This window comes from Protopterus annectens, chromosome 14.part0 (genome assembly GCF_019279795.1).
Source record: "Protopterus annectens isolate FY-2018-M chromosome 14.part0, PAN1.0, whole genome shotgun sequence".
Taxonomy (NCBI): domain Eukaryota; kingdom Metazoa; phylum Chordata; order Ceratodontiformes; family Protopteridae; genus Protopterus; species Protopterus annectens.
Window position 1 is genome coordinate 194039662 of NC_056748.1, and position 72089 is coordinate 194111750.

Sequence of the window (72089 nt, forward strand, 5' to 3'; positions counted from 1 at the left end):
TCTGGTTAATTCACACTTGGTTGAGTAAGACAATAATTGCCCACTTATGTATAGGATTTCAGCTTGGAATGGTGGGTAGCACAGAATCTGCCAGTAGCAGGGTAAGCCACTAGCCCAGGTACACGTCCAGGAGCTAGGGTTAAATGTTTTGAATGCAACCAGTGAGGCCATTTGGCATACAGGTGTCCATGGAGGCAAGGTGGGGAACAAAGGTGAGGGAGCCAGTAAGTGGGAAAAACAAAATGCCAACAGTGGGTTGTCTTGAGACAGCAGGGGCATAGAACTACCATCCTGCAGATGTCCTGAGAGGGAAGGATTTGGATGAGGCAGTACTGTGTACTTATGCAGGTACATGCAGTGAGGGAGACCCAGACAGACTGCATACTTGCAGCCAGGACTGCTGAGGTGGTTACTTCAGGGAGTGAGCTACGCTGTAGCAGTGAGATTGAATGTGAGCCACAGCTGCTTGTGGGTACTGATGTTCCCTTGGACAGGGTAACTGCAAAGGTAGAGGTGAGTAGTAGTACCCAGGCTGGCAGTGAGGCACCGCTGTCAGAGGATGCCAGACTTCCTGTGGAAGGGAAGCTGGGAAGGGTTACAAGGAGATGCTTGAGACAGGCTCAGCTCTCAGATCCTACATTGCAAGGCCTGAGGCAGGTAGCTAGGGAGGCACCTGATTCTCAAGGGAAGGGGGAATCTGTATACCGGAACAAAGGGTTACTGTACAGAGAGTGGACCCCTGAGGAAGGGCTAGAAGGTGAGAGAGTACAGCAGTTGGTAGTGCCCAGAGCTTACCATCTGGTGCTTCTAGCCATAGCCCATGGTATTCCATTTGCAGGTCATATGGGCATAAAACATACAAGGAGGTATATTATGCAAAACTTCTATTGGCCTGGAATTTCCAGAGATGTAACAGGCTACTGCAGGTCCTGTGAGCAGTGCCAAAAGGTAGGCAAGACAGGAGATAAGGTGAGAGCTCCTTTGAGCCTTTGCCTGTGATTGAGGAGCCATTTCAGAGGGTAGCTATGGATATTGTGGGTCCTCTGAGTACAACAAGTTCCACAGGGAAAAAGTATATCTTAGTGATTGTAGATTATGCTACACGATACCCTGAGCAGTGGCTTTGTCCTCCATTGAGGCAGAGAAGGTGGCAAATGCTTTGCTAGAGATTTTTAGCAAGGTAGGTTTCCCAGAGGAAATACTGTCTGACAGAGGTGCCAATTTCATGTCAGACCTGCTGGCTTGTCTGTGGAAGTCCTGTGTGGTAAAGCACATGAAGACAACCCCCTACCATCCCCAGACTAATGGTCTTGTTGAGAGGTTAAACTCTAAAATCAAGTCCATGATACGGGCATTTGCAGATCAGTTTAAGAGGGAGTGGGACAAATATTTGCCCCATCTGTTGTTTGCTTACAGAGAGGTTCCCCAGGAATCCACATTTTTTTACCCTTTGAGTTGCTGTATGGGCATTGGGTGATGGGACCTCTAGATTTAATTTGAGATGAGTGGGAAGGTGAGTGTGAATCTGACAAGGAGTCTGTTGTGGCATATGTCCTGAACCTCAGGACAAGACTCAGGGAACTCATGGGCCTGGCCCAGGAGAACCTGGCAAAAGCCAACAACAGAAAAAGGTGTGGTATGACAGGAATGCTCACGCTAGAGAGTATGCTGCAGGGCAGCAGGTGATGGTTCTCATTCCTGTCAGATGCAATAAGTTGCAAGCAGCTTGGGAGGGACCCTAAAAGGTGGTAAGAAAGGTATGTGATGTTAACTACATGGTGGAAGTGCTAGGCAGATGGCAGGGGCACAAATTGTACCATGTTAACATGATGAAACCTTACCATGATAGGGAGGCCCTAGTGCTGAGCATTTGCAGTGGATTGCAAGAGGAGTCTGAGAGAGATCTTGTGACTGATCTCCTCAGTGATGCCCGGGCTGACACATCGGTGGAAGGGGTAGCAATATCCCGGCAGCTATCTCCTATCCAGGTTCTAGAAATCCAAGCAGTGTTGCAGGAGTTTGGGGGCATTTTCACCGGGAAACCAGGGAGCACCCACCTAGTGCAGCACCAGGTGGATACAGGATCCCAAAGGCCTATCAGGCAGGCCCCTTATAGGGTGCCTGAGAGAGTCAAACAGACTCTGAGGGAGAGGGTACAGGAGATGTTGGAACTAGGGGTGATTCAAGAGTCCAACAGTCCCTGGGCCTCACCAGTGGTGTTGGTGCCAAAGAAGGATGGCAGCAACATGTTCTGTGTGGATTACAGGAAATTAAATAGTCACACAGAGTCAGATGCTTACCCCATGCCTAGGACAGATGAGGCCCTAGAGCAGCTGGGTGGAGATAATTATCTTTCAACCATTGATCTTACCAAGGGTTACTGGCAGGTGCCCTTGACTCCCGGTGCTAGAGAGAAGTCTGCCTTTGTGACTCCATTTGGCTTGTATGAGTTCACAAAGATGCCTTTTGGGATGAAGAATGCCCCAGCAACTTTCCAGAGGCTGGAATATCATATCTTAGCAGGAGCAGAAGTGTTTGCCCTTGCTTACATGGATGATATTGCTATCTACAGTCATTCCTGGCAAGAGCACCTTCAGCATGTCAGGGAGGTGCTGGGGAGACTACAGAGGGCAGGGTTGACCATTAAGCTGAGCAAATGTCAGTTGGGTATGGCAGAGGTCTCTTACCTTGGACATAGAGTGGGGAGTGGTAAGATAAGGCCAAAACCTGCCAAAGTGGAAGCTATTCAGGCATGGCCTTCACCTGTCACCAAAAAGCAAGTGATGGCATTCTTAGGGACAGCAGGGTACTACAGAAAGTTCATTTCCAATTATAGTACCATAGCTGCTCCCCTCACACACCTGACAAGGAAGAATAGACCAGATAAGATAGTGTGGACCCCAGCATGTGAGCAGGCATTTCAAAAGCTTAAGGAAGCTTTGGGGGGACCCCCTGTTTTAGCCAGTCCAGACTACAGCAAAGACTTTGTTGTGCAGGTGGATGCTTCAAACTATGGGGTGGGGGCTGTACTTAGCCAGATTTCTTGAGAGGGAGAAGTGCACCCAGGGGTTTATCTCAGTTGTAGTCTCCAACCCAAGGAGAAATGCTATGTAGCTGTAGAAAAGGAATGTCTAGCCATAGTGTGGCACTACAAAAATTTCAGCCTTATCTGCATGGAAGAAAATTCACTGTGATGACAGATCACAACCCTCTAACATGGTTAAACAGAGCCAGTCAGCAAAATGCCAAGTTACTAAGATGGAGTCTAGAGTTGCAAGCATATGATATGTCAGTGCAGCACCACAGTGGAAGTAGCAATGCCAATGCAGATGGGGTCTCAAGACCGGGAATGGGGTGAGATACACCCAGAAAGACCTGACACTCTCAAGCGATGTTTCTCAAGAGGCACTTGAAAAACTTGCTTGAGTTCCCTGGGGTGGAAGAGATGTGATGATTTTGGAGAGATGGACAAAGGCTGCCAGCCTAGTCAAATATAATTTGATATGTAATTCTATCAACTTTATAAATAAATGTAAAATACAGGCTTGAGTTTTTAAATGAAAGAAAAACACTGTAAAACACGAATTTCAAGATTGTTACAACATTGCCCCCTTGCTGTAAAGAAAAACTAAGTCAAGCCTTTCAAATTTATCTTTTGAAATTGAAATGATTTTATGACATTCTTTGATCTTGAAAGTTGGTTCTGGTCAGGCTGGCTGAAGGCATTCTGTGTATTGTGTTAACTAAGGACTAATTGCTAGAGTGTATATGTGAAATGCCTTTTAGTGTTGTATTCTCCTGTGCAGGTATTACCTTGCTAAATAATGCAGTTTCTATTAACCTGGGAACTCCAGGTTAAGTGTCAAAGAAATGGTGTAATGGAAACAAACTCAGAATGACGTAATCTGGGGAGGACCCAGAGACATGTTTGTTAGTGATGTTTTACAAACTGTGTCTCAGAGAGAGACTGGAGAAAGCATTTTGATCTTGATATCCAACTTACCAGCAATCTGCTTATGCTCACATGTAAGTTTCTAGCACTGTGATTTCTTGTAGGAATAGTTAAAGTTAGTAAAGATTAATTAGCTATTTTTCTTTGAAATCAGACCTGTCCTACTGTGTTATTTTAAGTTTCTGTGTGATCTGTGAACTCTTAGATATCTCTGTGGTGTAGTAGTTTTGTCTTATGTTTTAATTATTTATTATTAAATAATTTTAAAACCTTCTACCTGTGGCTGGTGTGTGTAGAGATAAGCTCTAGAGTGCATTGCATATCTATATAGAGTTTATTGTAATAGGCCACTCTGATAAGCCTTAGACTGTACAGTTACATTACCATTGGATAATAAAATTGCACAGTAATAATTGGACACCCTTTTAAGTGCCTTTTAGTAGCTGATATCATTAACTGGGTGGTGGCAGTAATTACTAGGGTATAGTCTGGGTAAAGGGGCACAGCTGGAGAATCTGTGTCAGCCTTTCCCAGGAGTGTCTGTGAAGTTGTATAAATAAAAACAAACTGTTGATCGTAGAAAAACTATAATAAGGAAAAACAGGTGGAAACTCTCCAGTAACCCACCGGAAGCCTTGAACAAATCACTCAAAACGTGGACAATGAAGCACACATTTATTTAAGCTCAGAACACTAGCTTTTCATCAGTTACAAAAACCAACTTCCTTAGAACGGATTCACCGTCATAACAGTTAAATCCCTTCTTATATTATAGCCTTCCTCTCACATGATCAATGAAAAATATATGTCAAGAATATATTACTGTTTTAAAAACCATCTTAAAAAAACTATCTTCGAAAACCATAACTGGTCATATTAAAGGCAATGACTTTTGTTGAAAATGTATATACCGAAACAACATGTACTAAATAATTGTGTTAGTGCAATAAAATATGATAACATATGATAAACTCATCACAAGATGTGTTACTTGCACAACACTTTGTGTTTAAAATACTCATTTAGTAGCATGAAATACTGTCTGTTGAATAAATGCACCGAGTTACCCTGAGCTAAGGCATCAGTTAAAATACGTGAAAATGAAAAAACATAATGCACAAAATACTTTTCAGCACGCATTTAAAACACAAAAGATATCAAATTTCTGTAACATATAAATGCACAAAGATAACCTTAATTAAAGTAACAATATACGATCTGTAAAGTCTGAAACTATGAAACATAGTATCGCAACACATTTCCAACACAAGACTATTCAAATTAAGACACATAACTTATGACATAAAACCCTACATGTTCTTATTATATTAATATATCAGACTGAACTATTTACAAATACTACTTAAAAATACTAATGTTGGCCCCGCAATCATCCACATTATCCCACTAGTTCTTAAGAGGGAACTACCCTTGACTATTAAGTGACTTGTAACCAAAACTACAATATACCAATGAAATATGTGTAGAAACGTTGGTGAAATTAAACAATAACTTCATCTATTTAAACTTTTAAGTTTTAATAAACATGTAATCAATGACATACCATTTATGCCAGGATAATGGCAGGCATCTAACCTTAGCTGCCATACCAATTCCTGATTATCCAAGATGAGTGAATCCGGTCCCCCCCTCCCATCTGACTGTACTTGATCAATTACTAAGAATGAAAATTCATGTTGAGGATTCTCCATGACATGTTTCACCAAAGCGTTCTCCAACTTAGCCTTTCTTATAGCATACAGATGTTCATACATGTGCTCTTGTAGTTTCCTATCTGTTTTACAGATATAGAAAACCGGGCATTGGGAACACTTGGCCAAGTAGACTACCTGGGAACTGTTACAGTTAAATCTACCCTGAATTCCATACTTGGTACCCCTTACTTCAAAAGTAGAGCCCACTTTAATATACTTACAATACCGGCACATATTACATTTATATGTGCCCACTCTAAAGTTAGGAACCCTACGTTTCCTCTCAAGGATGCTTTCTGAGATTGTAACCTCTTTTTAAAACCATCCTCAGATATTCCATCAATTTCTTCCAAGTGGAACCATCCTGTATGACCAAGTTCCAGTTTTTCTGGATAGTAGAAATAATCTCCTTTACATCCAAACTGTAAGTCAAGATGAAACTACAAGGATTAAATACTCTTAGAACTGGGCTAGAACTGAAAATTTCCTGGGGTATACTGGTTTGGTTTAGGATAGGTAGATAAAAGCCTGTCTCCCTCTTATTTCGTACTTCCTTCAAGAGATCAGAAATGAGCCCTTCCGGATAACCTCTATTGAGAAAAAGCCCTCTCATGAAGTTGCATTCTTCCAAGAAATCACTGTCCTTAGTCACCATCCTAGCAGCTCTAACCAGTTGACCTTTTATAATGGATCTCTTCTGTGAAAAGGGATGACAACTGTCGAACTGTAAATAGCTACTGGAAAAAGTTTCCTTTCAATGTATTCTGCTTATAAAACAACCATTGTCTTTATCTTTCACCAAATCTACATCTAAATATGCTATCTTGTCCAATGCAAAGCAAGAAGTGAACCTAAGGAACTCAGTAGAGGAATTAAAGAACTCTAAAAGTGAGTTAGCTACCTCCTCATCCCCTTTAAGGATGATAAATATATTATCCAAAAAATGCGTGTACATCAACACCCTGTCTTGAACAAAAGAGTTAGCTAGTACATTCTCCCTTTCCCAATAGGCCATGACCAAATTGGCCACACTGGCTCCGCAAGGAGACCCCATTGGGATACCTATCAACTGCAGGAAGTATCTTCTGTTAAATGTCACATAATTGCAAGACAAGATAATGTCTAGCAATTCACTAACCAAGTGAATCTCCTTAGCTGGAGCTTGCTTAATAATCATCATGGCCAGAATCCATTCCAAAGCCACTGAATGGGGAATGGAGGAGTACAAATCCTTCACATCTATAGTCAAAAAATAACTATCTACACAATATGGTACTTTGTTAACCCTAGATAAGAAGGACCAAGAATCTTTAGATATTTGAGGCTCACTCGCCATGTATTTCTTCACGATTGTATCTACCACTTTAGCACTGGTGTAAGTAATACTACCCCTGGCACTGACCAGAGGTCGCATGGGGGGGGGGGGGTCCACCGGGTTCTTATGGATTTTTGGAGACCCAAATATAACAGGGACCCTTGGAGCTGGTAAGGACATGAAATTGAATAAGTCTAAATCTATTGCATTGTTAATAAACATGTCATTGAAATATGAAGATACCCTAGACAGGCCTATATTAAATTCATTTCTCGACACTTCCATATATGTCTCTGAAACTAGAATGTCCTCCATTCTCCTGTTAGTTCAATAGTTCAGTTTGATATATTAATATAATAAGAATATGTAGGGTTTTATGTCATAAGTTATGTGTCTTAATTTGAGTAGTCTTGTGTTGGAAATGTGTTGCGATACTATGTTTCATAGTTTCAGACTTTACAGATCGTATATTGTTACTTTAATTAAGGTTATCTTTGTGCATTTATATGTTACAGAAATTTGATATCTTTTGTGTTTTAAATGCGTGCTGAAAAGTATTTTGTGCATTATGTTTTTTCATTTTCACGTATTTTAACTGATGCCTTAGCTCAGGGTAACTCGGAGCAATTATTCAACAGACAGTATTTCATGCTACTAAATTAGTTTTTTAAACACAATAGTCTTGTGCAAGTAACACATCTTGTGATGAGTTTATCATATTTTATCATATTTTATTGCACTAACACAATTATTTAGTACATGTTGTTTGGGGTATATAAATTTTCAACAAAAGTCATTGCCTTTAATATGACTAATATGGTTTTCAAAGATAGTTTTTTTAAGATGGTTTTTAAAACAGTAATGTATTCTTGACATATATTTTTCATTGATCATGTGAGAGGAAGGCTATAATATAAGAAGGAGTTTAACTGTTATGATGGTTTATCCATTCTAAGGAAGTTGATTTTTGTAACTGATGAAAAGCTAGAGTTCTGAGCTTAAATATACGTGTGCTTCGTTTTCCACGTTTCAAGTGATTCGTTCAAGGCTTCCAGTGGGTTACTGGAGAGCTTCCACCTGTTTTTCCTTAAGTTGTATAAATACTCATCTCAAAGTGTGTGTGTGTGTGTGTGTGTGTGTGTGTGTGTGTGTGTGTGTGTGTGTGTGTGTGTGTGTGCGTGTGTGTGTGCGCGCATATGTGTGTTGTGTCAGCTACTTTTCAGGGACGCGAAGCACTGGTTGGACAGAGAGGGTACAGTTAGGCTGAGATCTGCACCCTATAGCTGTGCTAGTGGGGAGTCTTATTGTGGACCTGGTGAGCAAGGGAGCAGCCAGCCCCAGACTGACTGTGATCTCTGTGTGCACTTAATGAAAATTGTACATTACTGTGTGCATTAGCTATCCTTTCCTCTTCTAGGAGATGACTTCTCTGGTGTTAGTGGTGAGGATTGAGGGTCCTTGATTGCTGGGTCAGGGCACGGTCATTACACACTCATTCTCCAAGAGGCTGTGAGGTCTGCAAAGTTACAAAACAATATACTTTGAGCACCAGCAAATCCTAAATGGAGTGCACACAGCACATGAGCAATTACTACGTCAGTTAGCAACACTTAAGAATTTGCTATAAGATCCATATCATAGTAAGGCAAGCATAAGTGAGCCAGCAGAACAACAGTTCACAGTGTTCTGACACTAAAACAATGTCACCTTATATCATAGAGGCTATAGGACATTCAGCAGGCAAATGGCCCAGAACCAGACATTGAAGAGGGCTCAAACCTTTTTGATCTGGATAATAAACAGGGTGACAGATAGCTATATTTCCCGTGCCAGGATCCAGGATGTAAAACAAATGCTCTTAAATCCTGATAAAATACAATTATAAACTAGTAGTGGTCCATGTGTAGGTGAATGACTTTAAGCATACCACCGAAATGGTTATGCAGAAGGATATGATTCATCTTGGTATGTATGTGGCTTAGGCAGGAACACCACTGGTCTTGAGATTACTTAGCCATTACTTAGAAAAATTGTGAGATTCAGAGACAGAATATTTGGTTTGAATTATTTGCTGTATAATTGGTGTCATTTCTGGAAGATCCATTAGTGTCATCTTGTGATGAGATGGTTGGCAGGATTTCCTGGTTTGCCAGGGATGGTCTACATGTTTCCTATCATGGCTTGCACAATATGGCTAAAGGCATTGCTGCTTTCATATGGTCTACTTTAGGCAACGTCTTCCTGCTGAAAATTACAGCCTAGCAAATTCTGTTCTGGAAAGTATTAATGTAACTTTACTTAATGCATGAAGACCCACATGCAACTAAAATATATTCATATAAGCTATAATTACAGAGATCTGGTTTAACAGTAATTAAAGCATTCCCTCTATTCCTGTGTTTACTATCTATTATGACTTCAGACATCGTGGGAATTATTGGTGAGTGTCAATATTTGGCTAGGATGTCATCACCTCACATGTGATTCCTCAGAACCTCACAATTGGACCCTTAGATGTCAAAATTATGCACAACAAGATTGATTATCATTTCATAGCTAGGTATAAAATATTAAGTATTCCCATTTCTGACCATGAGGAATCTTAATTCTTAGTTGAAATCCCCATTAGTTTCAACATCCTCCTGTTTTGAAACTTTAACATTCTCTATCAATACACTGAATGACCAACACCTCCAGTGGTTGGTAGGACCAGTGCTTCTTCAACATTATTGATGTTATCTCAGTTGTGCAAATGCTCAAACATCCATTAGGAGTCCAAATACCCTACTTGTCTTTAGAAATATGGCCACTTCTTGGACGCTTCTATATGTACCATTTTTGCTTATTAAATCAGGCCATAACTCAGTGACCTTTTCTTTGAAAACTTTTAGTACACCCCGCATAAATATCTTTGTGTTTACGAACTTCTCAGTTGCATGATGACCTAAGTAAATTCCACTGGAATCCTCCTTTGATGGACCCAGTAACTACAACTGCAACTTATTACTCTGACTGTTATTTCCACTTAGAACAGTTGTATTGACAAGGCCAATCTGTGTCTGCAACAAATACAATAAGGAATTTGAATGCAAACCCGGATGGTGGAATATCTATATAATTTAACTGTATAACAAGAGAGAAATTACTTAATGCTTATAAGGGGTTGATTTTACTCACCTTAAGAGCACACCTGTGTAAACTATTAAAGAGAATAAGGGTATATCTAGGATGACCCTTAAGGCTAAACAACACATCTAATACACTTGTAATAGGTGACTCTATTGTCAGACACACTGATGTCCCACTCACCAGGCTGAACAAGGAGAAGGTCACTGTAAGCTGCCTGTCGGGTGCCAGGATCCGCCACATAATGCAAGCACTCAGGTCACTCCAAAGCAAGTACAAGTATGACTCCGTCATTGTCCATGCTGGTGTGAATGACCTGAGACGTACCTCCCTGGACTACATGAAAAGAGACATAGAGGAGCTCTCTGACCATGTAGCCTAGGCTGGTATGACCCTGACCTTGAGTAGCATCTAGCCCTCACCAAGAATGATGCCACAGTATAAAGACAAAATGATCAATTTTAACAATTGGCTAAAGTATTGGTGTCATTCAAAGGGGATCCACTGTCTGTCAGCCTGGGATGACATGCTCGACAAGCCACGTTGCTTCACTAGGGACAGCTTGCACCTGTCACCCCTGGGCTTTTGGATACTGGCTAAGGCTCTTGCCACCCCCATAGTGCCTTTTTTAGGCAAGGCTCAAAAGACAAACCCACCTCCATAGACAACACAAGGAAAAAGAAACTAAGGGTAATGCTGCTCAACACCAGAAGTCTAAACCTAAAGATGCACACACTCGAGGCTCTCCTCAGTATGGAGAATATTGATAGCTGTGCAGTAACAGAAACCTGGTTCAAGGCTCCTGAGGGCACCCCTGCACTACCAGGTTATACCTCATGCAATGCTTTTCGGCCCCAAAACTCCGACCGAACTACAAAAAGAGGGGGAGTATCCATATTCATCAAAGATACCCATACCTCCAGGTTAGTAGCACTGCAAGAAGCATCGGTGACCATCCATGTGCAACTAACAGTGGGCAAAACTGCCTTTCAGTTTGTAGCATGTTACAGACCACCCTCCCAAACTCAGGAACCCCACTCGGCTTTTCTGAGAACACTGGAGGATATGAAGGTCTCTCCAAACACCGTTATATTGGGTGACTTCAACTACCCAAACATAGACTGGGAGCACTACTCAAGCCCCAACACCATCGCCAAACAGTTCCTAGAATTTATAAACTCAAATGCTATGGAACAACTGATCACCACTCCCACAAGAGGGGGAAACATATTGGACCTGATCATCACCAACATGGGGACTCTATGTTCCATACCAGAGGTATACCCCTCATTGGTAATATCTGACCATAAATTAGTCTCACTGGACATTCATATCCTGTCCCCACCCCCAGCCAAGGAAACCAAGGATAAAGAACTTCTCAAAAGCAAACTTCACACTTCTCAAAACCGAGGTGGAATTCTTCAAAGCCCCCGGGCCAGTGGAAAATATGGCCCAAACTGCAGAATCCTTTACAAACGCATTCTATGGACACCTACATAAATGCATGGATCGTGCTATCCCAAATAAAACCAAGACTCACTCCTCCAATGGCAGGAGACCTGTCTGGAGGACCTCAGCCATAAATAAGCTATACAATAGAAGGAGAAAGCTACTACATGATAGAGCAAAATCCCAAAAAGGGAAGGCATCTCTTTTCAGTACTAGCAAAAAACTACGATCCCTCATAAAATCATCTAAGGCCAGCTTCAAAAGAAAAATTGCACAAGACGCTAAAGATAATCACAAGGCCTTCTTTAGTTTTGTCAGGAACCTGTGTGGCAACTCCCAGATATGCTCTGAGTTAGTGCAAAATGACAAAAAATACACTGAACCCAAAGACATTGCCAACATCCTGGCAGACAGGTTCAGTGCGAGCTTCTCCCCCCTTCCCCCCCAAAAGAGCAAATGTCTATCCCAACACAGTGTAGCCTCCCTGACATCACAGATGCACAGGTGAGAGCTGCCTTTCCAAAGCAAAAAACACAGCATCAATGGGACCAGACGGTGTCCCGGGCTGCGTCTTACACGAGCTCCAAGAAGAACTGAACCCTCACATAAAGTCACTGTTCAATCTCAGCCTTACTACAGGCTATGTACCCAAGGAATGGCATACAGCAATAGTGGCCCCACTCCACAAAGGTGGTGCCACAACGGACCCCAGAAACTATTGCCCTATAAGCCTGACTAGCCTGGTCTGCAAAGCTATGGAGTGTATCATCATGGAACTCATAAACAAAGACATTGGGAACCTCCAAACACTGGATCCTACCCAATTCGGCTTCGTTAAGGGCAGATCTTGTCTCTTGCACCTGGTCGACTTCTTTGAAACAGTCACCAAGGCCATAGATGAAGGGAAGGTAGTCCACACAGCCTACCTGGACCTTGCAAAAGCCTTCGACACAATACCCCACTCGGGCATCATAAATAAGCTCACCAGCTTAAATATCAACCCCAATGTCACAAGATGGGTTGCAAACTGGCTCAGGGATAGAACCCACATGGTCAGAATTGCAGGTGCCATACCAGACTGTAAACCAGTTACAAGTGGCATCCCACAAGGCTCAGTCCTGGGACCTCTCTTGTTCGGTATATATTTCTCTGAGGTACAGGCTAACATGGGAGGACTATGGCTGACCAAGTTCGCAGATGACTGCAAACTGGGTGCCATAATCGACTCGCCGACTGACACAAGCATCCTCCAAAAGGGTCTCACAGAGATGGATAACTGGTGCCAGAGCCATGGCCTAAAGCTAAATGCCAAAAAGTGCATAGTCATCCCCTTTGGGAAAAACAAAGTACCCACAAATTACCAGATAGGTGGTAATCCATTAAGCACGGAAGAAGTAATTAGGGATTTGGGGACTCAAGTAGATAGCAATCTCTCCTTTGACAATCACGTTGCCAAAGTGGTTAGAAAGACTTTCTATATAGCCCACCTTATCATGAAAGGGTTCACATCGAGATCAAGAGAGGTCATTGTGCCCCTCTACTCATCACTCATCAGGCCCATAATTGAATACAATGCCCCATTCAGGATGTTCCTTACCCGACACCTGCAGCAACTGGAAAGACCCCAAATGTACCTCACCAAGAGGATCAAGAGACTCAAACAGATGCCCTACGCAGTTAGGCAAAAGAAACTCTAGCTTTACTCAGTTGCTTACCACCTACTCAGAGGCAATCTGTGGCTCATGTATAAAGCCATGTCCAACCCAGAATTAATGGACATGCTCCACCTCAGGAAATCCAAATCCCTTAGAGCTACACGCTCCAGGGACTTAACCTTAGCACAGAAATGAATAAGACATGCTGGAGGGACAGATTCATATCCCAGAGGCTCCCCTCACTCTGGAACAAAATCCCAATCCATGTTAGGCAGAGCCCCTCAATGACCCTCTTCAAGAGAAATCTTGACGAGTGGATGGGAGATCATAGGTTTACCCCTGGGATCTCTTCTGTGTCCCTACTAGACAGAAGCACAGTAAACTAACCTTAAAAGGACTATCTTCTGTGACCTACTATACAGAGGCACAGTCAACTAATCTAAAAGCGTGGCGAAAGCCAAACACACTGTGGCTAGGCTTATAAATGCCCTAGGGCAGATAGCCTAGTATCAACCTATGAACCTATGATCAAAGCTGAAAATGAACTTAAAATGTTTGTTATAACCAAAGCCTAACTACACATCCTTCTTTAACTATATCAGGAAGCTAAGAACTATCACTTAGCAATGCTTAGCTACAGCAATACTGCCATATTGACCAAAAGGAAATAGCAAATATAGTGGCTTACAAATGTTTTGCAAATTTTACTAAGCCCACAGTTATAACAACTGCACAGATTTTACAGTCGAAGTGACTCCATAATTACTATGGAGCAAGTCTTCTCAAACACTTCAAACGATAATACCACCTCATCTATGAGCCCTGATATAACAAGCTGCTTAATTATCATTAACCAGTAAAGCACATCTTAACCGTGAATTAACCTTTTTAATTAAAGACTTTTCACTGTTGATATTTCTCAAGCCTGGACAGCAGCTATTGTAAGATCATTACATATGGGTGACCTAAACATAGATCCTGGTAACTGCGGATCTACAGGTATCACAAGCCTCATATGTATAATGATGTATTATCTCAGGTCTCATTAATCCAGACATAGAAATACTCCTAACTCTTGACTCATGTCAAGTCAGCTTTATCAAGGGCAGGTTCTGTCTCTTTATCCTCACTAATATATTTGAAAGTCACAGAAGAATTGGATAGCAGTTATGCAGTGCATACAATATAATCGGACTTGGCAAAAGTCATGTAGTCATTATTGACAGATTTGTAAACCTGAATATAAATCCAAATGATGTGTAGTGGGTAGCTGACTGGTTGGTTGACAGAACTTGTGTGGTTAGTGTCAAGTAAACCACTTCTGAAAGAAATGATGCTACCAATGGTGAACCAGTGGGGTCAGTTTTGCCCCCACCCCCCAGCTAGCATCTTTTTTTTTGACCTACAAGCAAACATTAGTGGCCTTTGGATCTATAGGTTTGCAGATCACTTTACAGATGTTGTCATAGCACTCAACCTCTTAGCACAAAAAATCTGGACAAGGACAAAAATAATGGTGGGACAAAGCCCCAAAAATAGGGACAAATTTTAAATATTGCTCTTAGAAACTTAGAAAGCTGTTAGAATAAAAGGTCTTGTCTTATCATGCATTTTATGAATGGTATGAAGTCTGAAACGAAAATGCTTGTCATTATTTAGTGAGTTTAATCCTTAATGATTTGCCACAAAAATCCAGAAAAACACACATCTTTTCAGGAACAGACCCAAAACATGAAGCAAAAAATCTGGAAATTCTGTGAAAATCTGAACAGTTGAGACGTATGGATACTGTTAATTTATGCCTCAGCTAACTATAAATTCTTCCACCATGGATTAGACTTGATTAACAATTGATACAAGGACAACAATCTCAAAGACCTCTGGTTAACCAAGTTTGCAGATGACTGCAAACTAGAAGCTGTCATAGAATTCCACCAAGATACTAATATCCTCCAAGAAGGCCTAATGCAGACAAATGTCCATTGCCAGAGTAATGGTTTAAAACTCATTGCCAAAACATGAAGATTAGTGTCCTCAGGGACATTGGCCACCCCAGGAAAACACCTCATTAATAACTCACCCCTAAGAGTTGATCGAGTAGTCACGGATTTGGTGATGCATGTAGATAGTAACTTGGCTTTTGAGCAATGTGAGTTTAAAGTAGTAAGGAAATCCTTCTATGTTACTCAACCTATAAGCAAGAGCATGGCATCTAGAACCAAGGAAGTAATTTTCCACTGTAATTAACATTCCTCAGACCTTTGATTACAAAGCACCCTTTGGTTTGTATCTGACCAGGTATATGCAATAACTAGAACATCCACAGAAGTTCCTTACAAGAATAATACAGAGCATAAACAACATGTCCTATGCTGATCACCTAAAAGCCCTATCACTGTACTTTGCCTCCTACAGACTGTTGGAGGTTATCTGTGTCTGGCATATAAGGTATCCTTGGATATCACTTTGGTGACCTATTGCATATCTGCAAAACAAGTGGCATCAGATCAACCCAATTCAGGGAATTAAACTTTCCTTGTGACATACATAGGAGATGTTGGAGTGACAAGTATATCTCTCAGAGAATATCCCTTCTCTGGAACAGGTTTCCCATCCATGTGAAGCAGATTCATTCCCTGACCCTAACCTTGACCACTGACTCCTTACCTGGTACCAGTCTCTAATGGATAGCAGGAGTATATAATTGCTTCATCACACATGCCCTAGCTTACATACACCCTTTAAAATAATATCTAGGATACCAAAACATATTCAATACATTTGGGATGCATGGCTTTGCTTAAAAAAGCTCCTGTGGTCATCCTTCTAGTATATACCTATGAATCTGAACTTCATGTAAAAATAATGTAGTATAGTTGATTCTAGTAAACAAGACATGTCCACATCATAGCAGATAGGTGAGATACCCCTCCAATTAGACACTGTCATAAGAGATTTGTGTGCTCTTGTGGATAACTCTTTATCTTTTCACCATCATGCCTTAATTTGTTGGGAAAACCTTCTATCTGAATCATCTAATTTCTAAAGGCATCGCCTCTAGATGTAGAAAAGTCTTAGTTCCTCTTTACTTATCTCTCATCAGATCCATTACTGAATATTATGCCCCATTTGTTATGTATGTAAACACTTTACCCAGCCTGAGAGAGATGTGAAATTCATAAATAAAAAGGATCAGTCATATCATTACTCTTAGTTATGAGGGTAGACTCACAGTCCTGTCTCTATACTAATAATTTGGGCCTAGCTTTTTGAATAATTAAGTATCCAACCCTGCTACGTTTCTTATTCCTTCATAGAATTAATTGTTCCTTAAATATCTAGTTAAAAGACGTAAGCTTCCATCATCAGATAATAAGACACGTGGTTATGACAGATTCATATTCTGATATATTCTGTCACTTTTGAAAAAAAACAGAGTAGCACCTTTCTGCTCCAAAGATAACCCTGGATAACTGGTTTGGCATCGTATTCTTCACTAGTTTATTTTGTATTGCCCTCCTTGAGGCTGGAGGAAACTTCTGAATATATATATATATATATATATATATATATATATATATATATATATATATAGATATATATATATTATTTTTTTTTTTTTTTTTTTTTTTGGCTAGATTTGTAATCATCTGCAATCTGATTGGTTAGCACTTGCATATGAACCTATGCAAAGTGGTATTATTTTCAATATGAATTACAAAAGATCTGACAGTTATTTCAGATGATTAAGACTGTGAGCTGTTAATGAGCAGCTTCCTGCAGTCCAGGGTTTGATTCTCTCAAACTCTCTCTGCCTAGATTGTAACTCTGTGTAAGGCTTTTAAACAGAGAGTGCTCCTAGGGTAAGTCAGAAAAATGTACAAATAGATCAGTGTTCTATCCTGGTTAATAAATACAAGCAAGCAAGTAAGAAAATAAACAAATAAATAAATAAATAAACTCACCCGCACACTAAATAATTTTATAGCTTCTAAGATACTCCAGAGGGAAATGATAATGAATAACATGCTTAAGTCAAGGTATGTTACATCTAACTATAATCCAGAATTTATGCTACCACTTGATTAGAACATGTTATACTGGTAAAATATGCCATATATTTTGGAATCATAGTTCAGAAAATTCTCATAAATTGCAACAGGGTTAGTAAGACTCTTTCAAAATAAGTGATGACAAAGGTGATAGGTGTATTATCATTAGTTGGGTCTTATCCTAACCTTTGGATGCTGGAATTTTGGGGGGTGCCCCTTTTTTTAATTTCTCCAAGTGTTTTGGGTTTCTAATACCATAATGGGAAGGGTCTATATTAGATGCATGAATGATCAAAATGTCGAGTACAACATGCTCGACACACTTTGATCGACTCTTCATCTAATCAAAAACTGAAAATTATGAAAACCAGAGTTCTGAAAAGTTTTGTTTGTCCCACACCTTGCCTATACTAACATGCAACACACACACACACACACACACACACACACACACACACACACACACACACACACACACACACATGCACACTCACACACACACACACACACACACACACACACACACACACACACACACACACACACACACACACACACAACTAATACATATAAACCCCTACATGCTCACATCACTCAACAACATTCAAACCTAAACACACTCTTCTGCTTTTAATAGAAAGTAGGGGGCTTAGCCTCCCCCCCCAATTATATATACCAGCTTCGAGATCGCTCTCCATTGGGGAAAGGGCAATTTCCTGGTAATCGCAGCATACACACACAAGTACAGAATTTGCTTACCTAGCCATTCCAGTCAGTATAACGTCTTTACGTCACATGCTACACTCACTACCATGGCCAACTAAAACTTTTCAGAACTCTGATTTTCGTCATTTTCAGTGTTCAATTAGATGAACGATCGATCAAAGTGTGTTGAGCATGTTGTACTCGACATTTTGATCATCCATTCATCTAATATAGACCCGATGGGAATGGACCCCATTCCTAAGTCAAAGTGTGATTAAATTTCATAAAGTTAGTATTGTTTCATTCTTTGATGTCAGCTAAAATTGCTCTTTGCAGCACCCGCAATGTGCCCAGTAATGACTCCTGTAATTCGTATAGGGTTACATGTACTGGTAACGGTTTACTATCAAAAAATTGAAATTAACTTACACAACAGTGATATAATCGAAAACTATATGGTCGGACATGATTTTTTTGACGTTAACAATGTCGTCCATTTAAAAATGCAAAAATAAGATGCTGTCATCTTTAAGAACATCGATAACATGACCTCATTCATTTAAAACAGCCCATAAACAGCATTGTGCATATCAGGAAGTTGGCAAGTACATATTCACTATCTGCAAGTCTTTATTCACAGTTTTGGGATTGTAAACCATAATTAGGATACCTGTGGTGAAGTAAGTAGCTTTCTACTACTCAATACTTCTTTGTGTATTATTACTGCACTTTTGGATATATTTACTTTATCATGTCACTTTGCCATTTGGTTATCACTATCGGGTACTTTTGATTCAGAGAATGCATATGAACTGAACACAACAGAAGTGTAAAAACAGATTGTACCCGACATGCTCATTGCACCAGGAAGTTACACGTGGAGTGCATTAAAAATAAAAGTAAAAAAAATAATAATAAAAAAAAAAAAAAAGCAATACTGCATTTAAAATGTGGTCATATGGTTTCCACTCCTCGTTCAGGTCTCTAGGGGCTTATAGGATCAGTATAATGTTGAAATTCGACATTAATATTGAATTCATGCATTCAACATTTCCTTGTCGATGATATGTCCTAATTAATATGCATGTGGTCGATTAAATGCGTCAGACATATGAATGGTTGGTCATTTCACTGCCATTTATTTGATAGTAAACCATTGTAACATATCTAAATATGATTATAGATTCTTTTTTATAAGACCTTCTGCTCCTAGTACTATTGGAATTGTCTGGGTATCTTTCTTCCACATTGCTCTCATTTCTGCCTGCAGATCCTGATATTTTGTGACTTTCTGTCTCTCTGTATGCAACACACTGTAGTCACTGGGAGTGGTGATTTCAATAATCAATGCTGCTCTTGTCTTGTATTCTTGGACCACTATATCCAGTTTTCTAGCGTCTCTCTTTTGAACTGTTGGTAATGGATGATCCCATGTGATGTAGAATTCTTCATTTTCTATGATGCTTTGTGGCTCATGTTTCCAGTGTTTTTCAGCCACTTCAATACAATAATGTTTGCACAATCCTCAGTGCAACAGTCTTGCCAGTATACAGTCCTTCTGCCATTAGTATGTCGCAACCAGTAACGAGGTGTGCAACTGTTTCCAATTTGGTTTTACAAAATCTACATTTGCCTGTTTATTCCACATGTTTAATGGACTTTATAAACCAATGTTTATACAGCCCACTATCTTGGGCCACCAATATTAACCTTTCAACTCTTGATTTCAATTCGCCTCTCCTTAACCATTCCTGTGTTTGTTCCCGATCAACATGTATAGGTGATTTGATGTTCTTAGGGAAGGATAACTGATACAAATGCTATAAGACATTATTTAGAAGACTGACCATTTTCTTCACTAAAGTCACCTAGAATTTTAGATGGGCCACAACAACAATTTGTTTTAATGTTTGCAAATGTTTTCCAAACTGTTTGTAAACTACTAACAGGGTATTGTTAAGTAATGTTACATGATTATCTAAACTAAACAATACTAGATATATATATATATATATATATATATATTGGACCCAGAGTACATCTCATTGAATGTGACAGCAAGATTAGCCACATTTGGTTGTAGAGTATTTCTCAAAATATTTTGACACTTTACCTTTCATTGACTTCTAGTGATATATCTAGAAACAGCGTGTGGTGATTCTCAGTCTGTGGTAGTCCAAGTAGATGTAAATAATATTATTGTACATAGAATAATTTATTCATTTTGTATTTCCCTTTAAGAGAGATAGGTACACTTTTTTCTATTAGTTAGAAAAGTTTCCCTCAGAGTACTGTTAAACAGTTATCCTAGTGGTGTGGTATATAAAAAAAAAGAGATATGGTCCTCATAATCAGAGAAGTTGGCTTCTCGATGCATGAGAAGTTTGTGCTTTGAACCATAGTCCTGAGGCTATGCCACAACAGAAGGAAAGACCAAAGAACATGCAGTAACCTGTAGAGTTTTTTCTAAGAATCTAGATAGAAGGAAGTCATGTGAATTGCCATGGCACTGTAACTTAACTGGCATGAGGGAGCAGAATCTCTTAATAGATTTAAACTTAAGATGAGCATGCACTATCTTTACTTCTGTTTAACAGAATCACATTAGTTTATGTACCAGTTGCCTATGCTACATTAATTGATTCCTCACATGGAGACCCACTGCAGCCACATTGTCATGTGATTCCTCACCTGGCACCATTTCTTCTGATGATACAGGTATGTTGCAAGTGCCATGGTCTCCACTTTCTGTAATTCTTTCTGTAGTGTCATGTTGTGTAGCCTGACATACACCACAAATATCTTGCTGCGTATTTCACAGCATGCTGCCGAGCACTTGTCTGATGCATCCAGGCAGTGTGATTGTGAATTCAACTACCTGAACACACCTTTAGTGATCTTCTGTGTCTATACCAGAAGAACTGTCAATGTTATCTCTGCTTCTATCTGGTGACTAAAGATGGTGGTCTTGGCCATAGCTTCAAGGCACATGCTGCAACACCTGTGCTATCTATATGCATGTAGATCTTCATGGCCTCAAGGGTTGGCGATGTATGCACATATCATTTAGATGACTCTGTGTAAAATCTATTCACATAAAATGCTGGCTTAATTCATTCATTAGCAACAGGTGGAAATCATGGAAACTGCCTAGATAGTATATGAACACATTGCATATAATACTCTGTACATTGTACACCATCTGGAACCTGATGTGTAGGATTTCCTTCTAAGTAATGTATCAGATGCCAACTGAAACAGATTCAGCCTTGATGACAATATGGCTCCTGTCAGTGACAAACCCACAATCTTAAGGAAATGAGAAATGATGTAGAATGCCTACATATTGGAGATGTTCTCCTCTGCTGTCTGTTGAAACTACATATGCTTCTCTACATGTATCAGCATCAGTTCTCTGATCTTATAGAATTCAGGAAGAGTGAGTCCTAAAATTCAGAGCTAGATCCAACACAAGGCAACCCAGGCAGCTGCCTAGGTCCCCAGCCTGACCTAAAAAAATACACATATAAACTATTTATTGCCCACTCTGCAGCAGCATCAGTACAGTCTCGTTTCAGTGTTAGCCTAGACCACAGCAGGGCAGCTCAACATCAGTACACATTTTAAATTATGAAAGACCAGCAGATCAGATGTTTCACATCTGAAACATTTTTCAGCATCACCACACAGCTGCTACCTACAAATTACAAAAGTGTGTGAGATAAGATTGTTTGATGGAGATCAATGACGTGTATGCATATGCACGCGCACATGCATGCCTGCACGTGTGTGTGTGTGTGTGTGTGTGTGTGTGTGTGTGTGTGTGTGTGTGTGTATGTGAATCTCCAGATTGATATACCTTACCTCAGGATGATTACAAAATTGTTCAACCTCCTGTGCTACACCTTTTTTTCTTACTATGTTCCGACCATTTTTTGGTTTTGAAAGCCAAGTCACAGGTGCGCTCTCTGATTCCGTGACTTGTTCAGAATTATGCAGTAAGCCAATGGAACTAGGAGTCAAACACTATTCCCTTGACTACAAGAATAAGCTCAGTAAGAGTACAAAGCCTTAATCCACTGCACTAACTGCCAAAACTTACTTAACTTGTTCATTTTACTTTAAGTCATTGAGGATAACAGTCAGTCAATAAGATCTGTCATTAGAGTTTCATAATCAGCATTTCAAAAATAAAAAAAAATACTCTTTAAGTTGATTAGAGTTGTATGGGACATAAGACTCTGAGCTGGTAACAAATGGCTTCCTGCAGACCAAAGTACAGAGTCTGAATTCTTCCACCTTCATTTCTCACTTGTGTACCTTTGAGCTAGTCAAGCATTCAGTACTCCTGGGGTATACCTGAAAAGGTACACTTTGTATAGTGGGTTTACCTGGTTTGCAAATAAATAAAGGAAAACTGATAAAAAAATAAAAACAGTATTTAATATTTGGGACTCTGTCCCCTCACTATTTCTGGCTTTATCCAGAATTCTTGAGCAAATACATTGAGAGTTAATTTGGCGTAACCATTTAAAATGTTGTAATGTGGTAGAGTGAGTCCCGAACCATGGTGACTAAATGGCCAAAAAACAGACTTGCGTATACTGTGACCAAGATGGCATTTCTTGAAATACTCCCTTTTCTCTTAGGCATGGCAGTCTCAGAGTTAATATATGTAGGTTTAGGAGGGTGCGGGGATTTAATCGCACATTGAGGAGTGCAGGTGTGGCTTGTCCCCTTGGAAAAAAGTTTAAAGGAGAAGTGAGACATTTGAGATTCACCCTTCTCCTGTATTTGTAATGTTTTTTTTCTGCATGCTGGCATGAGTCGTTTTGAGTGCTGACATTTCAATAGAGAGCTGTATTTATATAGGTTCATGTGTAAATAATTGCCAGTCAGTTTGCAGACTACTACAAGCCTAGCCAATGACCACTGACTGAATTTGAAAATTAAACCCTGTACCGTGTGTGTGTGTGTGTGTGTATGTGTGTGTGTGTGTGTGTGTGTGTGTGTGTGTGTGTGTGTGTGTGTGTGTGTGTGTGTGTGTGTGTGTGTGTGTGTGTGTGTGTGTGTATGTGTGTGTGGTAAATACCTTAAGCAATATGTTACACGCAGATCTAATTTTCCATTACTTATAAAATGTGTGGCTTTCAGGCAAGTTTTTGTGAACTGCAGTCTTTAAATAATGACAGGCATGAGTTTCAGACTTTCTGTCTTTCAGAAAACACTTCCTAATTCAAAATATTTTATTCCAGCAACTTTCTAAGTATATAAGAGAATCATTTAAAATCTGTTGTTGATTTTTGGGTCTTTGTCTTTGATTTGAACTAAGACAATTAGATGGTGTGTGGGCTGTTGAATGAGTTCCACTGTATGACTGTGATAGCAGTAAGCTCAGATATATTTCTCTTCCCTTATTTTTGAATGTATTCATTTACTTGTTCTCAAGCAGATATCTGAGCTATGTAGTCATGCACGACACTGTAACTGATGGTTTTGTGTGTGTGTGTGTGTGTGTGTGTGTGTGTGTGTGTGTGTGTGTGTGTGTGTGTGTGTGTGTGTGTGAGTGTGAGTGTGTGTGTGCGCGCCTGTATAAATATATTGTTCCCACATCTCACAGTAATTATGGTCTAAACAAAGGAATTAATTGAATTAAAGGAATTAATTGGAGGAAGTTGTAACATCATCATATAAGCCATGTTCTTGGGTCCAGTCCTTGGTTTCCTTATTTTGTTGACTGTTGTCCACGTGTTTATTACTTGGCTGTGAATAGACTGGATAGCATGACATCTATGAGTTAATGATAATATGTTAACTTTGAATACGTATTTTGTTTTTGTTTGTTTTGTTTTGTTTCTGTTTTGGCAGGAACACAGGTGTGAAATGCATTGTGTCTACAACAATCTGTCTGGTACTTAGTGCAAATGAGTAAGGCTATAACTGCCTCTGTAGTGTAGGATTTGACACCTTCAGTCCTCATCTGTCTACTGTGTAACTTTGACCAAGTCACTTTACCGGTCAGTGTTCCTAGACTTTCCCTAAGGGACACTTGCATCACAGTGGGCTGTCCCAAGCTGTTAGCAAATATGTTGTACATTTGTATTTTGAATTCCTGTATCCATCACATAAATGCTAATTAGGACTTTACTGTACACTATTTCATCACTGACTCCCAGCATGTTTTGTAGTTTAGTAGGCTGCCAATACATTATCAATAATTGTGAGTTTCAAGAAAAGAAAAAAGTTACTGTTCTTCATGCTAAATATATTTTCTGTGTGAGACTGTTTTGTTTAGCAAATTGCTGTCAGTGTTTTTGCAATACAATTTGAAATAACTGTTTTAAATTCAATCAAAATCTCTTTGATCATTGTAAACGTTAAAAAATAAATAATATGCACACTGACAGATTTGAAAAGCATTTTATAGTAATTAAGGGTAGACAGCCAAGTAATTGGTATGACTGCATGGGTGGGAGGGGCACAGTCCAGTACTATGCCTAGGTCCCCATTGGACCATGTCTGAGTTTTGCTAATATGTTTCCAGCTTAGTGCTGCTAAGTCCCAATATTAAGAATGTCTAATGCTACATAACTGTTTGTGTCCACTGGGGCAAGCATCCTGCACATCCTCATTCATCCTTTGTGAGAACAGCATCAGTCTACCAGCTCCAATTTTTTATCTGTCTATATGGCAGTGTTCCCCTGTTGCATACTGGTGGAAATGATGATACCCAATTGCTGAGGTCAGGGGTGCAGTTTATAGTGCTGAGGAAACTGGGTTCTAAGATATGCTTGGACTTTATATATATATATATATATATATATATATATATATATATATATATATTCTTGTGCATGTCTAAACCAGATGATGTTACTAGCATCTTACTAGAGTCATACACGTATTCACAGAAAAATCATATAAGATGACATTTTATGTTTTTGAATCATGCCATCATGTTGGATTTTGTCATTTGCATACACAGTAGCTCTCATTAGCATGATGACACTTCTTTCAATGCCATTATACGGTCATGTGCATGCATACACACTAGACTGTTTTTCATGCTAGCACGATCACAGTATGGGTGTCTCCAAATCACTTGTACCCTGTGCTTCACAACGCACTGTTCTATTTTGCCTAATCCAGTTGTTGTGTCTTTTGGCTTATCCCGGTTAGGTGTCGCCACAGTGGAACTCCGGTCCACTAATGTTTGGTAGTGGATTTTTACGTGCCGAGTTACCAGCCCTGATGCACAGCCTTCAACGAAGGCACGCCCATTCACGCATGCCTCCACACAGAAGACGCTCTAGCTGAGAATCGAACACGACAACGTCTTGCTGTGAGGTGACAACGCTACTGCAGCACCACTACCACGGGTTATTTTGCCTAAACCAGTACACTATTTATTTCTGCATACCCACATAACACTATAAATTAAGAAAAAAAAGATCATTAAAACATATGAGAGAAAACTGCATAATGTACTCACCAAGACTAGATGTAGCAAGGAAATATAGTTTTGTAAAAACTTTCCATCCAATAAATGATGATAGTTAGACATTGTGCTGGTCTTTAACTTCAGATGTATGCTAGATGTTGTTGGTATTCTAACTGACAGCGTTCTGACTGAAACCCAAGGAAAGAAAACATAAAACAAGATGAGGGTATACAACTGCTTAATTCCAAACAAAAAGAGCAAAATTTAGCCTGTGTATAAACTAATCATTTGTGTGTATGTCTGCATATATATCTGTACATGTACATGATGTATAAATATCTATCTATGTATATATATATATATATATATATATATATATATATATAAATATATATATATATATATATATATATATATATATATATATATATATACACACACACACACACACACATACACACACACACACACACACACACACACACACACACACATATATATATAAAATGAGAGCGAGCTAGGGAGCTATATGTATGTTCATATATATCTGTACATATATATGCATTTACATATATATATATATATATATATATATATATATATATATATACACACACACACACACACACACACATATATATATATATTTTTTAAATTCCATTTATTGCTAAAGAGTGCTACAGCTATCGCTCTTGTTTGACATATTAGTAAGGTGATGTTCAAGATCCACCAACCTAGACTCCATCAATATGTAGACTGAGAAGTGCCAGGTGTACAACTGGGTTTTAGAAGGGTAGAGATCAAACTGACAATATCCACTGCATAACAGAGAATGCAAGGGAATTCCAGAAAATAATATTGATTTTTGCTTTATTGACTACTGTAAAGGCTTTTACTACATGGACCATAACAAACAGTGCAGGCTTTTAAGATTAATGGGGATATCAAGTCACCTTATTAGCCTCCTGAGGAAACTGTATGTAGAACAATAAGCAGGAGTTAGAAATGAACATGTACTAACTTTAAAGATTGAGAAAGGAATATGACAAGGCTGCATATTGCCACACTACTTATTAAAATTCATATACAGAGCATGTTGCCTGAACTATTGTGTTAGATGAATCAAATGTCGGAATCAGAATTGCATGCTAATGATAACACTCTGACAGCTGAAAGTCATAAATATTTGATGTGTGCGTTGATGAAAGTGAAAGAAACTGCAAAAGCTGGCTTGTTTCTCAGTGATAAAAATCTTACATTTTGTTACCTAGCCCCATCAATTCTTTTCAAATAGATGGGAAGTAAGTGGAAGCACTAAAGGATTTTATTTTCTTGGACTCAAAGCTCCATGCAGATTATGGCTGTAGCAACACCATTAAAAGGTGCTTTCTTTTTGGATTGAAAATCAGGATATGAATTTAAAGGCCAGAATTGTCACTGAAAGAAAGGTAAGTATAGTCAAAACTATGGTTATCCCAGTAAAAATGTGCAGTAAAAATGCACCTCAACTAAGGCTATGTGATGGATGAACCATGGTACTGTAGAATATTTTGAAAATTCCATTGACTCTAAGAAGCTCAGATCAGTCAATACTTAGGAAGGAAATCTGGGCTGCTCACTAGAAGGCCTAATAGTAACACTAAACCTCTAATACTGTGATCCCAAAATGTGAAGACAGGATTCACTGCAGAAGACACTGATGCCGGGAAAGATTGCAGGCAAAAATGAAGATGAATCTGCAAAAACTTGAAAGAAGTAGTTCTTGACAGACAGGCCTGGTATGCTAAAAACAAGAACACCATTATTTTTCATGAGGGATGACACAGTATGCCTTCCTTATAGTCCAGATAGGGGCTATTTTATTCCACTAACCTAAATATTATAATGATGGTAAAAATCCCACCCCCCCCCCCCCCACACACACACGCACACTGTCTTTCTTTTCGCTTCAATTACTCTGGATTAAGAAAGCTATATCTTAAAATATTGTTCAGATTTCTCTCATTTATGTACCTATGTCTCTGAAAAATGAATAGCTACACAAGTGGGCTTTTTTATTATTTCAAAACATTTTAAAATGTGTATGGAGCCTCTTCGTCTTAATGTGCATTAATTTTTCTTTTTCATTACTCTGATCATGTAGTTGCAACTGAAGCAGAGATCTCAACCATGCTGAGCTCACAAGACCTCTTTCATCATAAAATGGGTTAAGAATTAATAGTCCAGTGCAAGAAGCTAGATAGAGAAACCCATGCTTGCTTCCAAGCTAGGTGCAAACTATTATTTATTCATTTAACATTCGTTTACCAGGAAAGTCTAACTTGGAACAAAGCCAGTTTTTAGCAGTGGCCCAGGAAGAAATGCTCCATATACATGTCTTTGTAACATGGGAGGAAACCCACACAAGCACAGGGGAGGACATGCAGACTCCACACAGAAGGCACCCCAGCCAAGAATCAAACCAGAGAACAATGCAACCACGGTGCCACTGTGTCTTCTTCGTTATTAACATTTAACTGCAAATAAAGTCTGTGGAGTTACAGTAGGTCCTCCAGGCCTAAAGCTATGATTTGATGAAATCAAGCAAAACTGATTTCTATGCAAATAAAGAAGTAATTTGGGCAGTCCAAGAAGAAACCATGGAGGTTACCTCCTTTGCTTTTCCTTGTTATATGTGTGTAATACCAAAGCCTTTGTAGACAAGAAAACCTTTGAATAGCTTTTTTTTCTTTCACAAACAGTACTTTAACTTGTATATTGAAAGGCTCTGCACATTTTTCAGTTGCCTTGTTTCTAAGTTACAAAGGAAGAACTTCTAACATTAGTCAGTGTTTAGTATGTGCACTCTGCAAATTGCACTACTTAAATAAATCCCTAACCAACTAAATGGCATCACCACCTTGGGTTAGGTACAAGCTGTAAGAAAGCAGTTGTGTTTTTATAAGGATGAAAAATGCCACAGCAAGTTTGTTGTTTCCAAATGACTGGAACGGAGGCCGAAGTGTAAGACAGTATAAACTGGGGATCAGTACCATAAAGTGATTGCTTTTGCCATATTCATAAATTAAAACACTAACACTGATAAATTAATAGACTGCTACTAGGTTAGCGACCCAGGAAACCTTTCTAAACCTAGCCAAATTTACCTGAAAGAATAATGATGTTCTGCATCCATATTAGACATCGAGGGCCAGGCATTTATAAGCTACCTGTGTCCATAAGGGTCTTGGGTGCCAGTCCAAATGTAAATTTCCTATTCCCCAGCCACTGGTCTAGGTTGTACTTTAACTGGGTAATAGAGGAACTCAGCTTCACATGGATGAGAAGTCTTTTCCATAGGATGGGCAGTCTCTGGAACACATATCTGTCTGTCCAGCATGTTCTGTTTAGGTCACAGACAAAATTCAGGTCCTTAGACTTTGTATTTCTGGTACCCTTTGACTTACAAATATATAGGGGATTACTCTTCAGTAATCTATAGGAGATTAAATACAAGGGCTTTAAGGCACACTTCATAACACAGGTTTTTCACACCTTGTATTATTTTTGTAAGGAACCTTTGAGGTCACTCTAGTTGCTGCATATGCCTGGTCAGGTACATACCAATGGGAGCATTGTACTCTGTGATTGGTCTGATAAGGGTGGAGTACACTGGGATAATTACCTCTTTGGACTTAGATGCTATGCCCTTATTTATAAGTTGCACAACATAAAAGGACTTCCTTACCACTGTTGCCACATAGTGGTCAAAGTTAAGGCTACTGTCTGGGTGTGCACCCAGAGCCCTGACCAGAGTTGAATCTTAAGGGCATATTACCAACATGATAATTAGCCAGGATGTTGATTTCCCAACCCGTACAATTATGCATATCTTAGCATTGAGTTTAAGACCATGATTTTGGCACTATTTGTTAGAAATAGATCTTCTTGAAGAATGCTTTGATTACATGGGAGTCAATAATAACCACCAGCTTGCAATCATCTGCAAGCTTAGTCAGCCATAATCCTTCAGCATTTCCTTCTATTTCAGATAAAAAGATGTCAAAAAGGAGCAGGCCCATTACCGAGTCCTGAGGACTCTGCTAGTGACTAGCCTCTTGGTTGAGGTGGTCTCACCTATTTGGACTTCCTGGGCTATCCAATGGATGATAAAAGGGTTTATACTTAAATTAGTGAGCTTGTTTACAATGCCCGAGTGGGTTATTGTATCAAAAGACTTGGCCAGCTTGAGGTAAGCTATGTGTACAGTCATATCTTCATCCAGTGCTTTAGTTACGTCTCAAAATAGTCCATCAGATTTAACAGGCATGACCTTCCTTTAACAAAGCCAAACTGTGATGGGTCCAGTGGTTGCAGGTAAACTATGTCCTCATTTACTGTATAATATCCGTGATGATTATTTCCATTGCCTTACATATGCAGCTGGTAAGACTTACTGGCCTATAGTTATCCAAATCAGCAGCTGGACCTCCTTTGTGCAGGGGAAAGACTGTAGCCATCTTCCATTCCTTGGGCCCAAAATCTGACTGAAGGCTTCAGTGGACCAGAGAGGTCATATTTCATGTTATTTAGTAAACATCTTGGGATACTATTGGGCCCATTGATGCACTATTTTTGGCCTTGGAAAGTACATTAATGACCTGTTTTCTGTTAATTGCTGGGGGAATTGTGTTATGTGGTATTTCCTTTGGACTATGGGGGGGGGGGGGGGGGGGGGGATTTGAGCTGAACCTGTCAGCCAAAAGGTTGGCAATCATCTCCAGTTCACTGTGGGTGATGCCATCTACAGTAAGTTCTGCATACTGTTGTGCATTTCCTCTGAGGTTATTGACATAGTGGTAGAAAGCTTTTTGATTGTCCTTTGCCTGAGAAGCTATTTTGTCTTCAGATTTAGCCTTTGAAGTGTTAATTGACTCTCTTAGCTGCCTGTCAGGAGGCTATTAATATGGATGGCTTTGTTCCTCCTATGCTTGGCCAAGATTTTTTTCTTTTGTTGTATAACCGATTGATTTTGTGATTCCACCAGGGTGGCTTATCTTTTGAGTTTGTCTTATTCTTGGCACAGCTCACTCTATACAACTATAAATATGACTGTACAGAGATTTTGTAAATAGCTCAGTGTATTCTATGGTGTTTACTGGGTTTAGGGGTGCTTGGAATTTAGCTAAGGTTTTGGTTAGTAGACTGATTAGCCTTGGAATAGTTCTTAAAGGTTTTTGGTTTTGCTGGATCCCTGGATTTAATTTTTATTTCACGTAATACTGTCTTATGGTCAGATCTGACAAGCAAAGATATTGTATTAGGTGAGGAACATTGGCCTCCCATGTTTGTGACTACAAGGTCAGGAATATTTGTACCCCTGCTAGGAGAATGGACCAACTGTTCCAAGATGATGGTATTAACAAAGTTTAGGAATCACTGGGTTTGTGTATTAGAAGTAGTGTAGGATGCCCAGTCTATAGAGGGCTAGTTGAGATCCCCATCAGTATCATATTGGGATGAACGGTGAGGAAGTCTAGTACATTAAGATAGGTAGTATGGGTTTGCTGGGACATGGAGAGGGACCTGTATGTTGCAAGGATATGGTATGACACCCTGTTTATGATGAGTTACACATGTATGGGTTCCAGTAGGTAATACACTAACTAGTCTGGATGTGAGATTAGTCTTAATATAGACTGACACACCCCCACCATTAATTCCCTCCTGTGCAGTAGATAACCTAAAAGTGTGAAAGGCATTGCAACCTTAAATTACTGGGGTACTCTCAGCAACTTTAAACACTGTCTCCATTATTACACAGATGTCTGCACTCTTCAGGGAGAGGAAGGCTTGCAGGTAGTGGAGTTTCTTATTAAGAATTCTAGCATTGAGCAGTACCACCTTCAGATATTCCTTCATAGGTTCAATTAATCCAGCAGGTTTATCAGTTTCACATTGCCTAAAAAACACTATAGGGGTGGCTGGATAAGTTCTTTGTCAATATCTGAAAGTCTAGAGGGGATAAGTACAGACAATCCCTTAAAAAGCAGCATGGTTTCTCAACCATGTCCTCCCAGACTGTCAAATATTGCCCTCCTGCCACCCCGGATTGACACCAGAAGCTAAGCCAATTGTTAAAACCATTCATTTTCTGTTGGGTCTGCTGTAATGTTACAGGCAAGTACACCATTACTGAGATTAAAAATAAAAGGTGACAGTGGGTGCCACTGCTTTCTGTCATGCTGTGCATGTAAATATATTAGGCAACAGATCTATTATTAAGCCATTTCTTTAAAAAAAAGTGGTGCATAGCTGAAAGACCTTCAGTGGCTACAAAAGTAAATTTCAGGAAGCAAGAGTCAGTGTGACAGTAGCTTAAAAATCCTATCTCAGTACATAAAAGAACTGAATGCTAACATACCAGTGGTACCCTTAGGATACCCTTAGGATAACTATGCCACTTGTCAGTAAAACCAAAATAACCATGGTACACCAAATTATAAATAACATGGTACAGGTGAAAGGCCAGAACTATCATAAGCATTCTATATTCAACACTAGCCATAGAATACCAAGTCATAAAACACTAGGATTTGCAAACAGAAACTAGTGCAAAGATGGATAAAGACACCTGGATGGATACAATTACAGTATGAGCAAGAGGCTTAATAAAAATCATTTTAAAGTACTTAAATATGCTACCATTACATGTGTAACTCCATATGATCTGCAGAAGGATATCATCCTCTGAGCTTTATGGGAACTGAGAAGAGCATTGTTGGCAAAAATAAAAGACTGAAGTAATTCTGATTCCTTTAATCCTAATCATGGTATAACTCAGAAATGGAAACCATTTATGTTACATTATTAGAAAAACAAACATTTGAAGAAATTAAAAAAAGAAAGACGCCATAACTGTAGGATGGCAAGATCTTAATGGGTCTTTCAATCGGTGCCAAAAAAAAGGCTGGTTTCAAACGTCTTATTTTGTACAACTACATTCATAAATTGCATTAATATAGGGTAAATTCTGTCCTTAAAAGAAGTAAATCTTCAAAGAATTCCAAAGAATATGAGGAACCATAGTTAGTAACTGCTAGACTGAAAAATTTCTGCTACAAATACTTTCAGCATATCATGGCGAAACTGCAGAGAAACCTGTTGGCTGCACCAATAATTTATTGATCATCATGTGAGTGATCTTAGAATTGAGGTGTGACAGACAGAAAGCAATAATGATGCAACCATAGGCTGATGTCATGATATGCACTCTAACACCGTCCATGTGCCATTGTACTGCAGTTGATGTATAACTTGGTATTAAGTAATGTTGACTGTATGTCCTGACACCTGCAGACTGTTGAACATTTGTAATTGTGCGTTTTCTCTACAATTGGCAACAACTCTACAAATGCGTGATTCCTAACCACTTCAATAAAAGTTTTAGTCCGTTGAACATGTAAGTGTTAGACATCAAGAGAGCAGTATGGAAGTAGTCACAAGTTCAAATCCCTTAATGTGTAATGTGTGGCAGTTTAAACAGTGGTCGTGATGAAGACATAAATCCATTTCTTTTATCAGTCTTTCCAGGTACGCATACTCTGAAAGTTAAAACTGTCAAAGTATATGCAACTTATATGACATGAATAACCATGTTAATCAGGAGTTGCTGTTGAGCATGTATTTTCATCCACAAAGAGGTGCAAGGAAGACCACCATTTTCTCATCTTCAAGTATCACTAGAGCAAAAAAGATTTCCACACACATATCAGATTTTGTTGTCCTTCCACCTCACAATTGAAATCCAAACTTTTAGCATCATTGCATGAAGGATGTGAAACATGAGATTTGCTCTCAATGCCATATCAGTGCCTTTTTCCTGACATCTTGGAAGAAGAGACAGATGGCTGGTGAAGGGGAAGATAGCACCCCTTTTAGAGCACAGAGCTGGTGTGAAAAGAAGACAATGATCTTTATGTAACTCATCCGTAAGCATTGCAGCCACAGGCAAATGCTGGGGGAAGCCTGCCCTCTGTAGTCTGCCCAGCACCTCCCTGACATGCTGAAGGTGCTCTGGCCAGGAATGGCTGTAGATGGCAACATCATCTAGGTAAGCAAGGGAGAACCCTCCTGCTCCTGCCGGGATATGATCTACCAGCCTCTGGAAAGTCGCTGGGGCATTCTTCATCCCAAACGGCATCTTTGTGAACTCATACAAGCCAAAAGGAGTCACAAAAGCTGACTTCTCTCTTGCACTGGGAGTAAAGGGCACCTGCCAGTAACCCTTGGTAAGATCAATGGTTGTAAGATACTTAGCCCCACCCAGCTTATCTAGGGCCTCATCTGTCCCCAAATTCCTGCAACACTGCATGGATTTCTCGAACCTGGGTAGGAGATAGCTGCTGGGACATTGCTACCCCTTCCACTGAGGAGTCAGCCCGAGCCTTACTGAGGAGATCAGTCCTCAGATCTCACTCAGACTCCTCCTGCAATCTACTGCAAATGCTCAGCACAAGGGCCTCCCTGTCATGGTAAGGTTTCATCATGTTAACATGGTACAATTTGTGCCCCTGCTGTCTGCCTAGCAGTTCCACCATGTAGTTAACATCACTTACCTTTCATACCACCTTGTAGGGTCCCACCCAAGCTGCTTGCAGTTGGTTGTGTCTGACAGGAATGAGAACATTTACCTGCCCCACAGCATACTCTCTCGCTCGAGTATTCCTGTCATACCACACCTTTTTCTGTTGTTGGGCTTCTGCCAGGTTCTCCTGGGTCAAGACCAAGAGTTCACTGAACCTTATCCTGAGGTTTAGGATGTATGCCACAACAGACTCCTTGTGAGACTCACACAAACCTTCTCAGTCATCTTGAATTAAATCTAAAGGTCCCCTCACCCTATGCCCATACAGCAACTCAAAGGGTGAAAAACCTGTGCATTCCTGGGGAACTTCTCTGTAAGCAAACAACAGATGGGGCAAATATTTGTCCCACTCCTTCTTAAAGTGATCTGCAAATGCCCATAGCATGGACTTGATTGTAGAGTTTAACCTCTCAACAAGACCATTAGTCTGGGGATGGTAGGGGGATGTCTTCATGTGCTTCACTCCACAGGACTTCCACACACAATCCAGCAGGTCTGACATAAAATTGGCACCTCTGTCATTCAGTATTTCTTTTGGGCAACCTACCCTGCTGAAAATCTCTAACAAAGCCTTTGCCACCTTCTCTGCATCAATGGAGGACAAAGCCACTGCCTCAGGGTTTCGTGTAGCATAACCCACTACCACTAGGATGTGCTTTCTCCCTGTGGAACTTCGGGTACTCAGAGAACCCACAATATCCATATCTACCCTATAAAATGGCTCCTCAATCACAGGCCAAGCTATCAAATGAGCTCTTACCTTGTCTCCTGCCTTGCCTACCTTTTGGCACTGCTCACAGGTCCTGCAGTACTCTGTTACATCTCTGGAAATTCCAGGCCAATAGAAGTTCTGCATAATACGCCTCTTTGTATGTTTTATGCCCATATGACCTGCAAAGGGAATATCATGGGCTATGGCTAAAAGCACCAGATGGTAGGCACTAGGCACTACCAACTGCTGTACTCTCTCACCTTCTAGCCCTCTCTCAGGGTTCCACTCTCTGTATAGTAACCTTTTGTTTCATTATACAGATTGCCCCTTTCCTCAAGAATCAGGTGCCTCCCTAGCTACCTGCCTCAGGCCTTACAATGTAGGGTCTGAGAGCTGAGCCTGTCTCAACTCTCTCCTTGTAACCCTTCCCGGCTCCCCTTCCACAGGAAGTCTGACATCTTCTGACAGTGGTGCCTCCTTGTCAGCCTGGGTACTACTACTCATTTCTACATTTGCAGTTACTCTGTCCAAGGGACCATCAGTACCACAAGCAGCTGTGGCTCACATTCAGTCTCACTGCTACAGAATAGCTCCCTCCCTAAAGTAACGACCTCATCAGTCCTGGCTGCAAGTATGCAGTCTGTCTGGTCCCTCCCCAGGCTACCAGACTTACCTGCTTGTCTCCAAGCCTGACTGCATGTAACTGCACAAGCACAGGGTACTGCACTATCAAAGTCAGTCCCTATCAGGGCATCTGCAGGCATATCCTCAAACACACCTACTTGCTGGCTTCCTTTTCCACTCTCCCAGTCAAGGTGAACCCTAGCCAAAGTTATTTAGAATGGGATCCCTCCTAAAGCCCTGACTAGAGTAGACTGCCCAGGCAAGTAGTGCTCCTCTGTAACCATTGCAGGCTTTACAATGTTTATAGCAGAGGCTGTGTCTCTCTTGGCAATGGCTTCTTTGCCGTTCACTACAATAGGATATAAACTCCGGTGGTAGTTTGGTACTCTTATTGTCCCAAGACAACCTACTACTGGCATTCTATCCTATCCACCTACTAACTCCCTCACCCTTTGCTCCCCACCTTGCCTCAGTGGACACCTGTATGTCACATGGCTCCACTGGTTGCATTCAAAACATTTAACCCTAGCTCCTGGATGTGTACTTGGACTAGTGGCTTCCCCTGCCACTGGCAGATTCTGTTGGGGCATTCTGTGCTGATCACCATGGGTTCCTTTAGACCCATGAGCAGTACTGGGGGTCCCTTTCCTGTGCAGCGATGCCCTGCTTGCCAGGTATAGGTCTCCCTTCTTCCCCAACTCATCTGAAGTAGCACATTGTCTATCAGCTAACCAGATCCTCATGTCCTCAGGCAAAGTGCTAAGGGCTTGTTCCCTCCCCAAATGGTCTGTTAGACCTTCAAAAGTGGTGACATGACATCCACTCACCCACCTATGGAAATAAGTGCCTAGTTCAGCAACATATTCACACACACTTTCATCTGCCTTGCATTTTTGCTCACAAAACTTTTTCCTATACGTTTCAGGTGTTAGCTTAAACAATTCTAACAAATGCTTTTTGACAGCAGTATAATCCAAATATGCAATGTCAGACATTTTTGACAATACAGTTACAGCTTTACCATGGAGTAAGGGGGTCAGGAACTGTACCCGGAGCCTTTGGTAAACACTATACTGTTTGTATACCCTTTCAAACATATGAGTGAAACTATCAAAATTATCCCCCTCTTTAAACTGTGGAAGAAATTTACTGACCTGTTGTGATTCTGGGATCCAGTTACTCCCTTCCCCATTACCTCCATGACTCTGGCAAAGAGTCAGCATCTCCTTCTCATGCTGACTCTGCCTCTCCTTTTCCTCAGCTTCCAGGTCTAGTAGTTTCTCATTCTCCTCAGCCTGCAAACATCACAGTCTCTCATTGTCCTCACTCTCTAGACGCCTCAGTCTCTCAGTTGCTTCTGTTTCCACACGTCTGGCCTCTAACTCAAATCTCTTTACCTCCAGATGGATTTTTAAGTCCTCTGCAGAAAGGTTGAGCTGTCAATTCTCTGAGGGTATTATGTCTTCACAGTCTGATTGTCCTTCTGGTTGCTGTTTTCTGATGCAGCTGTAACCAAGCCTACAATCAGGTCTGCCTTAGTCAGGTTTACATGCACCAGTCCCCTAGCTTGGCACATCTCTGCCATCTGGCTCCTTGTCAGCTTCCCATACTCCTCTGCTGACATGCTGCATGCTTACTCTGACTAACTAAGCTAACAAAAGAAATAAAACAAATGTGATCTGAACTCTGAGTATTCACTGCATGGATGATTTAGAGTACAAAACACCTTCAAAGCTCACTGTACACAAGCTACAGGCATTCACTCTACCCACACCTCTACAAGCCAGTTAGTATTTGCCACCAATTAATATGTCATGTGTATATCCCACCACTGACACCAATTAATATGTCATGTGTATATCCCACCACTGCCACCAATTAATATGTGATGCATGTGCCCTAGCCCAGCAATCAAGGAGCCTAAATCCTAACCACTAACACCAGTGAGGACTGTCTCATATAGGAGGAAAGGATAACAATACACACAGTAAAGTGCAATTTCCCTTATGAGCACACAGAGACCACAGTCACTCTGCGGCCGGTCGCTCCCTTGCTCTACAGGTCCCCAATAAGACTCCCCATTGGCACAGCTATAGGGTCCAGATCTCAGTCAGCTGTGCAAGCTAAAATCTCCAGCACCCTCTCTGTCCAGCCAGTGCTTCGCGTCCCTGCCCAAGTAGCTGACACACACACACACACTTTGAGATAAGTGTTTATACAACCACACAGATACTTCTGGGGAAGGCTGGAACATGTTCTCCTGCTGTGCCCCTTTTACCCAGACTATATGGTAGAAATCACTGCCACCACCCAGCTAAAATGTATCCGCTACTCAAAGGCCCTTAAAAGGATGTTCAATTATTACTGTACAATATTATTATCCAATTGGTAGTATAGCCCAGGGCTAAAGCTATTAGAGTGGCTTTGTACAGTTTTAGCAAAGGCATGCAAGTACTCTTAAGAACTTAAATTATCTCTACACAAAACAGCCACAGTTAAAAGGATTTAAAAATATTTAATAATAAATAATTAAAAACACAAGACAATACTTACTACACAGTGCTCGTCAAGAGTTCAGAGATCACAGAGAAATACTTAAGAATAATTCAGTAGTGCGGTTCTGACATCACTTAAAACACTTAGTCTAATATTTCTAGTTTCTAGCTATTTCTAAGAGAAAACACAAGTCTAAGATAACTTACATATAGAACAAGCAGAGTGCTGATGTGTTGAATGGTCAAGACAAAAATGCTTAAAGCTTTCTGATTCTCTCTGTTTTTAAAATCACATTCCTGGTTCCCATTACATCATTCTTCACACTTCCCTGGGTTCCCTGGCTAACAGAAACTACATTTACATTCTTAACATCTCCTTGTGTTATCTTGCAGCTGGTCAGGAAGCAGAGCAATAAAAATACATTTGCATGTTTAACTCTAGCAATTTAACTCTTGGTTACAACAATAGAAAGAAAGTTTTCATGTAGACTGGCTGAAGCCGAGTTTTGATGACAGGGTCACAACATGTTTTACTTGCCCAGCAGAGAGCACTGTTGTCACATCTTTGTAACAACATTTTTTTTTTTATTTAAGACAACAGGCATGTGCCTTACATTAATATTTACAGATGATAGAATTATCTATAAAATTCTGTCTGGTTACCATAACTTCACAGAGATATTCACCCTAACCCCAGACCCACACATGAACTACCCACCATGGCCAACCCATTACTTTCCAATGCTCCCAACAGAAGTTTCCTTTCAGATAATGAATTTAACCTCATTTTTTTCATCATTAACCTCAGAAGTATATACCTCACAACCTTTTAGCACAAGAAATCTGGATAATGGCAGAAATAAAGGGGGACAAATACCCAAAAATAGGGACAGATTTTAAATATTGCCCCTATAAATTTAGAAAGTTACTAGAATAACATATTTTGAATTATTATGTATTTTCTGAAGTATATAAAGAATGAAACTCAGACGTATATTATTATACAATATTATTCAGTGACTTCAATCCTCAATGCTTTGCCAGAAAACCACACATTTGATTAGGGACAGACTAAAAATATGAGGCAAAAATCTGGAGATTCTGTGAAAATCTGGATAGTTTAGAGGTATCTTCAAAAAATTCATGGTATTGATGTATGTCTAGAATTTTACTCCCCAGGCATTCTAATTGCCACAGAAACTTGCTTAAATAACAAATAACTGACAAAAAAGTATTACCCTAGGTTTTAACATACACAGAATGGACAGAAAACTTAAGAGAGCAGGTGGTATTGCTAGTATTCATAAAAATATCTTAGAAATAACTCCAGCCCATATAAATATCCCAAAATTTAATAATGCTGAAATTCTGATTGCATACCTCAAAATCAACCAGAAGAAATCTGTATCCACAGTCAAAAATATCCTACACTGGATATCTTACCACATCCTCCAAGAAACCTTCATCTTAGGAGACCTGAATATAGACTGGCAATCCATATTCAGCAACAAAACCCAAGGACTCTGTTCACCTATTTGGCTTCACTCAGCTAATAAGTTCCATCACCAGAATCAACAAAATCACTAACAGACAGTCCATACTGGACTGGGTATTGACAAACAAACCCCATAATACAAAATCTTCTGGATGCTCACCAGATATTTTAAGTGAACACCTCTCAACCTATATAATCAGACAGCAACATCATTCACCCAAACAAATTAATCTATAAACAAGTATGCAATTTAACCAGATATAACAGAGACACATTTATTACAGCCCTGTACTACTACAACTGGACTGGATTAAGAGTAATGCCCATAGATGAAGCAGTTACTCACTTCAGTTACACCTTCCTAAAAATACTAAATAATTTAGCACCAGTTAGGACAAGAATGATAAAAACTAACACAGCACCATGGCTGGACAAAAGACACCAAACAGCTCATGCTGCAAAGAGATAAAGTACAGAAAGAATGGTATAAGAATAAAACACAACATACCTATCAACATTTTAGATATCTCAGAAACTGTACCAAGATTCTTTGTAAATCTGACAAGAAATCATACTACACTAATCTGTAACAAAAACACCAAAACAACCTCAAGCTTTTTTGATTCTCTCTAAATAAACTATTATTCCCTGGCCATATCACTACACCATGCCCTTCCACTTCAAACAACAACTCCATTGCCACTCAGTTAAACACTCATTTTACTCAGTCTGTTCTATCACCAATCAATGCCCACTTCATTTTACCCATCCAATTTACATCTATTGTCAAAAGCAACACACAAGTTTTAGTTCTCAGCCCATCCCAACGTCAACCATAAGAAATTACTAACCAAATTAAAAGCAATAGCCTCAGCTGCTGATAACCTTCCCACTGAGTTTCTCAGAATAGGTGCAGAAGCCCTAATCTTCCCTGTCTCCAGTCTTATCAACTGGTCAGTAACTGAAAACTATGTCCTATCCATCTAAAATCCATTATTATACCCCTTCACAAAGGAAGCACTTCAGCAGAGTTAACAAACTATAGAGCTATTGCTTTCCTATCGCCACTTTAAAATTCTAAAGAAATGTATTTACTTAGCTTATGACACATATAACCAAATACGACCTCCTCCACAACACCCAGCATGATTTGAGGCCCACCCAGTGTACTACTACTGCCTTCCTCAACTTCATGAGCACAGAAAACTAATACAAAAGTGAAGGCAACCTTGTTTCTTCACTTTTCCTTACCCTCTGTTAAGCATCTGATACAGTGTCCCACCCAAAGCCCCTCCATGAACTTGCAACTCCAGATGTCACGTCTCACAGGATTACAAAATACTCTACCATACCATTCACTTACGAAAGACTATTGTTCTAACATGAAACTCTTTAATATATATCAGTAAGACATTCAGCATTGCTGGAGACTCTCTCTACTGCCATTATGTGTCAAACCTCTGGAATGAATGCAATCCCTACACAGTTAAAACTTTTCTTAAACAGCACCTAAGTCAAAGATGGCTCTGTTCTTCCTGCTCACCTGGATAGCTTTATTCAGATTAGTTTTATCTAACTCTTACAACCATTTTGCTTCCTAGTTGTTTTCACCTTATTGCTCCTCATCATACTGCACTCATTCCCTAAACGCTTACTCTTGTTCCTTCTCTCACACCCTACTACTAATTAGAATCCCTCCTCTGTCTATTTATCTTCCTGCTCATTTGCATAATTTCTCCTTTCACATCTCTCTTATTATCAGTTTTTAAGATGCATTACTACTTGTCTGCTTGTAAATTATTACTAACCTGAAAAACACTCCAGTTTGATCTTTTCCCTGCAGCTATCATGCTATAAATATATTAACTGCTACTGTATTTTATTTGGGAATATCAGCGTTGGGAGAGTGACTTAATGGTGAAGGTGTTTGCCTTACAAACACAAGGTGCAGGGTTTGAGCCTCACAAGAGATAACTGGCTAGGCTTAAAATGACTCACAAGGGCAGTTACCCTAGTACCAATCTATGAAACTAAATAATAATAACTATATTATCAATATATCTTCATTTTGATAGTAGGAGAATGGCACTTCATGTTACCTGTTATATGTAGTGACAGCTTTTGTCGGGGTTAGGGATTTAAAGCCAGACCCATAACTACAGTATTATGCTATGCTGTGCTATAAAGTGGTGCAATGGTAAATTACAGAAATATTTTAGTTCTTATAAAAATGTGTGTGTTAGTTATGCTTATAATTCTCCATCACTTGTGAAGTATTCCTAGAAAAAAGGTGTAAAATAATTTTCACTAATGTGTTTATGTCTCATCCTCAACAATATACTCCCTTTTTTATTTTAATTTTATCCATTTTTGTTACAGTTATATGCAGCAGCACAGAGATCTGCACAGACCACTCTGGCAGACCTGTCATCCTCCCACAGGTGGGGGCTGCATCACAGGCACCACAAGAGGCACCCAACATACCTGTGACAAGGCCTGCCGGAGGTCCTTCCACTCCTCCTGGCCTACCTGCACCACTTGAATGAGGTAGCAATGCTCTAGGAGATGTTGCATTGGTACTACAAGAAGCAGTGCAAGTAGAAGAAGTGATCATGTCACCCATCAGGAGCTCACAGAGACTGTAGCGGAGACTGTTAACAGAAGGTACCATTCCTGCCTCAGATGAATAGTAAGCATGTTCCAGCATCTTGTTGAGGTACCTCCCTGCTAAGCATTACCTGCAGTTACTGAAGAAGGACTCAGTGGTGACAGTTCCCAGAGTGCAGAGTGATTTCCCACTGTGCTTAAACTGATGGGATATACATGTCGATGTACCCCATCCTACCTCCATACCTGGGGATCCCCCTTCCCCTTGGGTCTACTACCAGTCCTGTCAGCCATGTCTGTCATGTCCTGCAACCTAACATCCCACTCTTACCTTCCTCTATCATCCATGACTCAGAATAAGAAAAAAGGGCACCAGTCCCACAAAACTAACATCCCATACATCACTCTCCACTTCACCTATGTATGTGTGTGCGTGTATTATACAAGATCATTTCTTCATCCCGATAGGTATATATATATATATATATTTATATATATATATATATATATATATATATATATATATATATATATATATATAAATATATATATACATATGTGTGTGTGTGTGTGTAAGTGTGTATATAGTTCTACTTTCAAATCTCAAATGCCCATAATATCAAACTATAGAATTCCAAGATGACAATAGCAAAAGTTTACTTTACTGTAAGTTGAAAATCCCCAGTGTTAAAATTCTGAAATGGTGTTGATTGCTAGTGAAGCGGTATACTAGCTGTTTGTGTGCTGCCTCTTTAAGGGTTTTCGTTTGTGATGGGAAACAGTATTGTGGATGTGAAGTTTGGAATGGTGAGTCACTGATAATGTTTGTAAGTATAAAGAGTGTTACGAAGAAAAGCTAGTTCTCTATTGTAGGGTAGGTTTAGTGTATATAATCCAGTGTTTTAGGCAATAGGTTTTTTGTTGTGTGTAGACAGGGAAGAAAAGTTATAGGTAGTGTTTTTATGCATGTGTGTTAATGTTCTTCACTGTAGTGCGATCCCGGAGTTGATACATTTATACTAGCTGTTTGTGTGCTGCCTCTTTAAGGGTTTTCGTTTGTGATGGGAAACAGTATTGTGGATGTGAAGTTTGGAATGGTGAGTCATTGGTAATGTTTGTAAGTATAAAGAGTGTTACGAAGAAAAGCTAGTTCTCTATTGTAGGGTAGGTTTAGTGTATATAATCCAGTGTTTTAGGCAATAGGTTTTTTGTTGTGTGTAGACAGGGAAGAAAAGTTATAGGTAGTGTTTTTATGCATGTGTGTTAATGTTCTTCACTGTAGTGCGATCCCGGAGTTGATACATTTAATATGCAGGGGTTGTGGGGGGTGCAGGTGGGCTTGCCCCCTGCTTAAACTTGTAGAAGTATGTAGTGCCTTGATTTAGTTTGTTATTGTGCTTTTTGTTGGGGTGGGTTGGGTCATTCCTGGTTCTTGTTATTCAGTATTTTAAACATCAGTATTTTGGGTTTTCATTCATTTGTACTGTTGTTATTGTCATCTTGGGATTCTATAGTTCGATATTGTGGGCATTCAGGATTTGAAAGTAATATATGTTATTTGTTTTGCAAGAATTTGAGAGATACAGTCCTATCCTACCTCCATCCTGCTCATTCCAGAATTAATTGCCTAGTGTCTTGCCCTCTGTTTGATCCCTATTTTCATCTGTGTTCTAACATCCCATTTCCCACCTTGAATTTGCTTCAAAATGCACCATATACATGGTCAGAAATGGCTTAGCAATAGAAATATCTATTTCAAAACTCATCCATTGTGTGATGCTTGTCAATGATCTGTAGAGCCTACTGTTATTTCTAGTATGGCAAAAACAAAAATATCTATGTGTGCACTAAGACTTCACTATCTGTCGCATAACTGAGATTGGCAACACTGTGCATCAGTATGTGATTCTGACAGAATGAAAATAAAGCCAGTTGCCTCTGTTATTTGTACATGCTTTCATGGTTCAAAGTACACATGATATGAGGAGTCCATTCCAGTGCACTCAGTACAGTGCTGTATCTCACTGAGGGTGAGACTGTCTCATAATTTCTTCTTATTCTGAAACTGTTTGTCATTGAACAGGTAAACTTAAAACCCTACTTGCAGACTGATATCAATGACTGCAATATTGAGATAATTTGCATTTATGCCTTAATATCAGTCTGGAAATGATATACACTTAACTGTAATTTCTCAGTGATGAACATACACACACAGACTTACTAACAGCCTGCATTGAAATGGAGGATATCACTCAGAGATGCATGTGTTGTATTTTGGAGTGTTATATGCATCCCTGTCACCCATTGCCTTTCTACTCATTCTCTATGTCTTTACCTTTCTGAGTTACATGAGACATATGTCAAAACTATGAGATTTTCTCTTTATGTATATGATTGTACATGTGATTTTTAGGTTAAAACTTTGCTTTTTTTAAAAATATACATTCTTCCTTTTTTAAATGTTTTTTGTTTTCATGTATGCATTATACTGTTGCATTTTTTAGCTTTGCATATTTATTTATTTCTACATGTTTTGTTTTAATGATTGGGTCATGTGACTTCTTGGCTGCCGGTCATATGACTTTTTTAGACCTATATATACTCTGCATTTGCATTTGTATTTTCAGTATTGGTAAAGGATTTTATCCGAAAGCTTTGCTCCTCACATTAAAGTGGTTTTTCTACTGAGAACGTTGTTTGTTTTACATGAGTCATATGCCAGTAGAAGTTCCTTTGTGTCTTTAGCTGATAGAGCGCTGATCTGGAGCTTATCACTTACTCCAACATGATTTCCATTCCCATAGTTTGTACTTTGTATTACTGTTGGACACTTACATATCATTTCTTACATAATATTTAATCTGAAGTGACACACTTGTCCCATTACAAAGACTGACAACAGAGTTTTATAACTAAAGCAAACAAGTGTTTTTACATTTGCCATTGGCATCAAGTGGCATCACTTTTCAAACTTAGCAAATGATAAGTTACAGTTAACGTGCGATGCCAAAAACAAAAAAAACATCCTTCTGTAGTACTAATGATAAGCTGACTGTTGAGCAAATGACCTTAGCCTCGAATCATGAAAGAAAGCAATGCGGATACAAGCATGATTAACCAGGTATTTTAACAGTAATATCTTCCATCGTTCAGTGTATTACTGAAGTGATGTTCAAGTTATTAGTCAAGTATGTGAAGGGTTATGATCCATTGAGAACTCCTTTCTTTCTTTTTAATGTTGCTCATACACTCCATCCAAATGAGTGTTGTCTGGTAAGTGCTGTGTCACTTGTTCTGTGGCTTATTGAACAGATATGAAGTGAGAAATTACACTTGGCTGTGATGCTTTCACAGGTGAAGGGTTTTGAGCCCCTACATGTTGTAGTCCCTTTTAATCGTGGCCATATATCTTCATACCACACACTCTAGCAATGGTATCCCTTTATGTGTGTGATTTCTGATAACTGTTGCATAACTTCGGCGACTTAAGTACGTAGTGCATAAATCAAGAGGCCGGAGGTCAGTGCAGTGTGGCACACATTCTGTAAGTGTGTAAAAAGCAATTATTGACATGCAAGAATGGCTTGAGAAATTTGATTAGTTGTTACACTTTGACAGGTCAAGGGTTTTGATCCCCTATGTTCAGTACTGGAGATACACACATGTGCAGTGTGGTACACATTCTGTAAGTGTGTAAAAAGCAATTTTTGACATGCAAGAATGGTGTGAGAAATTAGATTGGTTGTTACACTTTGACAGTTGGAGGGTTTTGATCCCCTATGTTTTGAACTGGAGATGCATACATGTACACACACACACACACACACACACACACACACACACACACACACACACACACACACACACACACAAGCTCTGGTTATGTTACTCCTTCAAAGCTGTGTTTTCTGGAAACCGTTGTATAATTTAATTTGTGCTGTTGATAGTGCATGTCATGGAAATGTGACCTAAGCAGGCAGGAATTTGAATCCAGAGCAGCGTATGTTCTATCACTGTCTAAAACATAATTGGTGACATGCAAATATTGCTTACTGAATAGATGTCATCTGAGACATTTTACTGATATCTGACTGGTGGTGGGTTCTGATCTCCTAAGTACTGTACTCCCTTTTAAAGATGCCCAGTTTATTTCCTTTTTGTATGTGTCATTATACGGAGTCTGCATATCCTCCCTGCAGTCAAGTGAGCTTTAAAGACATGCAGGTGTGTGTGTGTGTGTGTGTGTGTGTGTGTGTGTGTGTGTGTGTGTGTGTGTGTGTGTGTGTGTGTGTGTGCCTTCTGTGAAGGTTGGGTGTCGGGCTGGCAACTCATCACCATAAAAACTCTATTGCCAATCAATAGCAGATGAGTGACCTGCTGTGGCGACACCTAACTGGGAAAAGCTGAAAGACATTTGTATGTGTCATTATGATACTTAGCAAACAGCAGATTTGCTATTTACAGTTGAAGGCTGGTAAGTTTGTGTTGTATGGCGAAAACTGCAGAAATTGCCTTTGGCCACATTGATATGCTGACCGTAACATGAATGAGCTTAGCCTCAGTGCCTCAGTGTGATGTGGCAGGAAGGGATACTGATATAGGCATGAGCAGGCATTTATCATTTCTTCTCTAACAGCTCCCTAGATTCAGTGTGCACCTGGTTTAATGAAGTTGTCAATAATGCATGTTGTAGCTTGTGATCCACCAGTTACTAGTGTTTATTTCATTATGCTGATTTGAGAGTCTTCTATAATGCTGTCCGACTCCCTTGAAATGCACCCTTCCTATCAACTGTTGTATAAATGCTTCTGTGGTATTGTAACTAGTACACAAGCCAAGATAATGTGAATTTGACAAACAGGGGATCGAATCCAATCATGTCAGTGTGCAACCCAATTGCTGATATGCAATACTTAATTACTGAACAGATGTGCTGTTACAAATTCTACTTGTATGTGATGCTTTCATGGGTGGAGGGTTTTGATTCCCTAAGTATTTTAGTCACTCTTTACCATGGCCATAGTCATTCACTAACACTTTTATGATGTTCCCTCAAATGTGTGCTTTCTGAGAAGTGTTGTATATCTTGTTCTGTGGTGAAATTAGCCAGTGCATAAGTCAAGAGACTGTGAATTAGACAGGCAGGCAGGCAGACATTCAAAGCAAGGATGCACTAATCATTATTAATGTGTGCTAATAATGCCATATAACTGTAAAATGTGACAACATGATATATTAATCTGGCAGATTCTATGTCTCAGTATAATCATACAATGGATGGAAGCTTTCGCTCCTTATCTGTGTTACATGATTTTTCAATGTTCATTTTACAATCTGCAGCATTATTATTTTAGGGTTACCTTTGAAAAGCCGAGAATAAATTCTGCGATCGTGCAGTTGGGCGAACCAAAAGTGCAAAAGTGACACTTCAAATGTCACCGTAGTTCGAAAATCAGCAAATCGAAAAGTAGATTTGCTGGTTTTCGAACTACAAGTTTGAATACATATCGTAATGCAGGGGGGCAAGCACCCCTGCACCCCCACACCCTCCCCACTTTAATATTCTAACTCCGAGATCGCACTACAGTGGGGAAAGGGACCATTTCCCTATCCCCACTATAGTGCAATCCACACCCATAATGCCGAATTTGCAATGAGCGAATGCATAGTGACATTCACTCATTGCACATTCGATGCATTTTTTTTCAAGATTTTGCAATCTTGAAAACATACTTTCGGCCTTCCGGCTTTCAATCATGTGCTTTACGCACATGTAAAGGTAAACCTTTTTTTTAATTAACATGTTTAGTTATATTCATTCGTCCATCTTCCAAGCAACTACTTCTGTGTCGTATCTTATTCATGTCAATGAATTTATGATATCAGCGTGAAAGGTCAGGTATTTGGACACATGTCTCTGCATTTTGTTCACCCTGATATCATTTATTCTGTTCTCTGACATGTATTTTGTAGTCACCTCTTTCATAACTACTTCAGTAACATGCATTGCTAATGCCATATCCTGGTGAATATATCTGTAGAAAGAGACAGACGTTCAACCACAGATGTGTGCATTTTATTTTTCCTGATATTAACTGTCCCATTCTGTGAACACTTCTTATTCTTATCGACTTTGTTCCTACTGATTTTGTGGCAGGTCCTGCTGCTGCAGTGGCCTGCACCATATCAGTGACATAGGCAGGGATTCAGTCTCAACAGTTTTTTTTCTGGTATTTCTCTTTTTGTGCTGTAATCTGTTACATTATCCTGTCATGAGTGGGTACATAATGTGGGGAATGTTGTCAGAGTTTCATATGATTTAGATGTAGCCAAAAGGTTGCTTACCATCAAGTGGTTATAATCTTGTGATGAGGCCATGAGACAAGGCTCCTTATCATGCCTCAGCCGTATGCATGAGATTAGGAATACTGCACATCACGCTCAAAAGGTAAATAGTTCTGGCTCAGCTGTGATGTGACAATGCTGTTAATGAATCTATTGAATGGATCTTATCTAGCCCTTTTATTTCAAGACATCAAAGCTTGCTAAGTAACAACCAGTCTGAGTTGTAACATTATTTTCATTATGATCTTGTTCATAAACACTTCTGAAATATGGATATTAACTGCATTTTTAAAATACTTTTCTGAATTACTTTAAAAATGTGAATGTGGTTATGCATATTGAATAAAGAGTCTTGTAACGTGCATCATCTAAATAAAGTAAGACCAAAGCCAGAATTTTTTACATTTTCTTCATAGTTGTAAACTTAGTACTGCCGCTTTTGAATAGGGGTGAAAAATAGCTGAAATATAGTTGCAAGATATATGTTGGTTCATTTTGTCATTCATAAACGCTAAATCTATTTTTTTTCTTTTTGCGGAATTTCTGGTTTGCAGTACTGTGAAGGTATACTGTACATCCAAGCATCATCTCTGTTTGTACAGTAAATTCCATGACCTATCTAAAACAGGGGTCTATATTACTTTATTGAAATATGTATTCATCTAATACATATTCAATGAAGGCTAAACAGCAAAATTCAGTTCAGCGAAGCACAGAATTTTTACCACAGTTACTAACCACTTGGCTGTTACCACAATGTTGCCTTTTCCCCCACTGTAGTACAATTTCAGATTTGGTATATATAGTTAGGGGGGTGTTGTGAGTGCAGTCTATCACACTGGGGTGTGTGGGAGGCAAAACCCCTCACTTCAGTGTATTTGATTTAGTGCAGTGTACGTTCCGGACTGCTAGTGGGCGACTGCTTCCTAACCGTGGGAAAAATTCTGTGCTGCACTGTACTGAATTTCACTGTTTAGCCTTTGTTGACTACATATTTAATGAATAATATAGACCCTAAAACAGAGATTTGACTGGATATGAATAGGGACCTCCAAATGTTACCAGTAATTGTACTGGGTCAAGTAAATTAGGTGAAGACAATAATATAAGGCATCCTTTTTTACTCTTGTAGGGCTTATAAGAACTGGGAACAGACAGATAGAAGACAACAATGTATGAAAAAACAAACAAGTTGTACTGTTTCTAATGTCTTGAAACACTGAGACAGGTTTCTACTTAATATTTGTGACTGGAAACTGAAAACTTTATAAACAAATCAGCATGTAAAGGTTAAATGTTCATGATTCCTTACATATATGTAGAGTTTTGTATAAACACCTCTAATTTTACAGTCATTTCTATAACTAGTAGAATGCAATCTAGCAGAGGAATGGTAACTAGAATCAATGTCAAGAACCTCTCAAATTTAAAATCCTGATTCCACCATAATTGGCTCAAATGTCAATATGTCTGTATGACCTCCTTTTGCCGCAACATTTTTTACTAAAAACTTGAGTATATACAACCTGTGTGTGATAAAGTGAAATGACCTAAAAAGTAACTAAAGCCAAAATGTTCATCTGCAGCCTATGTATCTCATTGCACTTTAGCTGACTCTAATAACATGCCTTTAAACTATGATTATCAAAAAAAGCAACAATTTTTGACAATAATAAAGAGCCAGAAATCAGGGGGGGTTTAAACACAGTAATCTGCCTGCAAATGCTAAACCTTGCATTGATAATGACTTGGAGTCTTTGTACTGACTTTGCTAAAAGATTCTGTAATTTATGCATTTATGAGCAGCTCTTATTTATTAGTAAGTCTAGGTCAATCAAGGGTAAATCTGAGGGCAAAAAATCATAACACTATGCCTGTGTCAGAACGGTTTAGAGGTACATTGAGAAGATGTCTCTGCCTGTAAGCAGTGTGTCACCTTACTAAAAGGAAAACAAATCATCACAGACTAATTAGTTGCTACTCATTATTTAAGTTTCTTGTCAGATAGTGACTCCACAGTAATTGATTACTACTGTCTAGAGAAAATGAGGAGAATTCATTGAGTTTGCTGCAGGATTAAAACCAATGACATTATATTAAGGATGGCAGTATACTAATTCAAGGATGCCAAAGGCGGTGAGGAAAGCAGGAATTAGTTTGCAAGTATTTTTGAATAAATAGTATTTACAAGAGATACATTAATGATATTTTATTTCATTTTATAAGCTTATCAAACACATGGATTGCAACTTACGTTATTGCTTGCTATTGGTCAAAGCACAGGGGTCTGTAGTTTGAATCCAGTGCTTCACTTAAGGTGCAAAACACTTTTAAACTCACTGAATGTCTTACATATAAAGGCCTAAAGGTGACACCCGGCAAACTATACACAGGCATTCCTATACACAAAGAAAAACATTCACTACTCTGATTGGGAAATATTATGTAGAAACAGCAGAGCAGCCTTTTACACTACCCTCCTTAATAATGGTTCTCATGGAGGAGGGATGAATTTTAACACAATTTGTACCACAGACAATGACAAATAAGTCACTATAAGAGGACAGAGACAGCAACATAATTTAACATGACTAATGAAATTTCAAAATGTGACAGGCACAGAAATTAAACGGTCATGTTTACAAGAAGATTTCAGTGAGCAAGTGCCACTAATTAAATACATTCAGCTTAATTAAGGATTATATCTCTCAGCAATTCATTAACATTAAGAAAACACAGCTTAAATGTTATTAAGGTTCTGTGATACAAAATAAAGTGCAGAGAACAGTGTGAGGGCTATGCTCCAGTAGTGCTCTGAGAAACCATTTTAATGTTTCCTAAAAAAATACTTGGTAGCTTTTATTTACCATTTTCTCACATAGAGTTGGTGATGTATATTTCTGTCACCAGTTTAAACTCTGCATGTATACTAGCGCTAGAGATATGGATATGTGACAAGCTTTTATTACATTTATTTATTTATTACATGCACATATAATCTCTCTCACTCACTCACACTCACACACACACACACACACACACACACACACACACACACCTTTATATGGGGACAATTCATGGTCATACATACAATGGTTGGATTGTACTAATACATAATTTGTATGAACGAAAATTGCATTCCCTACCATCCTATGCAGGTAGATAGGGCACTTACCTAACAGAGCATCACACAGGTGCATACCCTTCCCAGATACATTTAGATCAACACTTAGATATGTATATGTGCATACTTTGTGATATGGAATCACAATGGCAACCAAAGACATTCACATTGTATGGAGAATTATGTAGCTATCCAACAGCAAGGGTGACTAGAAAAGAGCTAGTGTAGGCAGTAGTCATTGTAGTTTACTCAGCCTTCCCTGTCAGAGAGTTTAGGCCATAGACAGACTAGCAGAAGACACAAAGGCATACAAACTTGTGCAGATATTTCAACACACACACACACACACACACACACACACACACACACACACACACACACACACACACACACACACACAAGTGGCTTTACACAATATGTCAGCTGTCTATGCATTACATATAGCCAGCTACATGCATGTATACATGCAGATATGTCATGGTTAGTACATTGCTCCTAGTCTAAAATAATTACATCCAGTGCAAGTGAAAAACCAAGAGGACATTGATGAATTCAGTGCATACCTGTGTTCCTGGGAATAAAGCTTGCTCTGTTTAGAAATGTATTAATTTACTCATTCATAGTGAAGTGATAAAACCCTTCATGAGGGTCAGCTGAAATAACTCTAAGGGGGGTCAAGTGGCATTCATCTGTATTTTGGGATGTTAATTGTCAGCAGCTAACAGTAACTTTGGGGATTGTTGAGGCCTGGAAAGTTAAGTACTAACTATTTTATAGGTAAATATTTGGATATCAGTCTGCAGACTATTAGAAGCCTAGCCAATAATTAGAGATAATAAGATTCAAACTCTGTACCTTGTATCTGTGAGGTAAAGAGTTTAACCATTACGTCATCCATCCACCATAGCTAAAGCTGCATTAAGATAGGCCAGTGGAATAAACTGCCTGAAGGGGTGCTTTAAAGTAAAGCTTAGAAAAAAGAGGAGGTGGAGGAAAGACAAAAGATGTTATAAAATAAGCACTATGGTTTAAATCTAAATGGATAAAGAGACTTGTTTCCACCATCCAACCTAACAAGACAAACAAATAATTAAACAACAAGTGGATAAGCAACTAAATAAATACTTGATGTTGTGTCTGTGGATCCATTAAGTATGCACATCTCTGAGTAAAAGAACTGCTTTATTTCCATTCATGACTATACTCTTTCACTCCTATAATATGCTATCTGTACAATGTTCTGATTCACCCAATGTTAATAATTCTAGTACCCATAATCTTTATCCCCACACACTATTTGCTTCACCAAGGTGTGCATTCTTGTTAAGATGATACTAAAGTCGTTGTGTCTTTTGGCTTTTCCCGGTTAGGGATCGCCACAGCGGAACTCCGGACCGCTAAAGATTGGTAGTTGATTTTTACATGCTGAGTTACCAGCCCTGATGCACGACCTTCAACGAAGGTACACCCATTCACGAATGTCTCCACGCAGAAGACGCTCTAGCTGAGAATCGAACCGGACAGCATCTTACTGTGAGGTGACAATGCTACCGCAGCACCACCATGATACTAAAGTAACTTCCCAAATCACAGATCATGGCAGTGATAGAACACTTTTCTTTTTAACAAGTCAACTTAACACATATCTTGAAATTCTTTTATCATTACAAAATTATTACTATAACATAGAAAGCTGCTCTAGGTATTTCTTTATCTAAAATGCAAAAAAATTACATATCTGGCCATATGTCAGGCTATCCAAAACATAGTAGTCCATGGAAAAACTGCTATACTTTCTAGTTATTATCAGCCTTAGCAAATGTGGTGTATTCTAAAAGAGCCAACATGGCATGAATAAAGATCACGCTCTGTCATAAATTATGTCATTAAGGAAGCAATAATGTCTGACACAGTGGGCATTATTGTTGAAATAACAGACAATTCAGGGGTGTTGTGAGGCCTGACACCACAGAGAGCCTTTCCAATGCTAAAACTTCCATTAATTTCCTCTATAGCACCTACACTGGAGAACATCATTTTGCTTAGAAAACATGTCTGCTAAACTGGTTTGTAATTGTTTTATTATTAGTATATACATTTTTTTATATTTTTATGTAAAGCAGTTACTCTGCCTAATGTTTCATAGTAGCTGCATTATACTTAATTGTTGTTGCAAGATGTGTTTTGCATCCAAAATATATGTATACACTTCATGTATGTATTGGATGGCTACTCACACACACACACACACACACACACACACACACACACACACACACACACACACACACACACACACACTACATTAGTCATCTTTTTGTTTACTTTTTATTTACTTTTTTATGCTTACTAAACTGCTGTGTTTAGTGATCATAAACAAGATGGCATCTGTTTTATTTTACTTCTCAGCCTGTGAAACATGGCTTCATCATATACTGGTATGAAGCTGCGGACCTGATACCCTTTTCTCTTCATACATTAATACCATGTTGCACAACACCTGTTCTTCACTATGACATTGTCTGTGAGATCCACCCATTTTCTAAAATATAATAAAGAACTACTAATTTTATGTACCTTAAAAGGGAATTTGCCATTGTAAAACTCACCCCACTAACAGCATCTAAATGGACTCTTGCAAGACTCTTCTGACTGGTTTAACAATCAATTGTAACAGAAAACTGTTTATACTTTTGGCAGCATAACACGCTTTTCTGTTTACATTGCAAGTTTGTGAACTTATGGTGAAGTGAGTATATTTACCTATGATGCTTCATGATTTTACTTGCACAGCACTGAAACCTAGCAAGGTTCCACAAAGTATCTCTGCAGATCGTTATTATCAAGTAGAAGCCAAATCGTTTGATTATAATTAATGTTGTTGCACAAAAGAATGACCCACTAATGCGCCAGTGATGTACTGTATTTTTTTGTCAAGCAGCCTGGAAAACAGTAGAAGATTTAAACATCAAGCTGTATAAAAAAACTCCGGCTGTACTCGGTGGCATATTGCTTACTCACAGGTGATCTCTGCTTGACTTACAAAGCCATGTCCAACTCAGAATTGATGGACATGCTCCACCTAAAGAAATCCAAGTCACTGCGAGCCACGCGCTCTAGTTAGCTAAACCTCGCCACAGCAATAAATAGAACATGCTGGAGGGATAGATTCCTGTCACAGAGACTCCCCATGCTTTGGGACAAAATCCCAAATTACATTAGGCAGAGCCCCTCACTAACACTCTTCAAGAGAAACCTTGATGAGTGGATGGGTAACAGAAAATACACCCCTGGAATCACTTCATTGGCTCTGCTTGACAGAGGATCAGTTAATTAATCAATGGGGTGGTGAAAGCTGACACACTCTGGATAGGCTTATAAATGCCCTCGGGCAGATAGCCTAGTACCTACCTATGAACCTATGTTGCATTTCGAGGATTATTGAGTCATATAGGCAACAGGTGTTTTTTTAAAGCAGCAGCCACAGACCTAGCATAAATAGGGCATACTTATAGAATTAATCTTGCTAGAATGGAGGCCTGTTTGCCTTTGTATACATACTGAACCTATTTTTTTGGAAAATAAGAAACATTTAGTGCTATCAGACAATGCCTTAACTATTGCAATTTGAACCTACAGGTGACTAGAACTGTACATCTGTGAGGAATTATTACAGAAGGGTTAACCATGAACATGGAATTTAAAACAAAAAAACATGTATTACAGAGATGGATTTCTAGAACAAACAGCTTCATACAGTCACCATCACTATAGTCCATTCAAAGGTTGTGACATGCACTCCCCTTACTTGAACTATATTTGTTCTGTAACATTTACAAGTTAAAGACAGCCGTGGAGTAGAGGTGTTACTTCATTTCCTAATATGACACAAAACACCATCACTGCCTTACAAATGAAAGAACCTTTCACAGCTATAATTAACCTAGTTCTAAAATCCTGGCATTTCAAGTTATTAAACCTAGAGCAGTTTGCACAACTGGGTGAAATGTTCTCACAAGAATTTATCACCACCATCTGAAATAAACAGATCTAGGAGATCCAGCCTTAATAAAAAACAACATTTGACTTTGCCATAAGGTTACTGAGCTTAAGCACATCCCCAATACATGTCAGAAATGAACAAAATGTATCACAATTTAAAGCAAACTTCTGATTTACGTTAGTGATTACTGCATATGTTAATGCCGTAAAGGTACAGCGTGATGAGAGTGCATCTACGTTATTAGTGTTCCTTTTCAATGTTATGTATGCTATTATAATAATTCCTTTTTTCCATTCTTATACCTGTATGTTACTGTTTAGGATGTGATGTGTAGATGTGAGAAACATAAGTTTCTTTTTTGTCTAATTAGTCATTATACTCACCGTCGGACTGTGGTTGTATAAGGTCTCAGAACCAATTCAATGATCCAAATAAGAAATTAATAAAATTATTGTGAGACTGTAATCCCACCGCTGGACAAAGGTTCATCTATCAAGACAGCTTACTTCAGATTGCCCTAAAGCAATTGATATTATATCCACTGACATCAATCCTAAACTTAAGGCTCCAAAGGTAAATGAAGCCATGATGAAGTGGATTCACAATTAATTACTTAGCTGTAGGAAAAATGTTAGGATAGCTGAATCCTCTCCTCTCCATCCCATATCAGCTTTAGTTTCTCACAGATCCTCCTGGTGCCATCCTTTTGTGGCATCTTTCTCTCAGATGCTAAATATGACTCCCCATATATACAGATAACTTCAAACATAGGAACATTGTCCTTAACTCTGCTGACATCACCTCCCTTGAAACAGCACTTGCCATTACTTATGAATGGTACACAAGGAATTATATTGTCTTTAAATTCAGCACATTCAGCATTCTGGTAGCTGCTGCTGCTGCCTCCCACCAGTAGTCTGCATGCAACAACTAAAAGTTGATACAATAGTAAAATACTCTACTCAGTCTCATACAGACTGCTGTGTCTAGCATACAAGGGGATCTCAGACCCAGCCTTGATGGAGTTGCTGCATATCCATAAGTCAAACTCCACTCGCACAACTCACACGCAAAGCCTTAACCTGATCTTTGATATTAATAGAACTTACTGGCAGGATAGATTTGTGTCCCAAAGACTCCCCCATCTGTGGAATAGACTCCCTCTCCATGTCATGCAGAGTACCTCTCTAGCCCTCTTTAAGAAACAGAAAATACACCCCTGAGATCCCATCTGTGTCCCTGCTGGACACAGGAGTGGCCCTAGGTCAACTGGTGCCCTAGGCAACAGGGCTCCATGGCGCCCCACCACCACCACACTACCTGGTGCCCCCATCCTGGTCTACCTACACCAAATAAATACTGGAAAAGTGCCCCTGCTAGACCGGCACCCTAGGCGGCTGCCTAGTTGGTCTATGCCTAAGGCTGGCTATGGCTGGACAGGGGAAACAGGTGCTGACTTTTAGGGAACATGAGCAAAATTCTTGGCTAGACTTATAAGGGTCTTTGGTAGTATCATCCTATGAATCTATGAACCTATATGTTGTAGATGCAGATAATGACCTTTATGACCTTACACAGGATACCCTATAGCCATTACCTTTTACAAAGGATACAGGGCTGTGCAACTTAGAGGTAGTAAAAGATGTATAAGTAATGTAAACATCTTCTTTTATACAGCTTTTATCAAACGAGTACAGAATAACATACCCTGTTCTGTAACCTACTTGACACAATCTGGTACAATTAGAAAATGCACAAAGATTCCTGACTCAGAAATCTGAAGGGCTTCAAGGTTGCACATATATAGCAAAGCACTGGTAACTGTATCTGTCACTATTTTTTATGTATCTTATTACCTTCATAGTGAAGACCCAAGCCTCCATACCATCTGCTTCACCTTTCCATAGCCTGGTTTTGCCTTAGACACCAATTTTTGACTGATATTTCAACCCTTCCCATAATTTCAGAACCCTTCCCCTAACACCTCCTACCCCCAGTGTTTAGTTTGTCCTGATACTCAGTCCCCCAGGGGGTGGAGAGGCCAGGATAACAAAGTGTTTTCCAAAACTTTTGTTATTAAATATATCATGAGCTGCAATACATTTAATCAGACACTTTGAGGTAATAAAATGTACCTGTCAAGGACAAACTTCCCTTTTATATTTAATGCATGCAATGTATACACTATTTTTAATTCCTTTTTCTGAAAACATATACATTAATTATGGCAATCATACTTTTACAGAAATGACTACAACTGAAATTAAAGCTCATATGAGCAACCAAAGTTCATACAAACTATTGTTAAGAGGTAATTTTTTTTTGCCTGTAATGCATAATTACAGGAAGGAGTCAACACCACCCAACAACAGCAGATTTTTTCAACGATGGATTTAACAATTTCAGAAATGTTCACCAAACACACATTATGTAAGCTGTGCATACAATTTGAGAAGAACTGAAGAACTTCAGCTACTCCTGTTAAACAAATAGTACAGCTAAGTTGACATTATTCCCTTTTAAAAAGAAAGTGATTTAGAAATCTTACAAAACTGAAGGTGCGTGATGGTCTCATATGATCGGCTACTGGATGAAATAATGTGCCATCCACAAAATTAATGGCTTGCTAAATAAAAAAGTGAAATAGAATTATGCAACTAAATTAATAATTTGTTTTCAAATTACTGGCTTATGGAAAACTCTGAAAAAAAATTATTTTTTCCTTTATGGATTGTTTTGTCTTTCGGCTTTTCCCGGTTAGGGGTCGCCACCGCGGAACTCCGGTGCGCTAATTATTGGCAGTAGATTTTTACATACCGGGTTGCCAGCCCTGACGCACAACCTTCAACGAAGGTATGCCCATTCACGCATGTCTCCGTACAGAAGACGCACTAACTGAGAATAGAACAGGACAACGTCTCTAGTGTGAGGCGACAACGCTACCGCAGCACCACCACTGCTGTTTTCCTTTAATAAACTGATTCATAAAGACAGAACCATTAAATAAATACAGTCCACTAAGACGGGTACATTAAAAACATACAAATTCAATGCAGGAATTTCATTCAAAATTAAATATATAATTTAATGTGTAAGCAGTCAAAAGCTCAAGGTTAATTTTCTTTTAACTTACATTTTAACTCTGTCTCCCAAAAAGGAATTATGGTATTGGTATAAAAAATAACTTGTAGATGACAAAGGTAATTCATCAAACTTAGCTTGACCATTGGGAAGCAATAACAGTCATTAAGTACTATGATGATTATTTAGAGTTCCTCTAAATTTTAATACTATCATAAGGGACTTCAAGAAGCACTGTGATATTTGCTTCTTTTCCCATGTAACACACAGTAGAGTTTATGGGGGATAGAAGGTAAAAAGAAATATGATAAACTAGATAAACAATAAACAATGAGGCAGCTTCAAATTGTATGCTGAAAACTCAACACCATGGAGTTTGTATATTATAAATACACAATGTACCATAATTGGAAGGTTTATAGTTATGGTTGTACTGTAGAAGCTAACTAGAGTTAATACATTTCTAATTCTTGCTAGAAATCAAACCTGATTCCTTGCAAAGGCAGGATTTCATGTTTGGTCATTGGAGAGAGGTTATACAATGTCAGCATTAAAGTAAAAAAAAAAACAATAAGTAGGACCTATGAGACTTCATTATGAATCCATATATTTAAATGAATACCTGCCCTCTCTAATCTATCCTCCCGCAAGTACTTCCAACACAGCAATTCAAAACCAAGAAAATATAAAGGTGTTACTGTTCAGTGCTAGGAGTCTAACCAAGAAACCCCACAGCCAGCAAGCTCCTTTCACATCTGTGCAGTGACTTAGATGTGGTTGAAAGCCATGTTGGCGGTACAAGCCTATAAAGCATTCCAAACATTTAGACACAGGCAAGGACTAAAGGTGGAAGTACCCAGATTTACATTCAAAAATAATGTACCCCAAGGCTGGTCAGACAGGATAATGCACTTGAGCTTCTCCAAATTCAAATTACCATAAACAAATCCCATCCCACTTCCTTACAAGCTGTACGCCCCTTTCTATGTTCTAGGAAACCCATAACAAATATTTACGCTTACCAAAAGCTCTCACCATTCAACCCAATACCATATTCTTGAGTGATTTTAATTATCCCACTATTAACTAGGAGTCATAGCTAACCCTTTAATTTTCAGAAAATAATGTCATCTAGTTTCTAGATTAAGTGATAACCTGGCAAAATTTCAAACCCTCATAAACCTCAAGGACACTGTTGCCTATGCTGAACTGTCCAGAGAAACTCTGTACACATTTTAATAGCCTGATAGGGACAGCTGTACCCTTCAGGAATAAGTACAGAACTAAAAAAAAGGCCACCCTGATGGAATCACAAAGTTAATAGGCTGTAAAACAGAAAGAAGAAAATTATGGAAAATTTTAGGAGGTGTAACCCCCAGCAGGATAAAATACTCTCATCAAACTACATAAGCAACTTAGAGAACAAATAAAGTCTACCAAAGTCAAATATGAGATAAATGTGGCCTCTTGGGCCAAGAACAACCACAAGGCATTATGTAGTTATGTCCACAATCTGAAAGGCAACACGCAATTGTGTGCAGAGCTTATTACTAATGGAGCCAGTTGTACTGAGCCTGAAAATATAGCAAACCTACTGGCAGACAAATTCAGCTCTACCTTTACTCTTCTGTACTCCTAAACCTCACCTCAGGAAATGCCATCAAATATCTCGCCCTCCCCCACTATCCCTATGGAACAGGTTATCAATGCTATATCTAAGGCCAAGATAGTGCATTTATAGTCCTGGACTATATCCCAGGATACCTTCTAAATTGCATGAAACATGACATATCAAACCCTCTGGAATCGCTATTTAACTGTTGCCTCCAAACAGGCTTTGTGCCTAATGAATGGAGAAAAGCAACTGTCATCCCTCTCCATAAAGGTAGACCATATACAGACCCTGGAAACTACAGACCCATATATCTCACTAGTCTCATATGTAAAGCAATGGAAATAATTTTCATGGAAATGATCAATAATGACATTGGATACATCAGGACACTAGATTCAACCCAGTAATGCCTATTCGACCTGGTGAACTTTTTGAGAAGGTCACCAAAGCAATGGATGAGAGCAAAATGGTTCACACTGCCCACCTTGACCTGGCCAAGGCATTTGGCACAGTGCCACATTCAGGTATTTTTGACAAGTCAAGAGGTTAGGTATAAGCCCTTATGTCATCCAGTGGATAGCCAGCTAACTCACAGGAAGTTAGAACTGGAGAGTCCACCTCTACAAATAGGCCAGCCACAAGTAGAGTCCCTCAGGGATCTGTCCTGGGAGCACTCCTTTTTGTCATGACTTTTCTGAAGTCAAGATCAACATCAAGGGCCTCTGGCCGACCAAATTTACAGAAGATTATAAGTTAGGAGAAGTCATAAAATCACCCACTGACACTAATGTTCTCCAGGAGCAGTTGAAACTGACAAATAAATTGTGTCAGAGGGGTTCAGGCACCTAGCCAGCGTGACATTTCCCTGTGGTACATTTGGTTGGGATACATGGCTGAAATGACATTCAGCTGCAGAGAAATATGTATGTTATGAATTCCCTGTGGACAAACAGAAGAATGCAGTGCCATGCCAACAATTTCAACAACCAAATGCACAGGGGGGAAATAATGTCCATGGCCCACAAGGCAACATAAGACAGCAGGCAGTATGGCAGGCATCAGCAGCAGGCTGGTCAGTGGACATGTCAGTGGCAGTAAAAATGCAGTGCACAATTGGCTGCAACTTTATAAGAGGTGCTTGTGAAACACTACCCCTTTCACAGTATCTAGAGAACATCACCTAAAATGCATACTGGAGCCTAAATGTGACTGCACTAGCATGTGGGACATTCTCCATGCTGTACCACACTTATACATGTTGTAGATACATAAGCATGTAGTATACACTGAGCACAACACTCAGTTCTTCTATCCCCATGCACTTGGTCATTAAAGCTGAGGGCAAGGCAGTGTGTACTTTTCTTTGCCTACAGGGAATTCACAGAAAGCCATATTTCTCTGCAGCTAAATGTCATCACTTCAACCATGTGTCCCCAACCAAATGTACCACAGGGAAATGTCTAGCTGCCTAGGTGCCTGAACCCAGTCCTTCTTTATGTTAGGTAATCTAATCCATAGCACTCCTTTAAGTATTTGTTTTGTTCAGTTAAACATTGTTTATCATCCAAGATTCCCATCCACCAGGGTCCAAGACTGTATTAGTCACTTGGAATGTAGGTATTTGTTGAATATTCTTGATAATCATTATTTTCATCAATAAGCAGATCATACATGGTTGCAGTCTGGAATGAATAAACTGACCTTTAGTTATAGCTTCATTTTATTTCTTATAGTTATGTAGTCTAGTCCTCTCCATTGTTTTGGCAAAGAAAGTTTATTTTTTCACTTACGGTAGGATTTGTCTAAAAAAACAGACATTAGTGATTGGATTTTTGTTCTGTGTGTATAGCTTGATTTATGAAAAGTATGGCAGATGCCTTATGATAAAACTTCAAAGCAATCAAACTTTGTTGTAGCTAATCTGGGTTGTGTAATTCAGACTACACAATCATTGTTAAACAAAGTTGAAGTCCACAGTGTGTGTATACTGATCATATTTTGCTTTTTATTTTGTTACATCTATTGGATATACACCTATTTGATTAAAATAGAGAGTATCAGTTAAAGGACCCTTTTCACAGAAAGCCAGATTGTGATAACATTTCATTTATGCAGGTATATGCAGAGGATTAGTTATATAGCAATCTACATTTGGATGTAAATAAGTTTGGAAATTACAAATATTCTAATTAAAGCCAAATTGAGTCTCAGGCTAGAGCTGAATATTTTTTGATATCAGTAGGTATAGCTGTTGCATTAGTGTTCTGATGCCACCATTGGAATTGAATGTTTAATCACACTCTGATGAAATCAGGGATTCCTGCTCTGTTTTTTTTTTATGAGTTCTTGATAAATTTATGTTACAGTTGGAATCATGTTTACTAGTGTATTTGCCAAATGTTTAGCACATTTTTTTGTTTTTTAATTATAGAAGTGAAATGTGTTTATAGCTATTGTGAAGGGTTCTATCTCTACCTGGTTTGGGAAACACTAGGCCCAGGATTCAATAAACTCCATGTAGACTTCGCATAAAGCCTACATGGAGTTTACATATGTGGCTGGTGATGCATGGTGAGTGGCAGCACTCATTGCATATTCATGCTGCACACCACATTTACACATAAATAAGTGAGGTGTCGTGGCTGGCAACAGTGTTGCCAGCCAGGAAACTGTGTAACCAAGCATGGAGAGCACTCTTGTTTCAATCAGAGCACTGAAGGTCCATGTTTTGCACAGAATGCCACAGTGATCCCCAGGGCTTCACAGATAGCTCTCAGTCTCTTAGTGCAAGACATTTGGATAGAGGCCAACATAATGGGGGGACAATGACACAGAAATCGGGACATATTTGACATATTTCCCTATAGAAATGTGCTAGGATAACCAGGGATTTGTGTTAAGATACATGTTCTGAAGGATTTGAAGTCTGAAACTTAAATGTATGTAATTATTGAGTCACATCAGTCATCAGATCATTCCAGTGATATGGCAAAAAGCTACAAATTTGATAAAGAACACATCTGGACATTCCCTGAAAATCTGGACAGTTGAGTGGTATGAATGTTAAGTATATGGTCCAGACACTACAGGGCAATGTATCTACAGTGCAGAGTATTGTGAAATTCCATTCCTGGCATTCTGTACTGAAGCTGTGTAAATGATCTGTAAAGGTACATGGACTGCCATGTAAAATAAGCACTCATGGGAAATGTGTGTATTGAATAGGGACATATAGATGAATTGTATGAATGAGTACAGGTAAGGATGATAGGTGAAACAACCTAATGTACAGCAGATGTGGGCATGTCAATGGAAGATGGTTGTAGCAGCAACACCAATCACATATCAATATGGTACAGTAGGGACTGCACAGTGAAGATGTGTATTATGTGACTGTCACACAAGGTGACATAACAATGGAGAAGATGTCTGTGTGAGATAATTATTATTACATAAAGAAGGCTGAGGACATCTATCAGGAATCTGACATACAGTAAGGTGCTTTTGTGAAGCTGTGCAAACTGACTTGCCTGAATATGAGTATAATCTCAGCAGACGTCTCCATCAAGTAGGACACGGGTAAAGGCTCATGGACAACATTCAAAGAAGCAACCACAATCATGGACAATATCAGAATAATACCACCAGTAATCCCATGCCTGTGACATGACATATGTGATTTAGGGTGATCAGAGATGATTCTGCACAAACACACTTGTCCAACTATTGTGATACATCCGCACTCTATGAGGGTAATCATACATACAGTCCTGGCACCATAACATCTGCTGGAGGTGTTAGAAGGGACACTGCTATACCTGTATGCAACATTATTATCAATACAGGCTAGCTGACTGGTGTGCATGGCATATTTATATACACACACACACACACACACACATATATATATATATATATATATATATATATATATATATATATATATATGTATATGGCACAATCCACGCTGTCATGTTATCCATGCCAGTAATGTTATAAAACACCTATGTATGTACTGTGTGCATCACCAGAACAAGTAGCACACATGCATCTGGTGTAACAACTTGATGATGGTCCCATACTATAAAACAGTAATGTTTACACCACAAAAAGAATACTTAAGTATGACCAATAAGCTGTGTGACACTTCATGGTGGAAAAGGTGGTTTACTTCAGTTACACATCACTGGAAGATGTTTTGGGAGGTACATGAAGAAAGGTGCATTGTACTCTGTTACTGGTGTGATGAAGGCTGTGAACTATGAAGGTATTATGGCCTCTGATGTGGATGCTTTCACATACTCCATAATTGTGCTGCATATAAAGAGGTAGTCAGCACTGTGACCACATGCTGCTGGATGTTCCACTTACCATCTACCTAAGACACAGGTCACATACCTATTGGTTTGATTATAGGGTGTGATGTCCACATTATACTTGGGTTGTGTGTTTGTTTTCCTGACACAACAAATCCCCCCATTTTTTTTATCATTCCAGGTGTTGTCATGGCTGTGGCAGCAATCTTTGGTGTATGTTGATACTGTCTGTAATATACTAATATCACATTTAGAGTCAGTTATTGCCCACAATCTGTAGTCCTTCAGGCAGCTGTTTGGACACAGGATGTGTATGTCATCTGTGATGTCCATTACTTAAATAATGGACAGGAAAGGGCCTAGCAGACAGCCCTGATTTACAGACCTGATCACTGCACCTGAGTATAGGTCACTTCACACATGTCAATGTAGTTAGATGCCACGCATGTGATCCACTGGACTACTCAATTGGTGATTTAGCTGTACATGGTCACATCTGATAGTATTGATTGAATACTTCAGTGTGGATTTGTGTCAAATGCCTTGGCCTGGTCATATTCAACAGGATTATAGTGTTGTTATCATGCATGTCCTCGATGAACTCTTTGAGGACATCTATCAAATGTAACAGACATGATGTAGCATTAACAACTGACACAGGTCTGCTGCACACAGTGGGATATTACTAATACCCATTTATAAAAGGTCCATGATGACATGTTGGTCTACCTCACAGTTAAGGAGAGTCAGGATGTGTCTATACATGCATGCATCAGGTGCTGTCCTCCCCGCCAACTTAGATGAATGCTTGCTGATGTACACCCTTCTACAGGAACATAGCTCATGTGGAGGGTGTGCTGAAGTGTGTATTCAACTGTATCAGGAAGGTGTATGTACTGAGTAATGTTCTAGGTACTTGTGCTGTTGTCACTGCCCAGTGATTCTGTGCAATAGGCCTGGAAGAAGGTAAGACAGTGCATATTGCTTGTCTTGATCTGGCCTAGGCTTTTGACACACTCCCCCTCTCTAGTATCATTGAAAAACTCTCCCAGCTGGGGAATAGCCCTTATGTCACTAAATAGGTAAGCAATTAGCTCACTAACAGACGATATACTGTGAAAGTTGGTTAAGTAACCTGTAACAGTAGCACTGTCACCATTGGCATAGCCATGGGTCTGTGCTTGTCCCTTTTCTATTTCTTGACAGTTCAGGCTAAAGCATGTGGCTTTTGGCTTAACAAGCTTGCTGATTCTTCCATATTGATTGCAATCATTGAGTCCACCAATGATGATAATATACTACAGGAGGAGTTAACACAGACAAATAATTGGTGACCAAGCCACACGATCTACAAATAAATGCAGCAATGTGTTTTTATTTTCTATCCTTCAGAAAAGTGAAATTCCATGCTAATTACAGCATTGACAACAGTCCTGTTATGCTGAAACTCAGTGATATGAGCACTGGGAAGACCACAGGGGTTTCTCACCAAGAAAACACATTGCCTACAAACCATGCCATGATGAATGTGGATAGACTGAAAACCATGTCATTGTAATCTGTATCATAGAGTATGAGGTGACTTCTGTCTTGCCTGACTGGGAAAACAGGTATATAGCATTCTGAACTTCGACCACCAAGTGTCCACACTGGTATTGAAAGCCTATGTTGTGCACATCATAAGTCCTGCCATCATATTCAGATCTTAGATTGTATGACAGCACTGTACTCAAACCTCATCAGAACACTAATAGAGTAATATGCTCTCTTTTGCATGCACCTCACCAGACACATGCAGCAGCCGGGGAGACCACAGGGGTTTGTCACCAGGAAAACACATTGCCTACAAACCATGTCATGATGAATGTGGATAGACTGAAAACCATGTCACTGTAATCTGTATCATAGAGTATAAGGTGACTTCTGTCTGGGCTCCAGGCCTGTTTCTGACACTACCCTTGTGGGAATAGTGCATATCCACAAATCTGATATAGCTGATGACATCAACAGTGTCTGTTAAGGAGAATATGGTAATAGTGTCCCATATGCTCATGTAAAAAGCTCTCTTTAATGGCAAGCAAGAGCGAGCACACACACACACACACACACACACACACACACACACACACACACACACACACACACACACACACACTTGACTGCAGTGAGAATAAAACCCCTAAGTACACAGACTATCTATTAAAGGCAAGCACCACAAGTGAACTCTGACTTGGAGTGTCTCTAATAATACCTGATGCCATCTGCAGTGTGTGTGTTGAGGTGAATATTGTAATAACAGTGTCCTACATGCTGGTGCAAAAGGGTCTCTGTAATGTCAAGAAAGAGCACAGACACACACTGCCAGTTGACTGCAGAGTGAATAGAACCACCGCCTAAGTACACAAACTATAGAACTCAGTACTTTATGCAAGTGCCACAGCACTAGTCTGACTTTTACAAGACTGTAGGTCAACTTATAGTGGATGACATCAGCAGGCCAATTTGGAGAGAAGATGGGAGTCTTGCATGGGTTCATAGCTGCATAGGTTCATAGGAGGTTAATAGCCTAATGGTGCTAGGGTATTTACAAGCCTAGCCATGTAAAAACACAAGTACCCTTATTGGAGATAGTTAGATGGCCATTATTAGGAGAGAGATTTTGTGATCAGCACTGACTGTCCCTGTCGGTCATAGGTGGCACCCCCATCCAGTTGTCGAGGTTGTGCTTGAATAGGGTCATTAAGGAGCACTGCTTTGCATGCAGTGGGAGCTTATTACAGAGGTGTGGCAATCACTGAGAGGTATATCTGTCTCCCTAGTATGTTCTCTTTATGTCATAGGCTAAGTTCCAGTCCCTGGAACAAGTTATTCTTGTCCCATTTGATTTGTAGATGTCCAGCATTTCCAGTAAGGCAGGGCCTGAGACAGCTCTGTAGGACAGGCATAAGTCACTTCTCAGCAGCCTGCATAATACTGAGTACAGTGACAGGTCTTTCACTCTTTCCTTGTATGCCATGTTTTCAAGGCCCTTGATTCTCCATGTCACAAACCTCTGTGTTTTCTCCAGTTGCTGCTGGTGTCTGGTGAAGTACAGACAGAAGGGATCATTGTACTCAAATAGTGATCTGATAAGGGTAGAGTACAGCAGATCTATGACTTCCTTGGTCTTGGATGTGATGGCCTTATTCATGAGGTGCACAATGTAGAATGTGTGTCTTACCCCTCTGGACACAGTGACTGAAGTGTAGATTGCTATCAACATATGTTTCCAAGTCTTGCAACACTGTGTTTGAGCCTAGAGGGTGCTATGTATATCATAATTAGCAGGGGTACTTCATTACCAAAGGGGACAATGAGGCATTTTTGCTTTAAGGTTCAGTCCAGGAGCTTGGCGCCAATCATTTGTCTGTGTTAGCCCCTTTTGTAATATCTTAACATAGTTGGGGGACTCTATATGACTATGTCCAGTTAATAGCCATCTGCAAACTTGGTAAGCCACAGCCCATCTACCTTTGGCTGGACTTAAGAGAAATAGTTTCCAAACAGTTGAGAGCCTAACACAGATCCTTGTGATATTCTACTGGTAAGTGGTCTAGTAGTGGAGGTGCAGTCCCCAACTTTGACATTGTGTGTTCTGTCGGAGAGCCAGTTGGCTACCCATCTAGTAATTTTATGGATTAATTCCCAGATGGGAAATTTTCTCTATGATACATGAATGGGAGTTACTGTCAAAAGCCTTGGTTAGCTCTTCATAGGTGGTATGTCCTGTCATCTATCATTCGGGTTTTTGGGGTCAGAATCAAAGATGTCCACTAGGTTTAATAAGTACTATCTACCCTTGACAAAAACAAAATGGGTTTGGTAAAGTGTGTAGAAAATCACGTATGTCCCTCTGGATAAGGTCCGTGCAATTTCCTCCCTAGCCTTGCAGATAGGGCTTTTTAAGCTTATGGGTCAATAGTTCTAGTTCTGCATGTTACCAGATTGATGTGCATTGTATATCACACAACATTTGACATTAATTTCTGTAATGTAGATGGTATATGTATGAAAAAAGTATTGAGACACCAGGGTTGCAGAGCTTGGGGGGAGGCAACACATGGCTGTATTATAAATATGTGAAATATTGTTAGATAAGTAGAACGAGGAAATCTGCAAGTACGGCAGGAGCACAGACTGAACCACTGTAGTCAAAAAACAAAAAATGTCTGGCACCAAGGGTGAAATTATTAAGGGTTTAATGTGGCAGCTCCAAAATAGAAATAAAGATGAACAGCAGAGTAGCCTTCCTCAGTGCTCTAACTATAAAAAGCACACACATAAGTTTAAATAGTAAACCTCATTACAAAATAGCATCTCTTTGGACAATCAATTTACCTCATTCAAACCAGGTTTAAACAGACCTCTCAACCTGATAATCCAACTGATTTCTTTTTTATTTAACATAGTATGCCAACCAAGTTTAGACATTCTGTTTCCTATAATCCTGTCAAAAATTATAAATTTAATCTGGGCAGTGGTGTGGGTCATGGTGGATTTAAACAGTGAACTTGACATCCTTTTATTTCTTATGTTACTGAGTTGCTCAGAAATATGAACCTTCAGTGATCTAGACGTTTGCTCCACATAAAAAGCAGAGCAAGAGCAAGTAGCCAGATATATGACCCAGTCAGTGCTGCAGTTACCAAAACATAAAATGTCGTAAACCTCGGAAGTGTTGCTGCTGGTGAATGCTTTCCTCTTGCGTAAATGCGTACAGGCTGAACAGTGAATGCACCCTACCAATTTGAGCCCAACTAATGTGACCTGCTGTGTGTTAGAGAGTATCATATGTTTGTAATGATTGAAACAGGAGCCCAGCATGGGACCCCTGCAGTATGAGAAAGTACATTTTGAAGAAAGAACCTCACAAAGCTTATCATTTGCCATAAGAATGTCCCAATGGTGATTGATGATCTGCCTGAAAGTGTTGATGGTACGCCCAAAACTGGTAACAAGATGAACCGCCTCAACAAGATTGCAATCCTTAAAAATATATTTATATTATAACAAGGAATGTCTAGGTTGTTGTGAGGCAAAATGACTCACCTTATTTATGTTATGAATATCATATCCTCTCTGAAGAAATCCGTTTTTCAAATCCTGTTGATAAAAATCAGAGGAGTTTTCATTAGAACAAATGTGTCTTATCCTTAGAAATTGGGATTTGGGGATGTTGTGGATGATGTGTCAAGGGTGATGACTATTGGCATGGACTAAGGTGTTGTATTGAGGATGTTTATGAAATACCTCAGTCCTGAGTGTGTGATCAACCTCTCTAGTGAAGGGGACATCTAAAAATTTAATTTGGTTGATGTCAAAATTGAATGTAAATTGGATGCCCCACTTATTCTCATTGAGGTACTGCACAAATTCCTTTACATATATATCATCCCTCCTCCACACCATCCAACAACCATTCAGATATCACCACTATCAATTTCATCAAGGGATAAGTTATGTCTGACGTCATAGATAAGTTGCTCCTCGATATAACCAGTGAAAAGTTCTGCATAAATGGGGGCAAAAGAAGCACCCATAGCGGTACCTTTCACCTGCCAATAACATTTTCCATGGAAATAAAACACGTTCTTAGTTAACACATGTTCTGTGAGGCAAACAAGTAAGGTGTTAAAGCCAGGGGAATATAAATTGGCTTTGTCTAGCCAAAATTGAATGGCCTCTAACCCAGCCCAATGGGGAATGTTGGTATACTGGGCAGTCACATTCAATGTGCACATTAACCAACCAGAATCCAACTGTGTGTCCATCACAATCTGTAAGAATTGAGTGGTGTCTTGTATCCTGGCTCTGACCATGGATAAAAGGAGTTGAAGATATTTGGTAAGATATGCAGCTAAAGGTTCCGTGAATGACCCCTGCCTGATACAATTTGCCACCCCAGTGGTTTACATGAATCTTTATGAATTTTGGGCAGTAAATAAAGATATTGGGATTGGGGATCAAACACAGTCAAGTGATACAAGGTTTGCTTATTAATGATACCCTCCTCCAGGGCAAGGTTCAGGAATCTATTTTCAGTTTGAATTTTGGTGTTGGATCGAATGGCATGTGCATATAAAATTGCCCATCAGATATCTGTCTCAGATATCTGTCTTTCGGTCTCTGCAAAATACATTGGCCAATCCATAACCATGAGAAACCCAGATTTGACGGCTGATAATATGACAATATCATGATTGCTCCTGAGCTTGGTTAACACCTCTTATCCCTGCTTAGTAAGGCTGTGTTTCATGTTAGTAAGAAGAAACTTATTGAATTGTAGATCTTTGAGCACACAGTCCTTAAATATAACAATGTGTTTGCCCATGTGTGGCATGAAAGAGGATTTCCGGAAATGAAAATTAGTAGAGCTTTGAGCCTGAATATCATCTGCAAAAAAACAGTTTTAGATTCAGCAATTGGCAAAAATTTGAGACATCATTGGCAAATGTATCCTCATTAACAAAAAAAAAAAAAACAGGCTCAAAATTAATTTGGTCCATGGCTTGCTAGTGTATGCCTGCTCACTTATTTTCAGCATTTAGATACTTGCAGCTTACCGCATCTTATGTTAATTTTGTCTATAGGGCTGGACTGTTAATCCACAAGCCACAGTCCTTTTGGCTCTTCTCATTATCCACTGTGATGTGTTTCTTTTTGCTGACCGAAGTGAGACCTGCTTATTGGATTTGTTTGGGTAGCGACGAATGTCGACCTATTTTGGGTTGTTTGGCACAATTTCAGTATTGGGTTTGCTTCAGGAACATATTTACGAGGAGATAACAGAACCAGCAGCAGCGACGAAGGTCGGCCATTGGATTTTCCTTTAGAACATGCCCTGAACCTGTGAATGGAGTGATTTTTCTTTCTTTGGCCAGCTTTCTAACAGTGGAGTTTTTACAGCTTGGGTTGCAAATGTAATAATTTTCCGTGGCTACTTGGCTACTGCTGATTTTGTCCCTTGAACTAATTACAGGTACTGTGAGATTTAAATAAATCTTGGGCTGGTATGTTTCAGTGTAATCAACAAACTGAACTCAACGGATTATAAACCAATATCGGACATTCATTGTTAACATCTTGAACTGATAATAGACATTTTGGGATGCCATTTAATTTTGGTTGTTATAATTTGAATTTATCGGCTGATATTTTCCATGGAATCAGCCATTTTAGTATGATAATCATCATTCACCACTGGGCCTTTTAGGTCGATTGTGTTTGTCTTTATTCAGACATATCCTGCTGATATTTTGGAGAGACCTAGTGGATTTGGTTTTCATCATTTCTTTCAGGGGATTTATTGGACATTTTTTCACTTCTTTATTGTTTTAATATTATCATAGCATTATTTTTGGGACATGGTTCATCATTTTATGGTTCACATTTCTATATACCATCTTTGGTTGCTTTTATTGGGCACATATATTGACTACAGTTTACAATCAAGCATTTGTATGTTTTGAATGTTTTATGTTATTATGGGACTGTTTCTGGTTATATCGTACTAGGATTGCCACAACAGTTGAATATTTGGCACAGGAACATATATTCCTTTTTCAACTGAATTTATATATTTAGTGTAAACTGC